Genomic DNA, 71,739 nt, shown 5'->3' on the forward strand with positions numbered 1-71,739 from the left:
CTCTTTTATATATCATTATCAATGACTAATTACGAATTTGACAATCAAAATATACAACATAACATTCTCTAATTGTATTTAAATTAAATTAAATTAAAATTAAAATACTAAAATTGAAATATAACTATATTATATATTATATTTATATATTACTAACTAATTTAATAACTGAAATGTGTCACATGACATTCTCTTCTTAAAATTTAGAGAAAATATTTTCTTCTAAAATTTGCAAACATCCTTCTTATATTTTCTTATCTACCACTCTCTTTTTTTTATTTCTTTTTATCCTTCACATTCTATAAATAATTTATAATTCATATTTTACATTAGTAATTTGACAAATCAAAATGTATCACCAGATATTTTTCATTATAATTAAAATAAAAAATTTTCTTAACTTCCAAAATTAACTAACTCCCTCTCTCATTATTTTTCTCTATCTTTCTCTTTCTTTTCTCTCATTCTTTATTTTTCTCTACCTTTATGTTCTACAAAAATTATAATTAACAACATAATATAATTTAAATAAAAAATATTATATATATTTTTTGTTTAATTTTAAATTTTTACTACTTATCTTTTTAATATATATTTTTATTTCTTTTCTTTTAAATATTTATTACATATAATTAAAAAAATACTAATATTGTGATTAAAAGTTAAAATCAAGATTCAATTGTTTTTAAAAAAATGAGTTAATTTTATAACTATTAATATAAATTTTTTTATGTTAATATATATCTAATTATATTTTTATATATATAGAAAAAATATTATTTTTAAATAGCAAGTATAAAAATTAATTATTTCTATTTGTGCAACAAACTTAATATCTAATCAAATATAAAAATAGACACATTAAATTCTTTCAAATTTTAGATAACGAATGTTAAAATTAAGTAAAAAAAATTAGTTTCTTTCATTTGAAAATAATAACTAAAAAACTTATTATTTAATTTTGTTTAAAACTCTGGTCTTCTTAACCGATGGGGACTTTTATCCCTTACGACCATTTTATAAAAGTAGTTTAATGCTATAAATTTTTTGTGTCATAATCTATAATATCAAGATCAACGTAATTTTATAAGATTTATATTCCCGTAATAGTATTATGGGTAAAAATACTAGTTCTAACTAATGCGAGAAAATTGAACTAATGCAATTTAAGAAAAAAAGTAGAAATAGAACAAGTCCAATTTCTGCAATTTTAATACAAATAATCTAAATTATAGAATACAATAAATTAACTAGATTTCAAAATACAAGCATAATTTTATAAACTAAATTCTCATAATAGAAGCATAATAGAAGTACAATGAACTAAATTCTGAAGAACCTATTTGTCCTTCGAACTTTATTTGCAAAATGACGTCAAGGACTTATTTGTCCTTCAAACTTTATTCCCTTTCGACGTGGCACCGTAACAGATACCTGTATATCGTTTCAACCACGTCAGCGAATTCTGTTTGGTGTATAAGAGACAAATAGACAGAAGGATTAAATTGTCCTCCGTTCATTAAAGTCAAAGACTTTTTTGTATTTAAATTTTGTTAGAGATATATTTATAAAAAATTTAAAAAGTCAAGGACCTATTTGTCTTTTTTTCTAAATAAAAACTATCCGCAAGACACAAAAATAATTACACCGATTTGCTTTATTTTTATATCTTAGATAGTGAAAACTAGTTAAACCATTTTGATTTATTTTCGTACGGAGGGATTTGTGTTTTTATTTATAATATTTTTATTTTTAAAATTTTGTAAAATAAATATAAATAAAAAACAAAATTTTATTATTTTTAATGTGTTTTTTATAAAATTCTGAGAATAAAAATTAATAAAAAAACAAAAAATAAAACTTAAATCAAACGCATTCTAAAATTGTATTGTTTCATTGTTTTGTTTTTTCTTCTTCAAAAAATCTTTTTCATTTCCTATTACTCCATCAAAAACTTTTTCATTCTCTTTGATTTATTCAACTGAATTATTTTTTTGTTTCTTCCTCGAATTATCTTTCGTTCTCAACCAAAAAGTAAATAAAAGTAGGTATATTTCGTTTGTTTTTACAGTTTTGCCTTACACTGCTCCAGTGGTAAACAACTAAAGCTATTTGCTATAACCAACAGTTTTGAATTGAAGAAACGCAACAGTTGTTTGAAAACTCAGGCACATAACCTTGCAAAAAGCTTTGGCAATTTGGATTGTTATACATTAATGAAAATTAATTTTGATAAAAAATGGATGGCAACTATAAGAAAACAGAGTAAAGGAGAATATATGCAACAAAAAAACAATTTTTATTTCCATGAATTTCCCAAAGAAATTAATAGGAGGTGAAAATACATATACATACTGAGGTAATAATGTTCAATTTGATTCTTGAAATTTTCAGTGCTCATCAAAATAGTAATTGACTTATGTAAATGACAAATTAGTCATGCATTTACAAATTGTGAATCTCATTCGTCCTAATTCAATTACCGTTAACATGGAAATGTAACTAGGGTAATATCCAAATAGGATGACAAAAAGAGTCCACATCTGTTAAAAATGTTTGGCAACTCCCATCTTCCAAATCGAAGATGCCAATCTGAGAAGCGGGAGTAGTGTTTTCAAAGTACACTTCACGTCTGTCATGCATGTCATCTGTAAAGTAGATTTGATTTCCTCTGCAATTCAAAAAATTACTTGGCAGTATTTGAACAGAAGAATTGCTTCCAATTACTAGTATGTAATTCCCCAAACTGTGTATTCTTGACCATGTTTTCTCATTTTTCTTCAATTCATAGACATCAAATTTGACAGTCTCGCACTTGCAGAACCGTTTTTGATTCTTCATGTAATACCTATGTCTTACCCCTTTTACCAGCATCAATAGACTTCCATTATCACCTCCAATTAGATAGTAATAACAATTAGGCATTCCTACATTGGATGGAGGTGGTGTGGCTTCATGTTTTCCTCCCACTGGTCCTGACTTTGTTCTTGTATCAAATTCATATAGTTGGCCATTACCGTCTACTGCAAATATTTTCTCTTCAAAAAATATGACATCATGAATGTCGACTAGATCTCTTGTTGGAAATCTAATCCATCTCTTCTCGTTGGGCATGTAAAAGGCCAATTCTAGAAATAATCCATATATGACCACTGCTATAAAATCACTGTCATTGTCATTGTTAGGAGTTGAATTTATAATAGCCTTCCAAATTTGGTCTTGATGCACGAAAATGGTATTTCTAGTGATAATGAGGCCCTTATAACACAGAGTACATTTATCCCCATTAATATTAATTACATTTGGAAGAGTTGAAACTGGAGGAAGATCCAAGTGAACCTTTGTAAATGGATTTAGGATTCTCACAGTACCTTCATATACCATTACAATGATCAACCATCCATGACGAGAACCACACATGATGTTGTCTTGCATAACTGGTAACATGAGGTGATAAATCCTCTTCTCTTCGAGACTACGAGCGTCAAGAATTCCTTCATCCTCGGGAGCACGAACTTCTTCTTCAAGAGCATGAGCTTCTTCTTCGAAAGATTCTTTAACGGCACTGCCAGTAGATAGTACCAGCCACGGAACTTTGTTGCCTTCAGGAATCTTTGGAAGTTTCAAGTTCCATTGCTTACAAACCAATCGAAGTTGAATGTAATTGTTATATGAATAGAACCGTTTATTAATTTCGTTAAACAAATCTTGATGAATGTCAGCCCATCGATCAAACTCACCCATTGCAAATTTCCGATGAGACGCAAACTGATTTACAGAATAAAGGAAAAGGCTACTAAAAAAAATAGATGGTTATTATATTTAAAGACGATATAAGATTTGATTTTTTTTGTGACTGATATAAGATAAGATTTGACACATTTAAAATTAACCATAGTTAGTTAATTATTGTGTTTTTCAAAATTTAAACTGATTTCTCATTTTTTAAAAAGATCCCCTACATTTAGACCCTATGTTTAGAGATAATCTTGGAGTTTAGTCTTATATATATTGTGTTGGTCTGCTGTATAAAAATAAAATTTCAGATACTAATTTGAAGAAGTTCTATATATAGGATTTAGTAACACTTTTAATAGTTGTTTTTGCAAAATATGTGGTACAACCGTACAAGAATGAAATAGAATATTATTTGTAGATGAGTACTTGTATAGCCATTAAAGAGCCTACATAAATGCTTGGTTAATTTTTTTTTTTTTGGACTAAATGCTTGGTTAATTTTTTTGGTGACTAAATGCTTGGTTAATTTGTATTAGAACATTGGAAGTGATTTTGGAACGATAATAAAAATCAGTAATGTTAAAAGAGAGATAAAAAAATAATTCATTCAATTTATCATCATAATGTGATTTAATATTGCTAAGCAATTTAATACATTTTCATTAATTAAAAATATAAAGTTAAACTTAATTATTTATGTTGATGGAAAAAATTCATTAAAAATTAAAAATATACTTAATTTGTACTTTTTTTAATTTTATACAAAAAATTATATTAAAAAATAAAATATTATTTTAGTCGTTTAATCTAAGTCTTAATTTCAAATATGTTTTTCTAACCCATAATTTAGCCAGTCTAAAATATTTGAAGCTCACTAATATTTTATAAATATCATTATTTAATTAACATTCTACAAATATTAATATTAAGATCTATATTACTACCTATTTAAATATGTAACTAATTTCCATAATATTTTTTATTAATCTAGGAGAAAAATCTCAATAACCTCCTTAATAAAAAAATTAATTATTTACCATAAAAAATAGAACCACTTTATAAAGTGATTATTAGTTTATTGTCTAAAATCTTTGCTAATTCTTCGGCAAAGACATCAAAATCAGCACCATAAAAGAATTTAGACTTCATGTTTAGACTCAATCCACAAATTTTACGATGCAACTGACATTTAAAATATTATATTTTCATATGAATAGTCTTATTTTGTCATATTTTAATTTTGGTGGTCATTTTTTTTTTGCAAAAATACTCTTTTATCCATTAGATTATTTAGGTAATAACAAAAACTATAATTGTAGTGGTCATGATAATAACGGTAGCGATTTGAGAGTGAAATTCACAAAATAATAATAATAAAAAAGATAATAATAATAGATGAAAAAATAGTATATTTGAAAAAAAAATTAATTTTGACTAAAAGATTAAATAAAACGAAATAAAATATTTTAAATATTAAAAATAAAATTAAAATTTAATTAAAATTATTAGAGACTAACACAATATTTTTTTGATTTTTTAATTAAAAACTAAAATTAAAATTTAATGTATTGATAATTTAAAATATTATATAATCGTGTAATTATAAAAATAATTTTTTTAAATAATTATTTATATAGTTAATATAAAAATAATTATTTTACTAATATAGTATTATGTGATGGATCCGCATGTTAAAATAAAATTCTAAAAGTTAGGGGAAAAACCTACCAAATACCCTAATATGTCTTCATTTTTAATTAACGAAACCTTAAAAAAAATGTAAAGAAGTGGTTTGGGTGCGGAGGTGAAAGGTTTGAGTAGTCAGTGGCTTATCCGTTTATTAGGTTTGTGAATTGTGAGAGCTGAGTGAGTAACTGCCATGGAGGTTGTTATGCAGATGATGCAGCCTCTCTGTTCCACCGTTATAACCGCCAAAACTCAACACCAATCACCACCTCACCTTCTTCCACATAAAACCCCTTCTTCAACCCGTTTTCCCTCTTTAACTTCCTCCCCCAATCTCCACCATCATTCTCGTAATTCCAAACCCGGTAAGCTTCTGTCTTTCTTTTTGCTTCCAAAACCTTTAAGAATTGATTACTGATTATTCATTTGCATGTTTGTGAATTTTGTTTGGGTTTAGGGTTGTATGCGGCGCAGGAGAATCAATTGAGCGTGGGGAATGAGGAGGATACCGATTCAACTGAATGGGCTCTCCAAGGTAATTGAAATCATAGTTTAGTATGCTTCAGGTGCTTAATTTAACTCATGTTCTAATTAGAGGAGACTAGGGTGTATTTTCATTGATATATAGATTATTGGATTTGTGGTTGAAAATATTAGTCATGTTATCAATGTGAAGTGCGAACCATAACTACAATTTTTAATGCAATATCTTTCATTTGAAAACTGTTTCATTTCTGAGGATTTTGCAATCTAAAATGTTAGTTTGTTTTCCATGTCAATATGGCATTGGTGTTGGGTATTGGCATAATCCTGTGGACTTCTTTGGATTCTAAGTCATTAGACACTTTCTGGTTTCTTTTGTATGAGCCATTCTAATATGTGGATGTGGCTGATCAGAGGAAAGATTGTAAAATATTTGGATTAGTTGTCACAATGTTGAGCTTAACTCAGTATTGTTTTCAGATTTTTATTCCCTGAGGAAGGATGTTGAGCTTGCATCACAGCGTGTTGAAGAGATTAGAGGATCTTCTGGTCTGCAGCTATTGGAGCAAGAGCTTGCAGATTTGGAGGCGAAAGCAGCTGATAGCTCCTTTTGGGACAATCGAGCCAAAGCTCAGCACACTCTTTCTACTTTGGCCGATGTCAAGGATAAGATAAACTTGCTCAATGAGTTTAAAACCCAGGTTAGATATTAAGTATTCTTTCAATTATACATGTTTCGCTTGAAAGAATTTACGCCATAATAGGAAGAATTGACCCTGGTTAATGACTGTCATTGCAATGAATATAGGTTGAAGACGCAGAAACGATAGTTAAGCTGACAGAGGAAATGGAATCCATTGATAGAGGGCTTCTTGAGGAGGCTGCGACTCTTATTAAAGAATTGAATAAATCGCTAGATCGATTTGAGCTGACTCAACTTCTTTCTGGTCCTTATGATAAAGAAGGTGCTGTTATCTCCATTACAGCTGGTGCTGGAGGAACTGATGCACAGGTAAATATCTATCTCTCTAGTGCCTTTTCTCTACTTGTTTTTTGCTTGGAATTCGAGTACTTGGTGCTGGTTCTGAGTATTCAGTTTCGACTTCTGTACGAAAATTATCATATCCAGTGCAGGACTGGGCAGACATGCTTCTTAGGATGTACGTAAGATGGGGAGAGAAACAGAGATACAAGACCAGAGTGGTTGAGAAATCTCCTGGAGAAGAAGCTGGGATAAAATCTGCAACCATCGAAGTTGAAGGTCGTTATGCTTATGGGTATTTATCTGGGGAAAAAGGAACGCACCGCATTGTTCGGCAATCACCTTTCAATGCTAAAGGTCTTCGTCAGGTAACAACCAACTTATTAATGTAGCTGAATGTCAGGTTTCAAAATAGTTGGTTGGTTTTAACATTGTTTACTTGGTTGTAACATCCAAACAGACAAGCTTTTCTGGTGTGGAAGTCATGCCCCTTCTCCCAGAAGAATCAATGAATGTAGAAATTCCCGAGGAGGACCTGGAAATCAGTTTTTCAAGGGCAGGTGGAAAAGGAGGCCAAAATGTGAACAAGGTTGAAACTGCAGTTCGAATTACACACGTTCCAACTGGAGTAACTGTTCGCTGCACAGGTTCTTTACTTCTTTTGCACTGAAAATTTCTCTTTTTTCGTGATCCATTTGCGCTATCAACTACTTATCTGGATGAGATTCAGTTTTCTTGTTTTTTCAATTGCAAGTTTTAACTGTAATAGACCATTGTGCAGAGGAAAGATCCCAACTGGCAAATAAGGTAAAGGCTTTAAGCCGTTTGAAAGCAAAGTTGTTGGTGATAGCCGAAGAGCAACGCGCATCTGAAATTAAGCAGATTCGGGGAGATGCAGTAAAAGCTGAATGGGGACAGCAAATACGAAACTATGTATTCCATCCATATAAACTCGTAAAAGATGTAAGAACAGCGTATGAAACCTCTGATATCACCTCTGTTATGGATGGAGAATTGGACCCCTTCATCAAATCTTACCTGAAATACAAGTACAATGAGGCACTGTCTGCAAGCGGAGTCAACTAATCAAATGCATATCATAGTTAGTTATAGTTCTTTTTGTCACAATCACACTCTGGAGTGTAATGTTTGGTGATTGTATTCGCGGGCCTTTGTACCAGTGCTTGCAGCAGTTCTTAAATGTCCGAAAATGAGTTGAATACATATTGTATCATTGTATTATACCTGCAAAACTCAAATCTGATGCCTTTGTCAATGGCTTTTGCGGTTGATGTATTTTTTTTTTTAAATATATAATAGAGTTTTCAACGCTTAGAAGAGTGGTGGTTCAGGGACTTAAAATAGTCATGGCCTCAGCTTTTAGTTGCATTCATTCCTTCATTGCTCAGATAGAAATTTCACATTTGTCTGAGACCGTTATTCAGTTCGAGACAAATACTACTTTTAGATATCAGTTTGAATGCCTTGCATTTATGGTTTTAAAGGTGTAAAGTCAACTTTAGTTTATTTAGTTCGACAAAGTGAGATTGAATTTACATAAGTTATCCTAATATTATTAAAAACTATATTATTTGAATGGATAAATGTTATTTTTTTTATTCTCACATATAATTTTTTTTATAAGACAACATGGGAAACCCCTTCTTATGGTAAACTCTTGACTCTTAACAAAATTGCAAAATTAACCAATTTTATATGAATTCAATTCCTTATCATCTTTCCTGTTTCTGTAATGATATTCAACACTCTTTTTGGTCAGAAATCATATTCAACACGTACATATTTAAATTTCAGTTATTTGAAATGGATAACTCTATCAATTTAAGTGTTTATACAAAAAATAACCATGGCATTTTACACAGATGCATGCATAGACCTTGAATGATAGCAAGCCATTTAGGTTAAAAAAATAATCCTAACCTAAATATACAAAGATGTTACAACAACTGCACGACCTATTACAATAATTGCTTATCATTGCTGCTCCTGTCTTCCTTTGGCTTCTGACACTCCATTTGTTTGTTTATGTGAATCTCCGCACAACACATCAATTGCATGCACGTTTGATTCAACATCCTTAATCCAATTCATCAGCTTCTTGTGAACATCAAGGGAGACAAGATCCTTGCTCCTAAGTAACCTTACCAACTCCTCAGCTCCTTCCATATCTCCTTTATCTTTCAAGCATTCAAAAATGGCGGCCAAAGATTCCCAAAATGGCATCCAGTGATGCCCCAGTTAACAGACAGAAATGGCTTCTTTGATATATTCAATAACCATTGAAAAATTACCTTGTTCAATATACCCACTTGAGAGATAGGACCAAGTCTTTGAATTTGGCTCTCCATTGTTTATGATTGTCCAATCAACAACAGATTCAGCTGCCTCCATATTTCCCTTCTTGCTGTAAGCTCCAATCATCACGTTTGGAATCCGAATATCAAAACCCTGATTTTTAGATTCCCAATTCTTAAATATATTCTCAGCACTTTCAAAGTCCTCAAACTTAAGAACTGAAGCAATTACAGCTAAATAAGCTATACTGTATAACTTCCCATCTGTTGTTAAAAGTTTCCATAATCTCATCACTTCTTTCTTGATCATTGCTGCATATCGAGTCATAAGGAAAGTAAGGGCCACTCTCCTCTTTTTGTTAGTTATGAGCCTCTCTGAATTCTTTAAGACATTAAAAGCTTTTTCAAAGAGTCCTTGTTTCCTATAACAATTGGCTGCAATAGCATAAACAGTCCAATCTAAATGCCAGTACCAAATCCGATTGTGTTCTAACTGTGCGAGAAGCTTGTCAATTCCCTCCGTATTAGAAGAGGCAGCGTAAGCACTAATCAGGGTACCAAATGTATAGCTATTGAAATTAATACCTCTTCTTGCATTTCACATACCAAATTTTCCAATTTGTCATAGTTCTGTGTTTGATAGTAGAGATTAAGCAAAACATTTCTTGAAAAAATCGACATTGCAAAACCCAAAGCTCTCATCTTCTCCATGATGCTCTCTGCTCTATCCACATCCCTAGCACGAGCATAGCAATTAAGAAGAGAGCTGTAACATTCTCCAGTTCTTAAGTACTTCGGAATGCTATTAAAATAGAATTCTGCTTCTTCAAGTCCATTAACTTTCCCAATCAAGTCTAGTCTTATTGCAAGATCTCCAGATTTATGTTTGGAAGACCCTTTCTCGAACATCCACGACGATACCTGTAGAGATGATTCATGTTACCCCATAGAAGGTAAATGAAACGGCATAAAAAAGTCAACACACCTACCAACATACTAAGTTTGTTGCTGTAATAGTGGAAGAATTTAAGGCTATAGAAAGATCCCAAAACTTGAGAGAAAGAAACATTATTTTGAATCTTTGTCACACAATCAAATCGACCCACAAATCCCAGGGAATCAAAACAGAGATATACCATTCTTCTATCGTTGAGCAATATTGTCAATTAAACACTGAGAAACGACACCCTAAGAATGCAATTCATTAGTCCTTTTTAACAAAGGTTAGACCTTTAAAACACTCCCCAGTGAACACTTTCAATCACACATACCATGAAGTAAGGTTCACTCTGTCTTTTATCCTGCAACCAATATAACTTGGCTCCAACAAATTCCTCAACTCTGGGATAAAACTCTTACCCAAGACCTTATTTAAAGGTAACAAACAAGTCTCAGACAACTTGAATCAACAAATCTTTATCAGAGCCAAATCTATCATCAAGTAATGTCTAAATTTCTTCTAATTGAAATCTCACTAATAGTGCTCAAATTTCGTGTATATTATATTCTCACCAATTGGATCGCATTATGCAGCTAGATCAAAATTCATCCTATACTATGATTAAATAAATAAAAGAACAAAAAAAATCCACAGATTGAAATAATTTAATTAACTATTAAAAGTAATTGGTAGTAGCAAAAACAATACCTCGAGGGCGTTTCTATATCTTCTGCGTGATCTGAGTTTCCTGATAACAGATAGGAGTCTGTTATAGTTAACAGTTCCGCCATCTCTAATCCACTTCTCGATTATTGGAACCACAGAGGACGTCGCTTCAGGAGCCGTAAAGATCCGACGGTACAAGTCGCGCAAAAGAAGCTTCTGGAAAAACGGTGTCCTCGGTGTAATGTTTTTTCAGTATTTTTTATTTCTTCTTTTTGTCATAATCACACTTATGGTGTAATGTTTGGTGATTGTATTCGTGGGCCTTTCTATCAGTGCCAAATTAATTTAATTGCGGAATTATATTGCATCAGTTCTTAATGTTGTCTTTCAAATGAGTTGAATACATAATCTATCAACGCATATCACCTGCGAAACTCAAATCTGATGCCTTTGTCAATGGTTTTCTCTGGTGATTTTTTTTTGAATATATTTTTATAAAGTTTTAAACGCTTACAAGAGTGGTGATGTTATTTTATCAGATATATAGAAATGATGTGAACTTAAATAGTACATGGCCCCAACTTTTATAACGGTAGGGCATCCCTTCATTGCTCAGGTAGAAATATCTAATTGTCTAAGACTGTTATTCACTTTGAGAGAAATAATACTTTTGGATATCAGTTTGAATGCCTTGCATATATGGTTTGAAAGGTAAGTTAACTTTCTATGTAAGTATGATTTTGCAAATTATGAACCAAATATACACGTAGCCAGTAGTAAAAATCAAATTTATTATTTGATACAAATAACTGAAGCACATTCACAAACTTAACCATGGCCATCACGATGCCTTCTTTTTTCCAAAGAGTAAGCTCATAGAGTATGTGCTTCCCTTCTCTGAAACAGCAGCTTCTACTCGATTTTTTCCAACCTACAGGTCGTTTATATAAGCTTATCAATGTGTAACATTCAAGTGTTGTGACTGGTGGAACAATGGGAATACATAACAAACCAAGAATAACACAAAAACTAACAAAGCATAATCTTTTAGGGATGAAAAATACCTTGTCCATGACCCAATGACCAACAGTTGGCATGTACTGAACGAGATACATGACGGTGAGCACAGGCTGCAAAAATGTTCAAATTTACGAAAGTTGGGGGGCATTTAAGTTGAAAAGAGGAGGAATATTCAAACGAAAGCAAAAACAAAAGCGTTACCTGATAAATTACCACAAAAAAAAAAAAAACAGAAAAATTACCTGATATGATATCCAAGCTTCCTTTAAGCCATGGGTTGCAGCAATAATAGTCAGCTCCGCACACTTTTCTGCAGGCACACGTTTCTGCAAACAGATTTTCAGATAAAAACGAACTTTCAATTACTCAAGTAATACAACATAGATCCAGAATTCAAGTAGACAAAATGTAACACGAAAACAAAAGGAAGAGGATACAGGTCAACATTTCATTACTTTTGGTTTTGTTCAGCAAACATGAGAACAGCAACTAATATGATTATTTTTAAAGTGTCAATGTAACATGATAAATCTTGATTGCATAGTGTCAACAATCTTGATTTATCACTCAGTGGATAGGTAGATTCTAAAGATACATGTACCACAAATATGGTGGGAAGAAAATTCTGAAAATAATAGATTTAAGCTATCTTTCTTTTTCTTCAAACTACTAAAGAATGATTAATAAAATACTAAAAGAAGAAGATGAATTAGCAAAAGAATATATACCTCAGATGGAACCCTTGATCCAGCATTATTTGATGTTGCTATTGGACCAGGACAGACAACAGTGACCCTTATTCCTTGCTGAGAGAGCTGTTGCCATAAAACAATCAGTGGGCATGTCCTTATGTCTACTCTATGATAACCAAAGTATATTACAACAACCACTGCTGATATTCACTTTTTCTTCTCTTAGGAAAAAATATTATGAGTTTTATCATCTAGTATTCTAATACAGTAAGGTTTACTGGTGTTGGCTGCTTCCCTTTTTCCAAGAGTTAATGAACGCTATCTACATACCTCAGAACGCAGAGAACTGAAGTACCCATTTAGAGCAAATTTAGAAGCAGAGTACACAGCCTGACCTGGCGCAGGTGTCTTTCCTGCAGCACTGCTCATCTGATATTAAACAGAATAAACTATAGCCACTTTAATAAACAGAAAATGGGATTAAAATAAATATTGAATAAGTCATCTAAAATTAGGTCTATTAGTAAATGGCATTTCACAATTAGTAATTAGTAGTGTGTGTGTTTGTGAGTCATTAGCATAGCCAGAAGTTAGTGCACCCAAAATATAAAACAAATGCCTTTGTGTAAAGCTAATTAGTTATACTCCTCACTTTTGCATTTGCACAATTCTTGGTTAGTAAATATATTCACTCACAAATATCTTCTTGCAAGCTCCACACAATATAGTTTCTAACCACATAGTATACTTTTGCTGTCTAAAATCCATAACCAAAATAAGATATTAATCAGAGCCATTCCCACATACCACCACAAAATGTCCTCGCCCCCTCTTCAACATGAAAGGTGCCAAGAGCTTTGTGAGTGTTATTGTCCCCAGAACATTGACATCAAATGTTGCCTGTTCAAGCAAAACAGGGTAATATAAAACCTCAGAATTGCTTCGAATGGTTTAAAAATAAAACTAACAAAGCAGAAAAAAAAAAATAAAGTCTTCCCTTGTAAAATAAAATTTTTGGTAAACAGTGAATGTATGAGATACCTTGAGACCTTCTTCCGTTACATCTAAAGCTGATGATTTCTGCCAAAAGTGCAAAACAATAATAAATTCGAAAAATACCTTCAATTGAACAAGCATATGATGAAAGACGGATTTTTAAATTTGATAAGGTTAGGGGAAATCTGTAAAGTCTGACAAAAGGAATCACTATAACATACTAGAATGTAACAATATGCAAGCACTTCATGTCATTTTCTCAATTCTGGTGTTCAGTCAATTTCAATGAAGAGAGTTACTACATGTAAACTGACTTGCGAAACAAACCCATAAAAGTACATAGCAATCATGATAAGTCTTTGTTGCCTTATGAAACTTAAGCATTACATATAAAAATCATCCACTCACTTACAGGGCGCTCAAAAGCTGCATTATGGATCATATAATCAACACCAGAACCGGGAAAAAAGGATTCTGCTTTCTCAACAGCCTTCCTAAGAGATTCTTCCCCAGATGCTAAATCCAGAGGCAAAATCTTTACTTCACCAGGTGCATGTTTACCTGGTGTTATTCAAATAACTTGATAGTTAATAGTAGCCCATGGCATTACCCTATATCAAGTTTGCACATAGACATAAGATGAATGCATCATACCTTTCAGCTGTGTCCTTACTCGCTCTAGTTCAGCTTCATTCCTTGCAGAGATGATTAGCTTGGCCCCCAAACTTGCAAGTTGGTTAGCCAGAATCTCACCTACATACACACCATCAAAGAAACAAAACCAATCATAAACAAGGAAAAAGATTCAGGCAATTACAAAAATAGTACCTTAAGCCACTGCACAATATATATCAGTTCAAAAGCAAAAGCGAGCTAAGTTGGGAACCGAATGAGGCAATACAAAACTGCAATTTATCAAGCAGCATCCATTAAAATCATACGAGGTTATTTACATTTATATCGTTTTCGCTTGGTATTTGAATTCAATTGGCAAATAAACCACAAGTTTTATGTGTGTTTATGCAGTCTAATTATCACTCAGAGGAGATTCTTGGTTCTTACATATCAGCAGATTCATTTAAGTCTACTCATAATCTAACACTACGAACGAATCAATTATATATGAAAATTAAGGAAAAGAAAGGCATAGTTATAGAATTATAGCTACCAATTCCACGGCTAGCACCAGTGATCCAAACAACCTATTTGAGAAAACAAGAAAAAGAAATGATTAAACGATAGTGAAAATATGAAACGGCAACAGGATTAGGTCGAGCGAGAAGCACCTTGTCTTCAATTTCTTGTCGTTTCGGGTGCTTCTTAGACATCAAAGTGAAATCGCCTAACAATTGGAGAAACAAGAATGGAATAAGAAACGAGAATAGATAGAGAAATGAGAAAGGAGGTAAAAGTAAGTACCATAAGCGGTGGCGAATCTGAATAGGAATAACACGATAAGGCCAAGGAAGAGTAGCGCCACCACCATCTTGTTTCGCGAGTAAGTGCTATTGCCAACTGAACCTCCAACCGAATCCGTTACTGTGCGACTACTGAGTCTTAACTCTTAGCTATTTACCATTTTAACCACAAAAATGCTGAATCAACATAAACAATCAACTACTGATCCATAATTTATATTTACAGATATTAAATGATGTAATTTACACTTATATATATATATATATATATATATATATATATATATATAATCAGCTTAGAATAATAAAATGTTATATAGCAAATAATCGAATATATATTCTTATATTGTGATTGTTGGTGACCAATTTTTAATTTAAAAAAAAATACATATATACAAAAAAATAACTCCTAACTTAAATCCTATATATTTGAATATATATACACATGATACTTTATATACTTTTAATATTTATATTTTATATTCTAATATATACTTTATAAATTAATCTATACATAATATAGTTGATTTTTAAGATATATAATAACATGACTTGTTTCTACCTAATCTCATGTTATTTTTTTTGTTAAAATTATTTTTTCAATCAATATGCCCTTTTAATTCTTAGTGATTTTCTTAGCAAATTTACTCTTATTTTTTAATATTTTTGTTTGTTCTTTATTAGTTTTACTTTTAATTTAGTGTTAATTCTTATAGACCAAAAATTAAATTAAATTAAATTAAATTATTTATATTTATTTAAATAAACAAATAAACTAACCACTTAGACAAGTACCTATCGGCTATCGTATGCCTTTGCGCTTTTTATGGCACTGAGGCTCAGCAAAGGATTAAGTTTACAGTTTAAAAATTGGATAATATGGGCAGGAAAAAGAAGAGGAGCAAAGTTAAAAGGCTTTAGATTGGGCCCTAACAATAAGCTTAAAGCCCAACTTAACGGAAAGGAGCTTGATACCATATCAGTGTTCAGTATCCATTTTCAGCTGAAGAGAGAAGAACTGAGAAGTGAGAACCGAGAATAGAGAAGAAGCAAAGAAGGGTTTTAGGTTTTTGTTGTGGATCGATTTTGCAATGGCGGCGAGGAGAGTAGCTGGTTTGCCTCTCATGAAGTATCTCAGAGTTCAGGTTAACTCTCTTCCCAACCACGCTTCTCCTTTGAGGGTGGCACCCACCGTGTTGCTCCGCCGCTTCTCCGAGGAAGTTAGGGGCTGCTTCCTCGACAAGTCCGAGGTCACCGATCGCGTCATCTCATGCGTTAAAAACTTCCAGAAAGTCGATCCTTCCAAGGTATTTTTCCATTCCCCTCATTTTTCGTTCTTGAATCGATGAATCTGATTCTCTCTGCAAATGCCGAATCGGTTCTGTTTCAAACTTTCAATATAGAGAGAACCGTTACTTCTATAATCGTAAGCGTTAGTTGTTGTAATTACCGGCTTTACGAATTGAGCTTTTGTTTTAGGTCTCTGATTAGTAGTTCAGTAGTACTAATTGATAGATCATACAATGTCAAGGGAGCAAAGGTGAATTTCCTGAATTTAGGGAATATTGTTAAAATTAAATATATGATCGTAATTTCGAAGGCTTATGAGGGATTACTCGTTAAAATGTTTCATTTCGGTTTTTGGTTGCTATTTTTAATTTTATTTTTAATTATTCGTGCACACAATCAAAGGAATTTGCCTTAAATCGAAGAAGAACATGATCTTTTCAAAATAATGAGATAAGACTAACACTTCCTTTTCACCTAAGGGTATGTTTGGTAACATAAGTTGTACATTGTTATAGATTACATTGTTATAGATGACTTCCATTAGTGATTTTCTATATCGAACTCATCCTTAAAAATTTATATAAGAGTTATAGACACATGTCCAATTCTGGACATGAATAAATAGGAACATGGTAGTGGGATAGGTGATCTCTATTCCCCTTTTTATTACATGTAACCAGACGTTTACCTTAAACATTAAAAAGTAGTAGTCATAGTCCTTAGGCGATAATCCAAAAGATTAGCATATGGAAAAGAAAGGCCGTCTTTTGCCTAGGCTTAAAACAAATCCGTCGTAATCTAGTATTATTCTATACTTCCAAATATACTTGTTGATGCGTTTACATGTAGTTATAGATATTCATTAATCAAAATAAACGATAGATTGTGGTACTAAGCTTTTTAATTGAAATTAATAAAAAAAACTTGGTTGCTTTGGTTGATTTCCCACTTAAAGGGGTGATAACATTTGTTGCATGCTTTATGCACATAGGATGTAGACATGTAGTTGTTGATTTTGGATTGTTATGAGTGCATCTCATTCTCTAATGCACGTTCGATTCCCTTGTAATAAACTTCAATTTCTGACGAAGAAAATGCTCCTTGTTTTCCTTTTATTGGTTCCCGAAGTTTCCATTTCTAATGTTAAATTACATGTGTGGACTTGTTTACTTCACACTTTCAATGTGGTCAATGCCATGCCTGATATCTATCACGAGTGTGAGTAGATTGGAAACTGTTAGTTCCTTTTGATAGTTTAACTGTCATACAATAATAGTAAACTAGGTGAATCCAAAAACTGACTTGTGCATTGGAACAAACCTCAGTTTTTGCCAGGTTCTACAAATGCAGGACAAGGGGTTGTTCCCCTATCACTGCCTAAAAAATTTTCTCTCATTAGTACATAACCTATACTTCTTCCACCTTTTCCAGGTCACCCCAAATGCTCATTTCCAAAATGATCTTGGATTGGACAGTCTGGATTCAGTGGAGATCGTGATGGCACTTGAGGAAGAGTTTGGGTTTGAAATTCCCGATAATGAAGCTGACAAGATCAACTCAATCCAACTTGCGGTTGACTTCATTGCATCTCATCCTCAGGCAAAGTAGAGCGATCGTAGAGGCTGGTGTATAATTTTTCTTTTGTTTCTCATGTAGTAGTGTAGAACCATCACTTCAAGATGTTTTTCTTATTCTACTTGTTTGCTTCTAAAATGCAACTCAACTTTCTTACCCCATATAAAATCCCAGAAGATTATTAGCTGGGATTTGCCAGCTTGAATGGTACTTTGCTTTTGGTAGAATTGGCTTCTCAAAACTATACTATATTTTTCCCCCCAATATTCATGTCAATAAAAATGTGTCAGATTTCTCCATATTAAGTATTGACTTGTTGCCCTATTCTGAGGATCCAATGCATATTGCTAATCTATTTTGCATATTGCCCTTTTGACATTAGAGTCCTAAGTCCTAACTTCCAGTTAATTTATTGTGGCATGCCACTTGGACTTTTAACCGATTCTATACATTAATGGATATAAGTTGTTACATGTTCAAAACTGAAGTGGCATATTTGCCTGTCGTGGTATTAACATAGAATCAAGGAGGTGAAGGTGCCTAAATTACCTTATAGCTCAAATCAAACAACAGATTATACCCCATAGTTGACGATATTTGCAGCTTGCAAAGAGTAGTCTCAAATAATTGCATAGGTAGTCTTAAATCGTACGAAATACTGCTAACTTGTCTTGACCAATTAATCAAATAATTGCATATGTAACCTAAAACCTAGCCATCTTATTGTAAGAGTTATTAGTGATGATTATTGATTAGTGATTACATATATCTAATATGCAGATGCGAAATTGAAACCTATACAAATTCTCTCATTCCGTATATTTGAGAGTTTGTACGCTAGAATTGAATATGTATATATGGCTTCAATGGGAGGACAATCCTGCCTAGTTTACATTTGTAGAACAAAAGTAACAAATTATAGTTGGGTTGTTTTACTTATTCTTAATTAAGATTTTAAGCACGACTGAAAAACATTATTAGTGATTAGATACAAGCGCCTTAGTTTGGTTCTCTTTTGTTTTTTGTTTTTTGTTTTTTTCAATATTATATCTTTACTAAGCTTAAACAAATGTATTTAACAATATCTTTTAAAATACTAGTTTAAAAACCGAAAGTTATGATAATCTTAACATTCGAGACAATCATCAGGTCTGGAAGTTCCTGTTTAATCTTGTTGTGATCTTGGTTTTCCTAATGAAAATTTGACACTTGACACATTATATGAGATTATCTACATTTCTTTTTAAACCAATTTTTCGAACTTTCATCGAAGAATTGAGAATGAAGTAGGAAAATGAAATAGAGCAATTGAATTCATAATTTTCATGTCATGAGTCATGACCATAAGCACATATACGAGTGATAATTAGTAAATTTTTTCTATGGACCAAGTCAAGTGAATAAGGAACACAATAAGTTTAGTGGACTTTGGAGTTGACTGACATTGTCATCATCATTGAACATTCTAACGCGCCCCTTCTTGGAAAGTACCTTATTAACCCTTTTCTCTCTTTGCCTTGTTGTTTGGTTTGATGACTTTCATGAAACACAAGGTCTCGTGGACCTTGACTTATAAAAAATTATTCACATCAAATATATAATCCAAATATAGATAAATATATTATATATGACAGAGAAAAAATAATAGAAATTATACCATTGGATATAGCTACGTCTAAATTGGCCCTCTATTGGACAAAATTTTAACACCAATCATGCTTTTTCAAGGAATCAACATCATGTGTTCCTTTCCACAAGTAGGGAACACACCAAAAGCATAAAGCAAAGATAAGTAAATAAATAAAAATAAAAAGGATTCTCAAAGCTTATTTTGTATTAGCTTTATTATTAAACTTCTAATAACCTTCCTAGTGGACCATAATTAGTGTGTGCATGGCATATAAGTAATTAAGAAGGCATGGAAGGGCTAAGAAGTAAAAGGGTCCTCTATAAGTAGCTCAAGTCTGCAACTTGAACTTGGCACTACCCAATATGGCTAATAATAATGCATTAACTGAGTTAAAGAAGCTTGCTTTGTTTTGCTTTGTGCTGATACATGTTTCTGTTTCTGTTTCTGAAATCATTTTTGAAGAGCGCTTTGATGGTTAGTATTACTGTTTTTTCTGCTTTTGATCACTTGATGCTTATTTTTAATATTTCATTGGTATTATTATAAAATATCTGATTGGTTGGTTGAGTTTGGTGAGTCAGTCATAACTGAAAGTTAGTTACTTTGTAATAATTGGTTATATTATTAGTTATTATTTTTTACTGTGCTTTACAACCAAACTCTATGGCTAGTGTTGTAATTAACTAATTATCATACAATAATTATTTACCATGTTTGGATTTTTGAAACAATAATAAAGTTCACAAACTAAGACTAAGAAGTCAAGTACCAAGAGTCAAAACAAATGTGTGTTGGATTGGGAATTCAGCTTATAGCTTTGCAGGGTGGTCTTGGTTTTTTTACATTGATGGTGAAATATGGTTGTTTATGTGTCTGGATTTTTCTTTTTTAGATGGATGGAAAGGTCGCTGGGTGACATCCGATTGGAAAAAAAGCGAAGGAAAAGCCGGTTCGTTCAAGCACACGGCCGGAGAATGGTCGGGAGACCCAGATGACAAAGGTACTTGTTAGTTGTTACTGCCATTTTTAGTTAGTGGCAGTTAAGTTTACAGCACTCAATGAAGAAAGGGAAATTTCATTTAACAGAGATATCATGTGCAAGTGAATTTTATTCTAGTTATGTTTGAGGCAGTGACCAAAATAAAGGAATGAACTTCATTCTATTGATTATGGTATTGGTGATGAAAAGCTAAATGAATGGATTCACTTTATATTGTGATTTTTTAGGCATTCAAACATCTCATGATGCCAAACACTTTGCCATCTCTGCAAAGATACCAGAATTCACCAACAAGAACAGAACATTGGTCCTGCAATATTCTATAAAATTTGAACAAGATATCGAGTGTGGCGGCGGTTACATAAAGCTCCTCTCTGGTTTTGTCAATCAGAAGAAGTTTGGCGGCGATACTCCTTATAGGTGTGTTGCTTATCCCACATTCTTCAATTTGTCAATGCTTCTTGAATTATCAAGTGATCAAATGAATTTCATAAAGATTCTAGTTCTGTACTAATGGCATTTAGAAGCCTAAGTAAAGTAATGAGAATTAAAAGCATTATCAAAAAGGAATAAAAAGTTGAACAAAGTGGATGGATGTATCTTTCTGTCCTCTTTATCCGAATTTTCGACAAAAATGGATGTTATACTGATAGAATCTCTACAGCTTAATGTTTGGACCAGATATATGTGGAACAGACACAAAGAAGCTCCATGTCATACTCTCATACCAGGGTCAAAACTATCCCATCAAGAAGGACCTGCAATGTGAAACTGACAAGTTAACTCATTTCTACACATTCATTCTTAGGCCGGATGCGTCATACAGTGTCTTGATTGATAATAGAGAGAGAGATTCAGGAAGCATGTATACAGATTGGGACATTCTTCCACCACGGAAACTCCGAGATACCAAGGCGAAAAAGGTTTGATATTGAGCTGTTTTACTTTGCAAATAGCCAGTTTCTAAACCAGGTTTATTAGCATGACATGGTGCTTTTAAGTTTGATTTCTTGTGATCAAGCTATGATTCTGTACAGTTTTATTTTGACATTAAAACATCTTCCGATTCGCAGCCTAAAGACTGGGACGAAAGGGAATTCATCGAAGACCCTGATGATGTCAAACCTGAGGTATCCAAAAGTTCTAAATTTTCATGAGTTATAAGTGAACAAGGGATGGTGCTTTTGGTGTTTGAGATGATTGCAAACTTATTTATTTGTTTTTTGGTGCTGCAGGGATATGATTCAATCCCAGCTGAAATTCCTGATCCAAATGCTAGAGAGGTTAGTTGATAGTTGCATCCTCATTTTCCCCCATTTCATCTTACATTCTTTCTTCGTTGGTTTGCATCATTTTGGTTTTTCAAAGCTCTGTGATGATGAGATCAATGAAAAAACAATTTGAAGCAAAATATCTCATACTTATTCTTATGTTTGATTAGCCTGAAAACTGGGATGAAGAGGAAGATGGTATCTGGAGGCCACCAAAGATACCGAATCCAGCATACAAAGGACCATGGAAAAGAAAGGTTTGTGGCTGCAAGCATTAGGCCCTTTTTTCTGTGTTGTTTTTCCTCATCTTAGATTCAACCTTCATGTTAAACAGAAAATCAAGAACCCTAACTACCAAGGGAAGTGGAAAACTCCATGGATAGATAATCCTGGTATGTTCAAATGAATCCTTAGGTTCTTTGTCAAATTTTAGTGTATATTACAAACTCTCTTGCATACAATTGAATGCTTAAGTTTCATTCTTTTTCTCTGTATCAGAGTTTGAAGATGATCCTGATCTTTATGTACTTAAGCCTATCAAGTATGTTGGCATCGAAGTTTGGCAGGTATGGTGAATTTCTTGGATTATGCTGGAAACATTTTTTGGCCAAAATTGGTGCAGCAGTTAATGAAGGAAACTGAATATTCTGGTTCAGGTGAAAGGTGGTTCAGTTTTCGACAACGTTTTGATTTGTGACGATCCTGATTATGCAAGACAAGTTGTTGATGAAGTTTTTGCCAATAGAGAGGTGAGGTTTTCTATTCGAATCGCATTCGATTTAGCTTGAAATCACACTAGTATACCTTGAACAGAAAAAGATACATTAAAGGAATACATTGAAAAATTTATACATAATGGACTAATATAAGGACAACTTCAAAATGTATGATATTGAAGGCTTTCATATTTCAGTATGCAATCATAATGAAGCTGCTACTGTGGATTATAATTGATTCTCCTTTAACATGAACTTTGTTTTTTGGCTTATTAGATTGAGAAGGAGGCTTTTGAGGAAGCAGAAAAAGTGAGAAAGGCCAAAGAGGAAGAGGTACATAGACATATATACACCTTTTTGAGTTCCATCATCTGTTTTGAAAGACAATCTAGTTTCCTTTCAAGGATTTTAAAACCTTTCTTTGTGCAGGAGGCTCAAAGAGCAAGAGAAGAAGGCGAGAGGCGCAGGCGAGAGAGGGGCCATGATCGACGATACCGGGACAGATATAAAGACAAATACAGAAGGGTTTGTACCGAGATAATACTCAAATTTGTCCCTAAAAGAAAATACATTCTCCAAATTGGTCATTGAAAAATTTTGTTAGTCATATTAGTCCTTAAAAGATACAACTCTGAGTCAAATTGATACTTCCATTCATTAATGATGTGACACTTGGCATGATGACATGACAAGTTAATGTCACATGACACATTATTATTTAACTTACGAAATGACCAATTTGACTTACAGATAGGACTAATATGATTAACAAAATCTTTCACGACTAATTTGGAGAATGGGTTATATTTTAGAGACAAATTTGAGTATTATCTCGGTTTGTACCTTTGCCTGAATTGACTTCAATTTTTACTCTTCTTTTGTTTAATGAATCTTGTTTAGATGCTGATTTCTGTTGCATTTCTTTTTCAACAACCATTGCACTGAATTGTTCTTTTTTCGATGTGCAGCATCGCCGTTATGACTACGATCATGTAAGTAGCATACTTTTCCAGCATTTCTTCTTTCTAATGCTAAATAGATTCACTGGAGATAGAGAGTAGTATTTTTATGATCATTCTCAACATTTGTTCACTATAATTTAAAACCTTAAACGTAATGCCAAGTTTTCATATCATAGCATTCATTGATAAAAAGGATTAAGTGGGAAGAAGCTATCATGTCTTATATGTTACTGAAAAATATGTTCACTTTGATGTGCAGGATGAGCTCTAAAGCAGTTATGTTTCCTTCTTTTCCAATCTCGTTGACAAGAATTTGCTGACCAAGAAAAATGGCCGCCCTTCCTATCTCATCCACAAGAATGTCCCAATCGATCATTCGATCCCACGAGTTTAATTTCTATGTAGTGTCAATGTTTTGTTTTAAATTGTTCTTATACGAGGTATGTGCATCGAAGCAGACTTGACTTTCGAAAATGACCAAATTAGTCCCTGAATTTACAAATTGTGAATCTCCTTAGTCCCTAATTCAATTGTCGTTAAAACAATGCCGACACGGAGTATTTAAGTGTCAGTGTGGCATCTACAATGGTAAGATAACATGGCTAAGTCTTTAATATGATCAAATAGGTGTCATGAATTAGTTTCTTGGATTCATCTTGGTTAATTGGTTTTATATTGGTGTGAGATACCTATTTGACCATACTGAAATCTTAGCCATGTTACCTTTCCATGTCAATATTAATGCTAGTTGAATTACGGAAGAATGAGATTCACAATTTATAAATTCAACGACCAATTTGGTCATTTACAAAAATCAAGTACTATTTTGATGAGCGCTGAAAATTTCTCGGACATTACCTCAGTATATATATGTATTTTTACTGTTAATTTCTTGGGAAAATTCATGGAAATAAAATTTGTTTTTTGTTGCATATTTTCTCCTTACTCTGTTTCCTTATAGTTGCCATCCATTTTTCATCAATGTATAACAATCCAAATTGCCAAAGCTTTTTGCAGTGCATGAGTTTTCAAACAACTGTTGCCTTTCTTCAATTTAAAACTGTTGATTATAATCTCTATAGTTCATAACTTCATATATAATTCAGGTTCAGTAAATGTTAGCTGTTTAGTGTTTACCACTGGAGCAGTGTAAGGCATAAATGCAAAAGCAAACGAAATATACCTACTTTTATTTATTTTTTGGTGGAGAACGAAAGATAATTCGAAGAAGAAACAACAAAAAATTCAGTTGAATAAATCAGAGAGAATGAAAAAGCTTTTGATGGAGTAATAGGAAATGATACTGATTAAATAATGCAACAGCATCATTAAATTACTCGTTTATCAATATTCTCTTGAGGAACCATGCAATCTGAACAGTTGTCAATAATTAAACATGGCATTGTCACAACTCAATTTAATTGGGGAAGTTCTAAGACCATTGTTTCAAATCTTACCGGGAATACATGAACATCCAGTACAATTTTTTTCTTTAACTACCAATGAATGATGTAAAATTGTAAACTACTTTTAAATTATAGGTTTATCTATAGAGCACATGCTAAGATTATAAAATAAAAAAATTTTAGTTAAAAATATAAAAATTTAAATTTTTAATATATTTATTTTATGAAGAGTGTTATGATGTGAGATTACATCCAATGGTAGAAGATCACCTTTTTTTTTTTGATGATTAAGTGTTAACCACAAAACACAAAAATTACTGTGTCCTAAACTTTCTCATATTTTATATTTCATCAAATAAAAATATTTAAAATTTTTCACTAATAATAAACTTATCATATGTTCTTGTAATAACAATTCTAAATAGCTAACACAAATGTTCATGAAGTCAACTCAATGGTGCAAAAACACTCCCAGCCCAAACAAGCAGAAACCCGAGACCCCACCCGACCCGGCGCCTAACACTATCTCCTCCGTGGCAGTGAGATTGGGATCACCGGAGCCAAAATTAAAAAAGAATACATTTATTTATCCTCTGTGACCTCTCACTTCACAGAACCGGTACCTGGATCAAACACACACCAAAACTGTGACTAAGAAGGGTTTTCCATTCCGTACTAAAAAAGCGAATATATAATTCAGAACATCAAATCGAATTCGGCGCCCTCCTTTGTAGTTTTCTAACAAAAGAAAATGTTCACTGCTGGACGAAACCAACAATTTTGTCTCTGTACCAGTTTGTGTAAGCGGAAGACCTGCTCGTGCAAAAATGCCGGCAGACAACGCGGGCAACAAACGAGGTCAGTGCAGTGAGAATCGAGACAGGTGCAAGAGCTATAAGTGCCAGAATCGCACAAAGGCGCCCGTAGACCCGCCGGTGACTTTTTTCACCTGTATAGATTCTGGTGCACTGACCTCGTTTGCTTTGTCGCACAAAGGGTGGTAGTGTTTTTTTACATTGATGGTATTGTAGAATAAATAAATAAAAAATATAATATAAAATAAAATGTAAATAGAAGACTCGTTTTGATATTCACTGATATAATTATCTTAATATAATAATAGAAGAAGTTTATAAAGAAGGAAGAAAAAAGTTTAATATAAAGAAAGAAAATTGTTCTTTTATTGTATTGTGTGTAAAATGCATCTGATGATACTTGCTATTTATACATGTAAAGTGATTCCACTTTCAACCTTCATTTATTGTTTTTTGGCTTGTAAAGAGATTCATTCAGTCTTGAGAATGAAATTCACCTAAGTCATACGTGGTCATCCATCTTTATCACATTTAGGATTATTGTCTCGTTAAAACCTTACTAAAGAAAAATCCAATGGAAAAAAATCATTAGTGAAGGAAAAAGAGTACAATATTCTTTAGTGATGGGGACTGCCTCATTAAAAACCTTGTCAAGAAAAACCCATTGGGAAAAAAACCTGACCAAGAGAAAAAGAGTACAGTCTCCCCTTTTTGCCGACATCATTTAATGTCTCGAAATCGGTGCATCCCAATCTCATGTACCAATCTTTCAAAAGAGGATTTTGGGAGTGACTTTGTAAATAAATCTGCCAGATTGTCACTTGAGCGGATCTGTTGGACATCAATTGTCCCTTGATTTTGAAGATCATGAGTGAATAAGAATTTGGGAGAAATATGCTTTGTTCTATCACCTTTGATGTATCCACCCTTAAGTTGGGTAATGCATGCTGTATTATCCTCAAACAGGACAGTTGGAGCTATCTTATGATCAATCAGTCCACATGATGACAGAATATATTGGATCAAACTCCGGAGCCAAAAACACTCGCGACTTGCTTCATGAATCGCTAGTATTTCGGCATGATTAGAGGATGTTGCAGCAATCGTCTGTTTCGTGGACCTCCATGATATAGCTGTTCCACTATATGTAAACAGGTATCCTGTTTGAGATCTCCCTTTATGTGGATCAGACAAGTAGCCAGCATCTGCATAGCCAACTAGTTGTGACTTGGATCCATAGGGATAAAACAATCCCTATCAACCGTTCCATAAAGATATCGAAAGATTTGCTTGATTCTGCTCCAATGTCTTCTGGTTGGAGAGGAACTATACCTTGCTAGTAAGTTCACAGCAAATGATATATCGGGTCGTGTATTATTAGCAAGATACATTAGCACTCCAATGGCACTAAGATATGGTACTTCTGGACCAAGGATATCTTCATCTTCTTCTTTAGGACGGAATTGATCCTTTTCCACATCCAAAGATCTTACGATCATTGGGGTACTCAATGGATGTGACTTATCCATATAAAATCTTTTCAAGATCTTTTCTGTGTATGTTGTTTGATGAATAAAGATCCAATTTTTTATATGCTCGATCTGTAGACCGAGACAATATTTAGTCCTTCCAAGATCTTTCATCCAAAACTCTTCTTTTAGAGTTTTTATAATTGTTGGAATCTCTTCAGTAGTTCCAATGATATTTAAATCATCAACGTACACAGCAATTATAATGAACCCAGATGTAGATTTCTTTATGAAAATGCATGGACAGATATTATCATTCTTGAATCCATTTTTGGCCAGATACTCAGTAAGACGATTATACCACATTCGTCCAGATTGCTTCAGACCATATAAAGATCTTTGCAATTTGACTGAGTATAACCCTTGCGAATATTCATTGGATGGTTTAGATATCTTTAATCCTTCAGGGACTTTCATATAAATATCACGATCTAATGAGCCGTACAAATAGGCTGTTACCACATCCATTAAATGCATATGCAGTTTATGATATGCAGATAAACTAACCAAATAACGCAATGTTATCGCATCCACTACTGGGGAATACGTTTCTTCATAATCTATACCGTGCCTTTGTGAAAAACCTTGTGCCACAAGTCGGGCTTTGTAGCGCACAACTTCATTTTTCTCATTTCTTTTTCTCACAAATACCCACCAGTATCCAACAGGTTTTACATCTTCTGGTGTACGGACTACATGTCCAAAGACTTCACGTTTTGCAAGTGAGTCTAACTCAGCCTTCATGGCTTCTTTCCATTTTGGTCAATCATTCCTTTGTCGACATTCTTTGACTGATCTTGGCTCAAGATCCTTAGTTTCCTGCATGATATTTAATGCCACATTATATGCAAATATTTCATTGACAATTGTCTTATTTCGGTCCCATTTCTTTCCTGTAAAGACATAATATATTGAGATCTCATCATTTTCACAATTTTCAGGTACCTGAACGTCTTCTGGCGTTAAAACTATATAAGAATTTTGGACAACTGCAGGTGTGTCTACTGTGTCTTTTTCAACAGGAATCATATTTACCTCTTTTCTCTTTCGAGGATTTTTGTCTTTGGAACCGACAGGCCTGCCATGCTTCTGGCGTGAATTTGCTTCATTGGCTACTTGTCCTACTGGGACATCAATTCGAATAGGGGCATTTTCCGCTGGTATATAATATTTGGTTATCCTCTTTGTATCGGAAAATGCATCAGGCAATTCATTTGCTATTCTTTGCAAATGTATAATCTTTTGAACTTCTAGTTCACATTCCCTTGATCGAGGATCTAAATGCATCAACGATGATGCATTCCAATTAAGTTCCTTTTCAGGAAGCTTATTCTCTCCCCCGAATGTTGAAAATTTTGATTCATCAAAATGACAATCTGCAAATCGGGATTTAAATACATCTCCCGTTCGTATCTCAAGATACCTCACTATAGAGGGAGAATCATATCCAACATATATCCCCAATTTTTTTTAGGGTCTCATTTTGGTGCGATTAGGTGGTGCAATGGGAACATATATCGCACACCCGAATATTCTCAAATGGGAAACATTTGGCTGCTGGCCAAAAGCTAATTGCATAGGAGAGAACTGATGGTAACTCGTTGGTCTCAAACGAATAAGTGCTGCGGCATGTAAAATAGCATGCCCCCAAACCGAGGTTGGAGATTTGTTCTCATAAGTAAGGGTCTAGAAATTAATTGAAGGCACTTAATAAGTGATTCTGCTAACCCATTTTGTGTGTGAACATAAGCTACTGGATGTTCAACACTTATTCCATTAGCCATACAATAAGTATCAAAAGATTGGGAAGTAAATTCACCAGCATTATCAAGATGAATTACTTTGATTGGATTTTCTGGAAATTGTGCTTTTAATCGAATAATTTGAGCCAGTAATCTCGCAAACGCTAGGTTGCGAGAAGATAATAAGCACACATGTGACCATCTCGAAGATGCATCTATCAGGACCATAAAATATATAAAAGATCCACATGGTGGATGAATAGGTCCACATATATCACCTTGAATCCTTTCTAGGAATTCAGGGGACTCAAATCCAATCTTTACTAGTGATGGCCTTAAAATTAACTTCCCTTGAGAACATGCAGCACAACAAAATTCACTAGATTTAAGAATCTTATGGTTCTTTAGTGAATATCCATCGGAGTTTTCAATAATTATACTCATCATGGTTGTTCCCGGATGACCTAATCTATCATGCCAAGTTATGAATTCATTTGGGCTAGTAAACTTCTGGTGTACAATGGCATGTGATTCAATTGCACTAATTCTAGTATAATACAACCCAGATAAAAGTGAGGGTAACTTTTCTAATATAAAATTTTTATTTAAATCATGAGTTGTGATACATAAATACTCATGATTTCCCTCATTCATTGTTTCAATATGATATCCATTTCGGCGAATATCTTTGAAACTCAACAAGTTCCTCAGAGACTTGGTAGATAATAGTGCATTATTTATTATAAATTTTGTTCCTCCGGAAAACAAAATTATAGCTCTTTCGGACCTTTTATCACATTGCCTGAGCCAATAATAGTATTAACATATTCTTCTTTTGGCACAAGATGGGTAAAATATATAGTACTTTTAAGAATAGTGTGTGAACTTGCACTATCCGCAAGGTAAATATCTTCAGAATATGTCCTTACCATTTTTCTTCTAAAACAAATGACAATAATAATAAAATGAGTAGAAGTACATGCACAGTAAAATTATTCACATGGATACTTAACAAACACATACACATATCAAACTATTCCATCATTGATCAAATAGCCAATATTTCCTTCAGAATCCTTAAAGAAACTAGATATATCATAATGAGTGGTGAAATTTTCATCATTTGAAACAAAATTTGTTTCCTTTCTTTTGTCATCCCTTTTCAAGGATACTTGATAAAGATCAACTAGGTGCCTTGGGGTACGACAGGTACGTGACCAATGGCCCTTTCCACTACAATGGAAGCATTTATCCTCAATTGATATACTTTACCCATTGTTTCTTTCTTTATCCCACTTCTGGTGAGATCTTTTCTTGTGAACATAATTTCTTTTCCTTCCATAATCTTTCTTGTTATCAAAATCTTGCCATTTACCTCTTTTGGGGTTATAATTTGCCGCATTTGCTTCAAAAAATGGGGCAACACCAGCTGGGCACACTTCATGATTTCTTAAAAGCAACACATTGTTGCGTTCAGCAACAAGAAGTCAAGAAATTAGCTCAGAATATTTTTAAATTTTTTTCTCAATACTGCTACTGCAGGAGCACATTCGAGGCATGGAAGGTCGAGAAAATTTTCTCTAACATATCGGGCTTGAGGAAGTATCACCGTCTTTTCATGATTATACCTTTTTCAAGGTCTTTCCACAGATCTGCAGGATCTTTTAATGTGGGATATTCATTTTTTCAATCATACGTCAAGATGACGACGAAGGAAAATCATGGCCTTGGCTTTATCCTTTTGGGATATATTATTTTCAGCCTTAATGATATTTTCAAGATCCATTGAATCAAGATGAATTTTAGCATCTAGTATCCATGGTAAATAATTGTTCCCAAATATATCAAAAGTATTAAACTCAAGATGAGAGAGTTTCGACATAATGAAAATTTGTTACCTGGAGTCTTCCTAAAATTTCGTTAGAGCTTCGTGCTAATAACGTATTGTAGAATAAATAAATAAAAAATATAATATAAAATAAAATGTAAATAGAAGACTCTAGTTTTGATATTCACCAATATAATTATCTTAATATAATAATAGAAGAAGCTTATATATTTATTACTATTATGTATTAGTAGCGTATGAAAGAAGGAAGAGAAAAGTTTAATATAAAGAGAGAGAATTGTTCTTTTATTGTATTGTGTGTAAAATGCATCTAATGATGCTTGCTATTTATACATGTAAAGTTATTTCACTTTCAACCTTCATTTATTGCTTTTTGTCTTGTAAAGAGATTCACTCAGTTTTGAGAATGAAATCCACCTAAGTTATATGTGGTCATCCATCTTTATCACAATAGATAGTGAAATATGGTAAATTTTGTGTTTGGAATTTTTCTTAGATGGATGGAAAGGTCGCTGGGTGACATCAGATTGGAAAAAAAAGTGAAGGAACAGTCGGTTCGTTCAAGCACATGACCGGACAATGGACGGAGTAGGGGTAAGCAGGGGTAGCGGGTACCCGATTATCCGTCTGAATCCAAACCAAACCAATTAAATTGGTTCTGGAACTAACGAGTAATCAGGTTTAATCCAAAACAAACCGATAGTTTTTGTTAGTAATTAGTTTGGATATCGGTTCTAGGGTGTGGAATCCGAACCAACCTGCAAATTCATCATATATTAATTAAATAAAAAAATAAAAAATATATATGGTTTTTCTATTAGACAATAATTATTCACTATTAATATGTTTGGATTTTAATGAGTTTAGTTTTTAATGTATTTGATATTTAACATGTTTGGATTATTTCTATTGATGTTACATGTTTATTGTACTTGTTGAATTTGTAAGATAAAAATTTGATTTTTTTTTATGAATTTCAAAGTCATGGGTACCCAATTACCCAAACCGGGCACAGGATTCGGTGGTCCAGGAACTTTTGGACCACTTAGTGGTCCAAGTAGAAACATGTTTTTAGAGTTTTTTTATCAATTGCTACGTAGTCCTTGAACTAATTTTAATTACAAATTAACCCCATATATTTTATTTAATTATAAAAATAGTTTTTTATTTTATAAATTATTATTTTATCAATGATCTATTATATTATTAACAATCAAATACAAAAATAACAACCAATTATATCCTCCATTCATCCTAATAATTCTAATTGATTAAATAATTAACTTTGATCTCGTTACGTTCGTCCATGGCTTCCAAATCGTGTTTCCTTGAAATTTAATCGATTGGTTTACATTATATCACAAAACAATCGATTGAAAGTTGTAAGGTAGAATGGTAAAAAGCTTATACCAATCGATTGTTTATACTTTCCAATCGAATGAATACCTCAAAACAATCGATTGTTGTTGTTACTCAATCGATTGAATTCACGAAAACAACATGGATTTGCCAGATACAATCGATTGGAAAGTGATGACATTGAAGTTTTAGCCAAATTCAATCGATTGGTAATGTAATCCAATCGATTGGAAGGTGATGAAGTTGAATGTTTTGCCAATTTCAATCGATTGGTAATGGTACCCAATCGATTGAAATGAAACTGTACACTGAAAATTTATAAATTCACCTTTGTTTCGCATGCTGCAACTAATGCATGTTACATACAAGAAACTAAAAAGCACATAAAATAAAAACAGACAATTAATTACATGATTGTTCTATTTTAAATTTAATCTGTTTGTCCTCTGATTTTGCGCCACTGAAATAAAATCAAGAAAATAATCCATGTTTAAATCAAACGCAGGACCAAGATGCTCAACATTCATAATACCTAATGAAATAAATTATAATGCATGGATCACAATAAAATAGCAATAATCCAAATAAAGTAGTATCAAATGGGTAGTAGCAGGAATATCTATATGGTATGAACTTGTACGAGGAGGAATTCATCAGCCTTGCTTTGATTCCTTCTTTGATTACGTTGTTGGTTACTTGCAAGTTCAATTTTTATTTTATTATGTCAATTTTGTTTTATTATATGGTTTGAAACTCTTGATTATTCAATTCATTCTTAAGGAAGATGTCCAAAACAAAATACTGAAAGAAGAGAAAGGATGAGCTTGTTATTTAGATTATTTTTTTATTAGTTTAATATTGATAATAATTAATTATAACAAAAGTACATAAGGAGTACATAAGATTAACCATAAAATATTTTTTATAATTTTTTATTTTTATTATCAAATTTATATTTTTGTTAATGTTGGTTTTGGTTCTTTCTTTTATTCTGCTACTACTCATTTGATACTACTTTATTTGGACTATTGCTATTTTATTGTGATCCATGTATTATAATTTATTTCATTAGGCATTATGGATGTTGAGCATCTTGGTCCTGCGTTTGATTTAAACATGGATTATTTTCTTTCAGTAGCGCAAAACCAAAGGACAAACAGATTAAATTTAAAATAGAACAATCATGTAATTAATTGTCTGTTTTTATTTTATGTGCTTTTTAGTTTCTTGTATGTAACATGCATTAGTTGCAGCATGCGAAGCAAAGGTGAATTTATAAATTTTCAGTGTACAGTTTCATTTCAATCGATTGGGTACCATTACCAATCGATTGAAATTGGCAAAACATTCAACTTCATCACCTTCCAATCGATTGGATTACATTACCAATCGATTGAATTTGGCTAAAACTTCAATGTCATCACTTTTCAATCGATTGTATTTGGCAAATCCATGTTGTTTTCGTGAATTCAATCGATTGAGTAACAACAACAATCGATTGTTTTGAGACATTCATTCGATTGGAAAGTATAAACAATCGATTGGTATAAGCTTTTTATCATTCTACCTTACAACTTTCAATCGATTGTTTTGTGATATAGTGTAAACCAATCGATTGAATTTCAAGGAAACACGATTTGGAAGCCATGGACGAACGTAACGAAATCAAAGTTAATTATTTAATCAATTGGAATTATTAGGATGAATGGAGGATATAATTGGTTGTTATTTTTGTATTTGATTGTTAATAAATATAATAGATAATTGATAAAATAATAATTTATAAAATAAAAAACTATTTTTATAATTAAATAAAATATATGGGGTTGATTTGTAATTAAAATTAGTTCAAGGACTACGTAGCAATTGATAAAAAAACTCTAAAAACATGTTTTCTACTTGGACCACTAAGTGGTCCAAAGGTTCCTGGACCACCGAACCCTGTGCCCCCAAACCGAGTCAATCCGTTCTTAATTGGTTTGGTTTAGTTCGGGTACATGTACAAAAAATTGCAAATCCAAACCAATTATATTTTAATCGATTCAATTCTAATTTTACCATAAACCCGAACCAAACCGACCCGTGGTCACCCTTAGAACAGAGACCCAGATGACTTTTAGTTATTAGCAGTTAAGTTTAGTTTGTTTTCAAGAGTATTGTTGATTATGGTATTGGTGATAAAAACTAAATGAGTGGATTCAGTTTATATCGTGAGGGACTTCTATTTGTCTCATTTCCTTAATATGTACATTATGTGTGATTTTTAGGCATTCAAACGTCTAATGATGCCAAACACTTTGCAATCTCTGCAAAGATACCAGAATTCACCTACAAGAACAGAACATTGGTCCTCCAATACTCTATAAAATTTGGACAAGATATCAAGTGTGGTGGCGGTTACATTAAGCTCCTCTCTGGTTTTGTCAATCAGAAGAAGTTTGGCGGCAATACTCCTTACAGGTGTGTTGCTTATCCCACATTCATCACTTTGTCTATGCTTCTTGAATTATCAAGTGACCAAATATCAATCTGCAATTTGAATAATCTTATTCTCAAAGAATATTAACCAATTCTCATCACTTCTTCTTTTGTACTAATGGTATTTAGAAGCCTAAAAAGCACTATCACAACGAATAAAAAGTTGATGGATGTATTTTTCTTTTGTCTTCTTTATCTGAATCTTCGACCAAGATGGATGTTAAACTGATAGAATCTCTACAACTTAATGTTTGGACCAGATATATGTGGAACAGACACAAAGAAGCTCCATGTCATACTCTCATACCAGGGTCAAAACTATCCCATCAAGAAGGACCTGCAATGTGAAACTGACAAGTTAACTCATTTCTACACATTCATTCTTAGGCCGGAGGCGTCATACAGCGTCTTGATTGATAATAGAGAGAGAGATTCAGGAAGCATGTATACAGATTGGGACATTCTTCCACTGCGGAAACTCCAGGATACCAACGCAAAAAAGGTTTGATTTTGACCTGTTTTACTTTGCAAATAGTCAGTTTCTAAACATGGTTTATTAGCTTGACATGTGATGCTTTTAGGTTTGATTTCTTGTGATCTAGCAATGATTCTGTACAATTTTATTTTGACATTAAATGATTAAAACATCTTCCGATTCGCAGCCTAAAGACTGGGACGGAAGGGAATACATTGAAGACCCTGATGATGTCAAACCCGAGGTATCCAAAAGTTTTAAATTTTCATTAGTTATTACTGAACAAGGGATGATGCTTTTGTTGCTTGAGACGATTACAAACTTATTTGTTTTCTTTTTTGGTGTTGCAGGGATATGATTCAATCCCAGCCTTAATTCCAGATCCGAATGCTAAAGAGGTTAGTTGATAGTTGCATCCTCAATTTGCCGTTTCATTTTGTATTCTCATTTTCCTCCATTCCATCTTATTTTATTTCTTCACTGGTTTGCATTATTTTGGTTTTTCAAAGCTCTATGATGATGAGATCAATGAAAAAAACAATTTGAAGCAAAAAATCTCATACCTTTTCTTATGTTTGATTAGCCTGAAAACTAGGATGAAGAGGAAGATGGTATCTGGAGGCCACCAAAAATTCCAAATCCGGAATACAAAGGACCATGGAAAAGAAAGGTTTGTAGCTGCAAGCATTAGGCCTTTTTTTCTGTGTTGTCTTTTCTTTTTCATTCTTAGCCAATATATCTTAGATTCAACCTTCATGTTAAACAGAAAATCAAGAACCCTAACTACCAAGGGAAGTGGAAAAACTCCATGGATTGGTAATCCAGGTATGTTCAAATGTATCCTTAGGTTCTTTATGAAATTTTAGTGTATACTACAAACTCTCTTGCATACAATGGAGTGCTTAAGTTTCATTCTTTTTCTCTGTATCAGAGTTTGAAGATGATCCTGATCTTTATGTACTTAAGCCTATCCAGTATGTTGGTATCAAAGTTTGGCAGGTATGGTGAATGAAAACTTTCAAATTTAGTGATGGCTTCATGGATTATGCTGTAACCATTTTTTTGGCCAAAATTGGTGGCATCAGTTAATGAAGTAAACTGAATATTGTGGTTCAGGTGAAAGGTGGTTCGGTTTTCGACAACGTTTTGATTTGTGACGATCCTGATTATGCAAGACAAGTTGTTGATGAAGTTTTTGCCAATAGAGAGGTGAGCTTTTCTATTATTCGATTTAGCTCGAAATCAAACTAGTATACCTTTGAACAGAAAAAAGATACATTAAAGGAATACATTGGAAAATTTATACATAATGGACTAATATAAGGATAACTTCAAAATGTATGATATTGAAGGCTTTCAAATTTCAATATGCAATCATAATGAAGCTGCTACTATGGATTATAATTGATTCTCCTTTAACATGAACTTTGTCCTTTGGCTTATTAGATTGAGAAGGAGGCTTTTGAGGAAGCAGAAAAAGTGAGAAAAGCCAAAGAGGAAGAGGTACATAGACATGTATACACCTTTTGAGTTCCATCATCTGTTTTGAGAGACAATCAAGTTTCCTTTCAAGGATGTTAAAACCTTCTTTGTGCAGGAGGCTCAAAGAAAAAGAGAAGAAGGCGAGAGGCGCAGGCGAGAGAGGGGCCATGATCGACGATACCAGGACAAATATAGAGACAAATACAGAAGGGTTTGTACCGAGTTGATACTCAAATTTGTTCCTAAAAGATAATACATTCTCCAAATTGGTGATTGAAAAATTTTGTTAGTCATATTAGTTCTTAAAAAAAATAATCGTGGGACAAAGTGATACTTCCATCCATTAGGTAATGACGTGTCACGTGTCATGTGGCATGATGACAATTTGACTTACAGTTGTATCTTTTAAGAATATGATTAACAAAATCTTTCAAGAACTAATTTGGAGAATAGGTTACATTTCAGAGACAAAATTGAGTATTATCTCCATTTTTTATCTTTGCCTGAATTGACTTCAATTTTTACTCTTCTTTTGTTTAATAAATCTTGTTTAGATGCTGATTTCTGTTGCATTTCTTTTTCAACAACAATTGCACTGAATTGTTCTTTTTTGGACGTGCAGCATCGCTGTTATGACTATGATCATGTAAGTAGCAACTTTTCCAGCATTTCTTCTTTCTAATGCTAAATAGATTCACTGGAGATAGAGTAGTTTTTTTTATGATCATTCTCAACATAAAACCTTAAAAGTAATGCCAAGTTTTCATATCATAGCATTGATGAAAAGGATTAAGTCGAGGACGAAGCTATCATGTCTTATATGTTACTGAAAAATATGTTCACTTTGATGTGCAGGATGAGCTCTGAAGCAATTATGTTTCCTTCTTTTCCTATCTCTTTGACAAGGATTTGCTGACCAAGAAAAATGGCCTTCTTTCCTATCTCATCCACAAAAACTCCCAATCAATCCCACGAGTTTAATTTCTATGTAGTGTCAATGTTTTGTTTTAAATTGTTATTATACGAATATATATGGAGGTACACGCATCAAAACAATCTTGACTTTCGAAAATGACCAAATTGATCTCTGAATTTACAAATCGTGAATCTCCTTTGTCCCTAATTCAATTGTTGTTAAAACAATGCTGATATGGAGCGCTTAAGTGTCAGGGTGGCATCCACAATGGTAAGATGATATGTCTAGGACTTTAATATGATCAAATAAGTATCCTAAATTAGTTACTTGAATTCATTTTGGTTAATTGGTTTTATATTGGTGTGAGATACCTATTTGATCGTACTGAAATCTTAGCCGCCATGTTACATTTCCATGTTAGTACTGTGTTAACGGTAATTGAATTTGGACGAATGAGATTCACAATTTGTAAATTCATGACTAATTTGTCATTAACAAAAGTCAAGTACTATTTTGAGTACTATTTTGATGAGCGCTGAAAATGTCAAGAATCAAATTGAACATTACCTTAGTATGTATATGTATTTTCACGTCCTATTAATTTCTTTGGAAAATTCATGGAAATAATTTTTTTTTTTTGTTGCATATATTCTCCTTTACTCTGTTTTCTTATAGTTGCTGTTCCGAGGCTTACCTAGAACCGGACGGTGGTTGGACTTGTTTGAGGCCCAAGCGCTGGAGGAGTGTGGTCTCCGACTTGATTTACGTCTGGGAGCCGCCTCCGAGTTGTGTGTTCCAAGAGATGGGGGGTGGTACCTGCAAAGACACTCCGATGCCTAAGTCAGCATGGGGTTAAGTAGGTTTAGAATGTATTGGAACTTAGAGATACCTGAGGAGTGTCAGGGTATTTATAGTGGTGATCCAATAACCACCGTTGGAGTAGTGCCACCTTTTTAGGTGGATAACCGTCCCTTTATCTAGGGATTGTTGGGATATGGCTTCTAGAAGTGGGTTGAGAGATTTTAGGGGCAGTTACTTACTTGAATAAGTGTTATCTGCCAGCTATCTCTTGAGCCCGACTTCTTTGGAAAGAAGTCTGTGTTGAGTCCGACCTCTTTTGAAGAGGTCGGTGAATAACGAAAGCCAATCTTTGGATTGGGCCTTTTGGCGTATTTGGACCTGGGTCATAGCGTTGGGTCAGGGTAGTAACAGTGCCCCTACTCGAGTCCAATCTCTTTTGCCTATGAGTTGGATTCGAGTATTGAACTTGGGTTTGTAACCGACGTGATTTTCTTAACCGCCAAGTCTAATCAAATGTCGCGTCCATTGGGGTTTTCGCATTTACACGTGAGAGCAGTTATATTGGTAACAGCGCGTTTCTTTAATGATCGCGTCAATTTACCCTTATGCCGCTAACGTGCTATAAATACTTTTCCCTCTTTAAACGACTTGTTTTTGGCCAGGTCTTTTTTCTAAGATTGATTGGTACAACTCGTTCTTTCCGAGTTATTTAAGGCTTGTAGGCTTTGTATGACTGGTTTTAGCACATCGTGCTTAACCAGAAAACATTTCTTATCCTAATTTTGTACAACTCGTTCAGTTCGAGTTGTTTTGAGGATGCATGACTTATTTTAATACAAATCGCTTGTTTTGAGACTTGTAATTATTTTTTAGTATACCCTCGTCTAGCTCGTTTGATACGAGTAGTTTTAAGGTTTTACGATTTGCTTTATTTCAAATCGTTTAATTAAAACGTGGCTATTTCTTGATCTAATTTCATACAACTCATTTAAATTCGAGCTGTTTTTTAGGACTTCACAACTTGTTTCAAGTACAAATTGTTTATTTTGAATCCTTTTAAACTATCAGATCATCTTTATAACCATCGGACTTCGTTGCTTTATCCATTATGCCCCTGCTCGAGGTCGAGCTTTATGAAGTCGGACTCGAGCAATCAAGCAGAAAGGATTTTCGGATGAAGCCTTTTTTTTGTTGAACTCATTCATTCTGAGTTTTCTAGATGACTTGTTTTTTACACAAGTCACTTTTTTGAAGCACAACTCGTTATATATCAAGTTGTTTTGCGCAATTTACAAATTACTTAGATCATATGGTTATTTTTTACTTGATTTTGTTCAACTCATGGGCTTGAGTTGTTTTAAATCATCAAGCCGTATTATAACCATTGGACATCAATTTATACCTCGTCGCTTTATCCGAGCGACCATTGAAAAGGCCAGCTCGTGATTTTTGCGCTCTGTCGAGCATAAATTGGCGCCTTAGGTGAAGGGATTATATGCTTATTCCTTCCCCTTTCTAGTTTTTACAAGGTTGTCGTCCTTGTGTATGATACAACTTGTTTTATCCAAGTTGTTTTGGAGGATAGTTTTTACGTTTCGATTTTGTTCAAAAACGTTTACAATCCTTCCTTTTTAACTCGTTTCTATACGAGTCGTTTGGTTGGAGTGATTCATTTTGATACAAATCACTTTTAAAGCTTTGCTTTTAGATAGACACGACTTGTGCTTAACACAATTTCGTTGAAAATATGGTTGATTGGCATAACTCGTTTAATCCAAGTTATCCTTATGTTGTTGTGAATGCTAGAACAAGTTTTCTTGGAACAACTTGTTTTTGTGAAAGTGTTCCATTTTATACGACTAGGTCGTTTATTTTTAGAACTTGTAGAGATGAGATTGTGGGCTTGAGATTTTGTACGATCCATTTGTTATCCGTGTGGATCGAGTTGTTAGATCGTATTTATGCCTCAAGGGGCATATTTAGTTAAGTTACTTTTGCGACTTGTTCTAAACACAACTTTTTCAACCCGTTTGGCCCGAGCTGTTTCGAGGTGTTTTCTTTCCAATTCGCATATGTAACTTCTTTCCACCAATTGGTCCCTCGTCGCTTCATCCAGACGATTTCTATATGATCGGCCCGTGATTTTCGCGGTTTATCGAGCTTCAATTGGTGTGTATTAATTGTAGAAAATCAATTTTCATAAGGAATTGTTTTATCTCCTTATGTTGGAGGTGTGTTGCGACCTGGGTATTTTTTCACCCTCGAAGATTGACACTTTGTAGTAGCCCTTTTCTAAGATTTCAGTAATCTTAGAAAAAACCTTTTTGATATTTGTTTTGAAAAACCTTTTTCTTGGCTGACTGTCCCTTTCTTTAAGTTAAGTTTTCCTTAACAACTCGGGACAGCCTTTTGCCTTAGTGCTTTCAATAGGTTTCCTGATCTCTTTTTGGTATTCCTTATACTCAATTTTTGATTTATTGAGCTCTTATGATTTAGGTTATTTTTGCGATGCGTTTCCTTTTTTCTCGGTTTTTCCGACTTGTAAGTCAGATAATTTCCGAGTTTATTACGATCGACTTTTATAACCTCTTTACACCGACTTGTACCTCGTCGTTTTATCCTGACGACCATCTAGGTCGGTTCATGGGATTTTCACGCTTTGTCGAGCTTAAGTCGGCGCGTTTCGTAGAAAGAAAGAAAAACGAGAAGGAATTTATAAGAGATAAAAGATCTTTATTTATTTGCGAAGGTACTTTTACTGCTACTAAGGGTTTTTCACTATCTATGATCCCTTAGTCTCTACTATGATGCCTCGTTAAAAACCCTTCTTCAGAAAAAATCCTTTAATTTTTGGGAAAAAATCATGAAGTTGGAAAAAGAGTACATTAGGGAGTAGAGTTCGCTTTTAGCTATAGTACATTTTCATGTTGCAAGCATGCCACGACCTTGGTAGCTCGGTGCTGTTTAAGTCGGTCACCTTGTAATAACCTTTTCCTAAGATCTCAGTAATCTTGTAGGGTCCTATCCTTTTTGTTGTTAGCTTTCATTCGCCCGAACTCAGTAGCCTGATATTTTTTCTTATCAAGATGAGGTCTTTTGCGGCGAATCTCGTAGCCATCCTTTGTCTCAAGAGCTCTTTCCTTATCTGAGTTTGCTCTCAGGTTTCTGGAAGGGGTCACGTTCTTCTTTCGTGCTCTAGCATCATTGTAGAATGTTGTCTTTAGTTTTTAATAATTTTGGACTTAGCTTTCATGATAAGCCAGTGCCCCTACTCGAGGTCGAGCTTCCTAAAGTCGAACTCGAGTATTCAGTCATGCCATTCTTGAATCTTACTATTTGTTGCTATGTGACTTTTACAAGTTATTTTGGACTCTCTTTTTGGGAGGTCGGATAACTTGTTTTATACTTGTTGTGTCAACTTAGTAAGGTCGGATACTTATCTCTTGGCTTGAGGAGGCATTCTTATAATCGCCGTCCTTTCTCAATTTGTTTTAAACAAATTGTTGTGACGTCGGGTTTACATCCTCTTCGTGTTGATGTTTGATTATGATCACGTTGTCCTTAAGTTATTTGTGCAATTCGTTTTAGGCTTTGCCCCTTGCCAGTTTGATTTAGTACAAGTGGCTTAATGAGGTCGGACCACGATTTGCATTTATAACTTCTTGCGCCACTTTGGATCTCATCACTTCAAGTCAGAAAAAGTGTGCATTAAGGAGTAAGGTGCGCTTTCTAGCTGTAGTATCCCTTTTGTTGTAAACATGGCACAATCTAGGTAGATTGTTTTCGAGTAAGTTGAGTATGTTGTAGTAGTTCTTTTTCAAGTCTTAAGTGACTTTGTTGGATCTTTTCATTTTGGTGTTGGCTTTTCTTCGTCCGCTTTTGGCCCGATGTCATTTTGAATCAAGACGAGGTTGTCAGTTGAGAAATTTCTTCGTATGACCTTCTCATGGCCATTTATGCTTGGGATCTGGTTCTCGAAGTTGTACCTCAAGAAAGAAGTCGGACTTTTCTTTGTCAGCTCTTAAAGGAAGTCGGATTTTTATTTGTAGACTTGAATCCTCAGAGGAGGTCAAATTATCTTCATAAGCTTGGATCTTTAGAAGAGATCGGATTTTTCTTTCTAAGCTTGGAAAGAGGTCGGAATTTCTTTCTAAGCTTGGAGGTTTTCGACCTCATTGTAGACCCTGATCTTTAAAAGAAGTCGGAATCTCATTGTAGAGTTGATCGTGAAAGAGGTCGGATTTTTTACAGACTCCAAAACGAGGTCGGATTTTTTCCTTGTCGGATCTAAAGAGGTCGGATTCTTCTGAGTAATGAGGTTTTAGACCTCATTGTAGAGTCTAACCTTTAAAAGAGGTCGGACTTTCTTCGTGGGATCTAAAAGAGGTCGGATTTTTTTTGTGAGCTCCAGCTCATCCGACCTTGTTGTAAAGTCTGACCTTTAAAAGAGGTCGGACTTTTCTTCTTGAGCTCTCTAAAAGAGGTCGGATTTTGGTGAGCTCCCAACTTATCCGACCTTATTGTAAAGTCTGACCTTTAAAAGAGGTCGGACTTTTATTCGTGAGCTCTCTAAAAGAGGTCGGATTTTCTTTGGTGAGCTCCCAACTCATCCGACCTTATTGTAAAGTCTGACCTTTAAAAGAGGTCGGACTTTTATTCGTGAGCTCTCTAAAAGAGGTCGGATTTTCTTTGGTGAGCTCCCAACTCATCCGACCTTATTGTAAAGTCTGACCTTTAAAAGAGGTCGGACTTTTATTCGTGAGCTCTCTAAAAGAGGTCAGATTTTCTTTGTGAGCTCCCGGCTCATCCGACCTTTGAAGAAAAGTCTGACCATCATTCCCTCCAATGAAGACTGGGCCTTTGTCACTCCGACTTTCTTTTTTCTTTGGATCGGATTCCAGTTTTCTTCCTGGAAGACATCCATCTTTATTGGTGTGCAAACAACATCAAATTCTACCGCAGGAATATTTCTTTCCATATTCATTGGCAGTGATGTAATTTGTGAGCAACCAACGAAAGATGTACCATGTGAATTTTTCGTGTTATTCACTGCTCTGTTGTAATTGATATGTGAATCCAATGAAGAAAAAACTGGATTCATCACTTCATTGTCGGATTAGGTTGCATTCAAATGGATTGATGCTGCACTTTTTGGCATAAGTTGAAAAGAAAGGTTTCATTGTTTTTATCAACAACGTTTTCCCTTCTTTCTTCAATTACTGACTAATATGGGATATTTTATTTATTTATAAAACCTGTGAATTTGGAACATGCAACTGCTCCATTCCATGAGTGGGTATCATGGACTTTTCCGAGATTGTAAGTCGGCACAGATGTCATTGTCCATCCTATTTCACGAAGAGGTTGGGATTAGTCACGTTCCCTTTTCTCTCCCTCTTTTTTTTTATACGTAACTTCTTTTGCCAATTGAATTTTCTGAATTGAAAATTCTTTTATTCAATTGGCTTTCGAGTTCGTCTTTTTTTTTTCACGTAACTTCTTTTGCCAATTGAATTTTTTGAATTGAAAATTCTTTTATTCAATTGGCTTTCGAGTTCGTCTTGGTTTGCCTTCTACAATGGCCTTGGGACGGTGCTTTCTTCTCTTTTAATCCAATTTAACTGTAGGAGTAGAATCATCATCCCTATTTGATATCCTCTGTCCATTTGGAGAAGTTTTTACAAGATTTCTGGCATCCATAGAAACTGTATTCCAGCTTCTTTTTAACATGCTTTCATCTTATCCATGTCGAGAGGTTGTCCGACCATCTTGTTGGTCATCCGCCATTATCAAGAGTTGAGCTCCAGGTCCCCGGCAACGGCGCCAATGTTCCGGGGCTTACCTAGAACCGGACGGTGGTTGGACTTGTTTGAGGCCCAAGCGCTGGAGGAGTGTGGTCTCCGACTTGATTTACGTCTGGGAGCCGCCTCCGAGTTGTGTGTTCCAAGAGATGGGGGGTGGTACCTGCAAAGACACTCCGATGCCTAAGTCAGCATGGGGTTAAGCAGGTTTAGAATGTATTGGAACTTAGAGATACCTGAAGAGTGTCAGGGTATTTATAGTGGTGATCCAATAACCACCGTTGGAGTAGTGCCACCTTTTTAGGTGGATAACCGTCCCTTTATCTAGGGATTGTTGGGATATGGCTTCTAGAAGTGGGTTGAGAGATTTTAGGGACAGTTACTTACTTGAATAAGTGTTATCTGCCAGCTATCTCTTGTTTGAGTCCGACCTCTTTTGAAGAGGTCGGTGAATAACGAAAGCCAATCTTTGGATTGGGCCTTTTGGCGTATTTGGACCTGGGCCATAGCGTTGGGTCAGGGTAGTAACAGTTGCCATCCATTTTTTTATCAAAAGTAATTTTCATTAATGTATAACAATCCAAATTGCCAAAGCTTTTTGCAAGGTTATGTGCGTGAGTTTTCAAACAACTGTTGCGTTTCTTCAACTCAAAACTGTTGGTTATAATCTCTATAGTTTTTTTTTTTTTTTTGGTTTCCCACGGTATCCCCCAACCCGACAGGTCAAGGACTAATCCGTCGCGGTACTGAGCTCCATTTAAGGGTTTGCCGCTGGCCAATGGGTTGCTGCATGCACAAGGCGGGATTCAAAATAGGAGACTCGAACCCGCAACCTCTTAATTGAGTATGGGGAGACTATGCCATTTGAGTTATAATTCAGGTTCAGCAAATAGCTTTGGTTGTTTACCACTGGAGCAGTGTAAGGCAAAACTGTAAAAGCAAACGAAATATACCTACTTTTATTTACTTTTTGGTTGAGAACGAGAGATAATTCGAGGAAGAAACAAAAAATAATTCAGTTGAATAAATCACAGAGAATGAAAAAGTTGTTTGATGGAGTAATAGGAAATGATACTGATTAAATAATGCAACAGCATCGTTAAATTACTCGCTTATCAATATCTTCTCGAGGAACCTGCAATCTGAATAGTTGCCAATAATTAAACATGGCATTGTCAAAACTCAAAATTTAATTGGGGATATTCTAAGATCATTGTTTCAAATCTTACAGGGAATACATGAACAATTTTTCTGAAAGCTATTAAAATGTTACATAAACAAAGAGGTCAACCTAAGATTCCATTCATTACTAATGTCCTCAAATAATCCCTTCTAGTGTAAAAGAACCAAACTAATCATCTTCTCCGCACACCAGCGTTTGATCCACGCTGTCCTGCAGATCCTGGCTGTTGCTGTCCTGGAGCACCACCTTGCCCACCCACTTGTTCCTCAGCCATATTCATTGCTTGTGTAATGGCATTCATTACAATGAGTCCAAGAGGGATCAAGTACATCCACTGGAATTAAGACAGGTTCGAGATGAAAAGTTCAATTCACAAATGTCAGAAATGTTTATTTGTAGATCTGCAACTAAAAGATAAGCTAATATGTATATTGTATAATCAGTTACTCACATATTTAGCCCAAAAGGACCTCTCTACTGGCTTTACAAGTTCACCTTCTCCCTCTTCCCCACCAAGCACGTCTTCAGCAAATATTGGAGTTCTGCAGGAGCCAAAAAAATATTAATTGAATGAAGAAAGAAGGTCTCCCAGTAAAAACTCGTAGAGAGAATGACACAACAGCAACTTCATGTATGATGTTAACATGCTAAACTGCAGAAGGTATGCTCCCTGTCCCTTCCTAGTTTATCAAATCAAGACAATTGTCATTGTCAATCAAGAAAGTCCAGCAAACTTCATGACCCAAGTTGACTCTTCCTTAGATCTACCCGAAATCCTACTGAGCACAAAGTTTTAGTTTCACATCTGCTGTTCACAATATTATGGAACCAAAACACTTGAAAGAGTCTTCAAAACCCTGTTCGGAAATTCTTAGACACTTCTGTAAACTCTTGGCAATGTTATAAACTTTTATATCAACATAGTTATAGCACAAAATTAGATATAATATCAATATTAGTTGGAATGACTCATGCTAACATTTTAAAATTGTTTCCCTCTGCCTCTTTAGTTCAAGGTCTGTGGTTTTATGATAATTTTATACTAGTGTTACATATGGCAGTGTTCGGTTAGTGGGTGTGTCAATCTAATACATAGATACGGTGGCACACAATTGCACAAAATAGAAGTGTATTTTGTGTCTCTTCAGGAAGTTGAGATATGGATTTCTATGTTGGACACAAATTTTTTATTCATTTTTACCTTTAATATTTTGTGAATTCCCCAAATTTACCCTCCTTCCCCCAATGGTTCCCTCCTTCTCCTTCACTCTCACCAACCCGTGACAACAACCCTCTCTCCCTCCCTCCCCCCATATTTAAGCCATTCACGGTGTTTTTTATGTCATTTTCTTGCAAATCTAGTCTCTCTGTGGGAAAGAATTGACATCACCACCATCATTCCTTGGAGAAGACATAGCCGCTTCCATAACTTTCTTCTTTTCCTTTATTTTCAATTTTAATTTTTTTTATAACAATCTATATATGGGTTTTGTTGCTTCTATATTTGAGTTGTTGTAAATATTGGTAGTGACTGCGCCAATCTTAAAAGAAAAGCAACAAATTGAAGTGGGGACAATGGATGTGGTGTTACTGTGATATGGTGTTCATGATGGAAAGAGAGGAATAATATTGACATTTTAATATAATTGTGATTTGTGTATTGTGTTGTATATTGTTTACTAAACCAACCAAAAAAAATTGTGTATTGTTGTGTCTATGTCTATTTGTGTATGTGTCTATGTCTTATTTTCTTCCACCCATTAACCAAACACAGCCTATTGTACTATTGATGAGCCATGCCTTATAATCTATAAAATTTGCCATATTCTTGTGTCTGTCATATCTATCCTCCAACAAAATTACCCTCGTGTTACTACAATGAACCCCTAATCCAACTCTTTCTAATCACAAGTTCACCCATTAAACTAGAACTTCAGGTTCAAGATTGTTTTATCGAAATTCTAATTATTTTTATAACCAAATGAAAATCAAAGCAAGATAGCTCATAAAATGACCAGCAGTTTTCTAGCTTCAGTTCAATGAGCTTTAACCTGGACTGAGGGCTCTCTCAAGACTATGTGAAAGAATGATTGGTTAGAAAATTAAAGTTCTCAATCATAACGTATACCTTGGTGCTTGCTCACTGTTCTTCAAAATAGTGTGAGACTTGAAAGACCACCTCACAGGCTAAGGACAAAAAATCAAAATCATGTATAAGGTTACAGTATTAAAGTCTAGCAATTGACAAGAAAACTTTAGTCAGCACCAAAAATAATGAAATAGACTTGAAGCAATTGCTATTAAGGCTTTCTGAAATCTGATTACTCTCGGCAACCATGACAAGTTGTGGCATAAAAGGTTATAAAATCAACCACAATAAATTTATGGAGTCTTTCAGGTAGACTAACTCAAGTGCAATTGTCAAAAGCATAACTGTCTTACACGCTTCAGTTGCCGGGGATAAGGGCAAGCCCCAGGGGCACCATAATTGACAGCCAAGATGTTAATACCTTCCTGTAATTTTTATTTAATATTAAAAAAAAGAACAGAGTGAGACTTAATAAAACTACTACTATTATTATTATTATAAGACAAATACAAGGATAAATCAGCAAGGAAAGCCATAAAAAGCCCACTTCTACACTTTTTTTCCATTTCTGTGAAATATGAACTAATCTAATGAACTTGGCGAACCCTACTTTGTCTACTTTTTGAAATTCCACTGTATCACCAGAAAAACTAATAGCTATTGAACAATTGAAAATAAATTCAATGAGTTCTATTTTTACTCTTTACATTTAAAATAATAAAAAAGATAGAAATACTTAAAGAAAAAATAAGAATGAAACGAAATTCCTGTTATATAAAATTAGCTTTCATGTTTCAGCTTGTTATTTCACTGTCTTTCCAGCTGACTTGACAATATGCAAGAGAAGTTCTTTCTGTGTCAAAATTTGAGTTGGACAGAGGAAATTTATCTTCACCAGTATCAGGACATGAATGGAGCATAAGTAGCAAATTTTATGATAATAAACAAGACAATTACCGTATGAATTACAAAATGCTCTTCCAATCCCTCCCCAGGAAGGCATCGCTGGATTCAGAATGGTGAAACAGTTAGTTCTACTTGGAGTCAACATTCACCCAAATACTAAACAAGAGCGCCAAAACAACCAAATTAATGACCAATATTGAAAAATAAATGAAGCTGTTGGAACACATCCTTATGATGGAAAACACTACCACAATATGTAAAGAGAAGAAAGGAATTATACTTCATTTAACATCAGATAATAAGTGTGGAACAAGATATAGAATGATCATAACAGTATTACTAACTATCATACCATAAAACCACCATGCCATGCTAGAAAAGGGACTTCATAATCAATGAACTAAAATATTATGTGTGTTAAACAGTCAGGACCGCCATGCTTGGGTGAAATCTACCTCAATTGTTAGTTTACAAAAGAAAACGGAAAATTTGCTAGAAATATATCGAAGAATTTGATTCATACTTACAGCTTTCACTGAAGAAATAATATAATCCCTGCCTGGAGGGCTCAAAACATTGGATGGAAGTCTTATCCTATAGAAATCATCTGTTTGCAACAGCTCCTGCAATAATTAGAAGAGTGCCGACCCTTTCATAAAATGCTAATATCCCAATATATACTCACAGAAACACACTAGTTAATTACTTGAAATTTCTTCTGCTCCTCTTCAGTCAATGGATTCCGCGAAAACCGCAACTTCGTCAGTGTCTGTCACAAATGAAAACTTCTTTCAAGTCCAACAAAGCATGACTTTGAGCATAGCATGTGCATTAAAACTCAGAACATAACATCGAATTGGTATCCTAAAAACATTTGTAAGATTAGCATACAAAAAGAGTAATTTCCATACTAAACTAATTCATTCATAGGTTATGCTCTCAATAAGACCACCGAAAAAAAAAAGGAATAAGAAGCTATATTCAGAAGTAATAAAGGCTCTCATATCCATTGATCAGATGAGTAATAAGAAATTGCGCGTTTAGATTAGCAAACGTTAGGATCAAAAGCTTTTATTGAAAATTCGAATAGTTCAAAAGCCTAACGATATGTTCGGATTAACCAACGTGTAAACAAAAACAGAAAGAGATTTAAAATAATATTAATAATAAGAGAGATTATGGTGTAACCTGGCCGCCGTGACTCCAAGTCTTAAGGCGAGCAGAGAAGTTGCCGGCGTCGGAGAAATCGGAGTCGCCGAAGGCGTGGTGGAGGGAGAACTGGATCTTAGAATCGGAGGAGGAAGATTCGGTGAACCTCTTGCGAGGAGCGGGGGTGGAAGGGGAGGGGAAGTGAGGATCGGAGCGCGGCGGTTGTTGGTTACCGCCTTCGAGGCCGAATTCATCGTCGTCGAGGAGGAGCTCGTCGGATTGGAAAGCGAAGCAAAGAGAGAGAGTGAGTGAGAGAATGAATAAGCGAAGCGAAGACATTGTTATTGTCTTCTCTCAGTCTAAGCTCAAGAGCGAAGAGATCCGGTAGCTAATTTGTCAAACCTCTTTTATTTAGCTTTTTTCATGTTTCTTTTTCGTTTTAGATTTTTTGAAGAAGAAAAAACAAAACAATGAAACAATACAATTTTAGAATTTTATTAAAAAATATATTAAAAATAACAAAATTTTGTTTTTTATTTATACTTTTTTGTACAAATGAAAACACAAATTCTTCTGTGCGAAAATAAATCAAAATGGTTTAAGTAGTTTTTACTTTCTATTATATAAAATAAAAAAAAATCGGTATAACTATTTTTGTGTCTGGTAAATAATTTTGTTTACAAAAACAGGATACTAAAATATAAACATAAAGATATAAAATTATGTTTAACAATATAAACAATCAATATTATATTTTGTGATATTAAATTTGTGTATTTTATATTTTTTCTGTCAACAAAAATATAAAAAAATAAAATTATATTTTATTTTTTATTTTTATTATTATTATTTATAATTATATTTTTTATTATTTTATTTTTTTTAAATTTTTTATAAAAATAAAATAAAATAAATTTTTTTATTATTTATTCTATTTTATATTTAATTTATCGCTAAACAAAATATAAAAAAAAACACTACCATTTTTTGTCTGCCTTAGTTCTTTTTTTTTTCGGTCTCGAGTCTTAGTTCTCAAACTACCGAAATGTTCCAAAATTTGAAATGGGCTTCGTGCTTCTAGCCCACAAAAACGATGTGGAGAATTTCTTTTTTCCGGTATACAAAAGGCATAAGCCCAACAATGGAGGTGAAAAAAATCATTAAAAAGTAAGTAATTAAATGGTTAAATTGTATTGTTGGTCTCTATACTTTTAGCAAAATTGCAAATTAGTTTTTACACTTTAAACGTTTGTAATTGGATCCCTAAAGAGAATTAAATTTATAATTTAGTCCCACCGTTTAAAAGTATTTGATTTAATAGAATATATTGAGAATATCTTGTTAAATCAAACACTTTTTGAACAGCGAGGACTAAATTGTAAATTTTAATTCTCTTTAGGAATCCAATTATAAATTTTTAAAGTGTAGAGACCAATTTATAATTTTATTAAAAATGTAGTGATCAACCATGTAAAAAATTTGTCTTTTTAGTAAAATAAATTCTATATTTTTTATAAATTTAATTATTGATTTCTATAATTTTACTATTTTATTAAATTTATAATTAAATATCTATAATTTTTAATTAAATTTTTATATTATTTTTAATTTGTAGTTAAGTCAGTTTTATATCGATCATACTAAAATTAATATAATATTTAAAAAAATATGTAATTAAATATTTAATTAAGTTTTTAATTATAAATATTTTTAATTTATAAAAAAATACTCTATTAACTCTAATATATTTTTTATGGGTGCAAATTATAAATTTAAAGATAAATTTTTGAAAGGTTGATTTATGAGTTTGTTAGAATTTGATTTTTAGATTTATTATGTTCCCGTAAGAGTTAAGACATTTAGTTGGAATTTAAATTTTTTATTTTAAAATTTAATTTTGATTTAATTTGAAAAGAGATTCAAGTAGTATGATTCTAAATTATATATAAAAACTGAATTCCGTTTTTACTTTTTAGTGAATATTATTGAGTTATATTAAATTAACCAAAAAGTAATTTCTTAATTGCATATTCTTAAATTATTAGTATCGGCTGTTATAAATTGTTGCATATATTATTAAAAAATTAAATACTATTAAAAGAAGACATTAGTATTTTAAATTATATTGTATTAATAATTACGTTTTTTTTCTCTTCAAAATATATCAATTATAGTATAAATTTAAGAAATAAGGTAAGTTCGCAGAAAATCAAAATTGAATCTACCACAACAAAAGTAGTTAACAACTGTTACGATGAAATAATGACAATAAACAACCAATTTTTTAAAAAAGTAATAAGCTACTTTTGGTCAAATTATAAAAATAATTTTAAACTAAAAAATAATGACAATAAAAATTATCTATAACTTTTAAACTAAAAAATTAACACTTGGAATTGTATAACTGTGCAATAATAAATATTCTTGATGAGTGATTTTTAGTATATTAAATTATATACTTTAATATACAAAAATACTAATTATTTATATATCTTAAGTTACTATACGAACAAATAAAAAAAATATACAAACCCTTGTTTTCAATCTCTGAAAACCTTAAATTTTAATTGGTAAACTGTATTAGTTATAATTTAAATTTTTAATATCTTTTATAAAAATAATTTATAAATAATAGTTATATTTTAATATTTTTTATACAAATTATATAACGCTAAAATTTACTTTTAATTGATACGGATAAATTTTTTGAGTTGACTTTTTAGTTTAGGAGAAATAGGTAAACAATAATTATTTTGAACAACATGAATAATCATTAATCAAATAAAAATATACTATATTTTAATTTAATATTATTAATTAAATTTACTCTTTTAACCCTCTTAATTCACATTGTTTACACATTGTTCAAAAAAATTATTGGTTACTTATATTTTTTCTGAGGAGGATCTTAAGGTGTTAAACTATTAATCAATTGTACAATTTTTATTTGTTTTCCTTCAAGATCAGAATAGAAATACAGTTGTTGTGAATATATTATTCAAGTAATAATTCTTTTATTTTTTTGTGACAATTGTCTAATGACACTTAAGAGAGAGTAGATTTTTACAAAAAAAATATTTATAAAATTTATTTTTTACCTATTTAAATCTATTTACTCTTAAAATATTATCAATTAAAATTTTCTTGAATAACAAAAAAATAATAATACAAGATTTAGATTCAATTATTCTAAGTTAAAGTACAACATAAAAAATTAAAAATAAGCTATCATAAAATTTATAAAATAACACACTAAAATTCATATCACATTAGGGTTTACCTTCTTAAACCGTGCTATTTATACGAGACGTGCGGATATGCGGATTTGCGGATTGAATCCACGGATATCACTGCTAAATCCACAAAATTTCGACCAAATGCGAATAATTACCGCAGATATGCGGATATTATCCAATTCATGTGTAGTTCTAAATGACATATACATAATAATCCTTATATTCCAAAAAATTAATTAATTAATTTTATACCAAATTAATGGCACACATAATTAAATTCGAAACCATCATAATAATACTCCATATTAATGTTTCAGAATAAATAAATTATTAATATATTAAATTAAAAATTGGATACGGTAATATGTATACATATTTTAAAACCAAATGCGTTATAAGCAACAACTTATATGAATGGCGATGAGCATACACATATATATTGCTTGATCATGTGTCAAGAATGCAATACATTCACATGTACGAAATATATTACTGGATGATCAAATAAATTAATATATAAAGTCTGTATGCTCATTAAAACAAATAATAAATTCACCGGATCTATAAAATCAAATTTGATCCAAAGTCCAAACAGAGAGTAACAACGCAAACATATTTCATCCCGTGAAATAAAAAAAAAAAACTTAATTTTCTTAATGATTCAGTTATAAATGGCTCTGCTATCACTTGTTGAAATAAATTATTTTATTAATTTAAATCATTCATATTGAATCATCAAAAATATATTATAATGCGTAAGCGTATTTTTACTCATAAAAATTAGAAATTGATGAAAGGATTTAGATTTTGTAGTTCTTTCCATCTTCCTCAATTAAAGCGTTCTATATTCCTAGCAGCTGAATTGCAACTCTTTTGATGGAAAAAGAACAACAAATGCGGCTTTGGTATATTGGAGACCGAAACCTTAAAGACACTATTTATATTTGAACATGACACTCATTAAATCCTAAACCCCAAATAAAATAGTATCTAAAGTTCAAAAAATAATATATCTAAAATCTAATACTAGAGGTCTGCTACACATACAAGTCTTTTTAGCTTACAAGTCTTACAAGTTGGTACAAGCCCAACAAAAAACACGCATTACACTCCCACATTTAAGAGTAAATAAACGCACGTTATTTAACCACTTCCTGTTTCCAAAGCGCGCTACTCACCATGCATTATAAACGACTCTTCTTCTTCTTCCTCCATGAAAACGAGTTTCTTACCAAATTTAGAGATAATAGAACTTCAGAAATACACCCAAACGATTACAGAAATACACTCAAACGATTATAGAAATACACCCAAAGGATTACAAAAACTACACCCAAAGGATTTAAGAAATACACCTAAAATTCGTTGAAGTACACCTTATGCATAATTCAGAACTCTTTCTCTTTCTCCTTCTCATCTTATGCTGCTTCTTCTTCTTCAAAAACGATTTCAGAACTTGATATCAAAAAACTATGAAAATCGAGAATAACGAAGAAAGAAAACAGAGAGAAAAGCACGTAAATGAAGACGGAGAAAGAGAAGGCAAGAAACGAAAGAAAAGAAGAAGAAGAAGAGGAAGAGGAAGAAGAACGTGCAGCAAGAAGAATAAGAAGGTACAATAAAAACGTGCAATAATAGTTGAAGAAAGAGAAAGAGAAGGCAAGAAACGAAAGAAAATAAGAAGAGGAAGATGAAAAAAATCGTGCACAAGAAGAAGCAGAAGGTACACTTGTAAAGACTTGTATAAAAAAATGCTTGTATGTGGAGAATTTTTCAAAGATAATTATCTAAAAAACAAAAAATAATATCTAATTTTATTTTAATTTAATTTCAAATCAAAAGTAATTATAACTTATTTAATTTAATATTTATCACAATAAATAAGATTACCATTATATAAATTATTTAATTTAAAATAATATAATTTATAATTATAATTAATATATGTATTACCCACAAACAAATTAAATAATTAAATAATTTTCTAATACATGCAAGTCAAACATGTTACTAGGTGTTATGAGTAATTTGCCTGATAAAGTATTCTTGTTTATCTATGAACCGGTATTAATAAATTATGCCACGATTATAATTGATATACTAGACAAAATCGCATTTAGACACATGATTTATAAATTTAATATTGCTTTACCTACTTATTATCAGTGAATAATTAGAATGTATTTTGATATTCATAAGTATTATATATCACACCTTATTCATATCATTAATGAATCATTAATATTATTATTTAACTATACTATATATACACTAAAATTAACAATCAAAATTAGTTATTAGTATAAAAAATATATTAAAATATAAAATATATATATTAAAAATAAATTAAATAATATATATTTATATATAAATATATAGTAGTTGATTTTATTGTACAAATAATAATTTTTATTATTATTATATTTATTATTATTTTTGATTATGTTACATACACATCAACATCAGTCACCAATATAAAATACATATTAAAATATAAATACATATTAAAAATAAATTAAATTATATGTATTTATACACAATATATTAATAATTGAGTTTAGTGACTAATTTTAGTATAAACTCCTAATAATATTTTTGTATTATTTTATGTCAAAACATTAATATCGAACTTTTCCTATCACATAAAATCCACCATATTATACCCAGCCTGAGCCCAATTTATTTTTAAATAGAAGTCCAAAATCTAACGTCATTTACAATTAACAAAGCCAGCTCAGCACTTGTTTATCTAATCCAATAGATATGAATTATTGCAAATATAAGAAATCTTGGGACAGATTCTCCTATAAAAAATTTTATCGTATGGATGCAAAAAGGACCACTAATTTTGAATATTTTTACCAGTAGTCACAGAACTAGGATTGAGTTTTCCTACCATAGACGATTTCCTAAACATAAATGGCCGAAAAAATAAAATTAGAAAGAAAATTCTGTAGTGCTGAAGAGAGATTCATCATCACATGCTGAAGTCCATGTGTCATGGTGTGAAGGAAATAACGTGTCCCTCAGACGTGATGATTTGACCTGAAGTATTGCAGATAGTGCTGGCAATTGCAGTGCTGGACTTTATTCTCTTCAGAGTTTGTGTCAGAATGAAAGATGTTAAGATAGTCATTAATAGATGCTAATTAATTTAGTTTATAAAAATAGTTTTTTTTTGTAATGTAATATTTTATTTTTGGTGGAAATGAGTTCATGGTCGGTCGGGCCTTGGAAGTTGAAATTTTGGAGGGCTGAGTGTAGTGATGAAAACCCCATGGATATAATCATGGGCTTCAAAAATATATGGACGTTACAAAGCAGAAACAAAGATGATGGGCCTAAGTAGGGAAAAATAATGAGGCTGAAGTTGTTATGTGACTGTAATATATTTAAAGTAGGTATATTTTTTATTAGTTATGATTGTTATTGTAAATATCATTAAATATGTAATAATATAAATGTTGAGATATTTTTGTTAAAAACAATGCAATTTTTTTAAGATTATGTAATATGTATTGATATAATCTTTCGAAAAAGACGTATGGTATATAATATTGTAATGAATATAAAAGAATGAATTAGTTAGTAGAGAGATTATATAATTTAATATGTACATAAAATTTAAAATGTGTTTTTATGAAGAAATACTAGAATTTTATATTCTCAGTATGTAATAACTAAATCATTAACTGTTGAGTAAAATTTTTGAAAATTTGAGTATGTGTAAAATAGTAGTGAGGAAGATTATCTAATCACGGTATGAGCTAAATTTTTTTTAACTGTATCGGGTTATTACTTTATTCACTAGTAAAAATCGCTAAACCTGAGAATAGACATCAAAGAAATATAACCGAAATAATACAATAACAGTAGAGCGTTTTAAAGATATATTTTGTTTTCATGTAATAAGGTGGTCAATGTCATCAACAACACCCTAATTCAAATTCGTTTACAGCAACGTTAGAGATGTATATAAACAAAGAACACTTACGTAGTAGACTCATAGCGAGAATTATAAAGAGAAAAAATTTTAGCTTATGTCAAGAGTCCGACGATGACATGGTTAGTGTGGTTGAAAATCTGCGGGGCAGTGGTCGATTGTGAATGTGTCATCGGTTGCACAGTGTTTAGGGTTTCCTCTAATTTAAACTTACTGATAGACCGAATGTAGTTGATAAAAGGGTTTAGGATTAGAAGAAAGTTAAATTGCAGTCTGACGGCGAACTCCATAACTATCTTCACTCGCACACAGTTACTTTCTGATAATTTCGTAGTTGATGGAGAGTGTGATACAACCCCTTGGATCTTGAAAATTTTCGATTAAGGATCTACGGTCGAAAATTTGGGTTGCAGAAGTTAGAGTTTAGGGTTGATGAGAAAAGGTTTATGGTAGAGAGTTCAAGAAACACTTCTAAATTTTGACGGTGTAAGATTTAGGGTTTACGTTGTAGGATGTATCCTTTTAGGGTAGTAATTTTTATAATTTACATTTTGGAATGTGTAGTTTGTAATATAGGATGTTGAATGAAATAAAATATCAACTGACACACAGTTAAAAGCTTTATTTTTTAAATCGCTATACGTGGATGTCACAACATTTCTCTATTGTTTGGAATTTTGAAACTCCTTTATTTTATTTATATTATAATATTATTGACACGGTATCTTAAAAGGTATTACATTAATAAAATTTTTAATACATATTAATAAAATCAATAAGTAATTAATGTATTATGATGATATAACTATAGGCAAATATTTATATTTAAACTATAAAATATTTAAAATGTAATACTTAGCTATAAATTTATATTTAGTTATTTATTATACTATAACAAATATTAAGGAGTATAATAAAGTAATGACTTATTAATAATTTTTTATCGAACTTGTTAATACTTTTATTATACTTTCAGTATATTCAATATTTTATTCTTTTTTTCGTATACTATATTTTGATTATACTATGAAAATTATTAATAAGTACAATAAAATATATTAATAAGTGTTTTAAAAAATATTATTGAGTAATTAGTTTATTACACTCGTTAATAATTTTGTATAGTAACATGTAAGTATGATATTAAAAGGACGAGTAGAAATAAATATGGTATAAAATGGAGGAATACATATGGTATAGTAATATTGTTCATTTGGTTTGAAAAGTAAAATATTATTTTAATTCAGTTACATAACTTTTTTGTTATAGTAGTCTTTTAAAATTTATTTTAAAATTTATTTTAAATTTTAAATTTCTAATATTAGTAAATAAATTTGATTATAGAAATTACAAAATTTAAATCCAAAAAATTATTTCTAAAAGAAACATCATGAAATGAATATTAACTTTAGTGGATGGGTGTTTGATGATATTTTTTAAAAGAAAAAAATTAAAAATTATTATTCTACGTTCTAAAGTAGAATTTATTTTTATTATAAAATTATTAATACATTAATAGTTTAATATATCTAATTGTATAAGTCTCATATTTTTTATTATCTAAATAAAAAAGTCTCATATTTCTAAGAAATATTGTGAATAAAACGTTTATATGTATAGTTATATAGAAAATAATTGATACCAATTAAAAAAATTGTTGTTTAAATTTATCTCATAAAATTTGTCTTATATACTACTTTTTTTTTCATGTATAACATCATGATTTTAAGAATTAATTATGTTATAGCATACTATTTAATTAAAATATATATATTAGGATCGAACAGAATTAAACAGTTGTATCAGTATTTTATAAATAAATTATATAAATGACTTATGTTTATTATTTAGATAATAATTAATATACATAATAATAGTAACTCAAAATTAAACCTTTTTCGGGGGTTTTTATAATAATAAACGAAAACAATTAAGGTATAATTGCATAATAAAATGGGATAGAATCATTTGTAAAGGAATGATTGGCCATGAGGTTTACAGTTGGTTTCACTAAGATGGCATGATTGTTGTTAGTATGTGAATTGGTTTAAATTTAGTACACGTGGATAAAAGAGTCATGGAATCATAGTTGTCAGAATCGAACCGATGATCGAACCGGTAAGGTTATTGGGTCACTGGATTACTGGTTCAACCGGTGGGTCACTGATCGAACCGGTTATCCCGGTATAATTAAATAATTATATAAAATTTAATTATTTTTTAATTATAAATACTTTTATTTAATTTTTATAAAAATAATTATCATTTTTAAATTTTAATACTTTATTAATTAATTTATATTTATTGTATTATTCAATTATTATAAATAAAAACTTACATACCGTTAATTTTCATATAAAGTTGATATTTAAAATAGTTAGATGATTTGACAAATTTAACTAAATATCATCTAATGATTTTCAACTATCAACTTCATATGAAGACAACTGCATGTGAGTCTTTACCTATTATTATATACTACAAGTATTTATTAAAAAAATAATATTAATAGATATCATATAATAATGAAAAAAAATAAATTGTGATTAATAATTTCTTTTGTTTATCTTTTTAATATATATATATATATATATATATATATATATATATATATATATTAACAAAATTTATAGTTAAATAAAATATAATTGATTTAAAAATGAGTGACTTTAAAATTAAAATTAATTGAATATAAATAAAATAAGAAATTGCTATATGTATTATAATTTGAATATATAATGGCAACAAGCAATGTAGCTTGGTGGCATGATTGTCTTTCTTGCAACCTTGGAGTTAGGAGTTCGAACCCCTTGGCGCCATAGTATATGGAGAGCATGGTGGACTTGCAGTACAAACGTTGGAATACTCTGAATTAGCTGGATTCTATTCTCTAATAGAATATAGAATTTGTATATAAACTAAAATAGTTTTAAATAGTTATATTTTTTAATAAAATCAAAAGAAACAGAATTTTAGAATTATTTTTATTTAAAAAGCTTTGCCTTCAGTTGGGACAGAGCGGTTCGTTCCGGTTCTCTACCTTGAACGGTCCTAACCTCGGACCGGATCGGTATAGGGTCCGGTTTATCGATTTTTTGGTCGAATCGACTGGTCCGGTCCGATTTTGCTAACTATGCATGGAATAGATATGGTTACATGGGTTAAGTAATTAAATGCGGGAAATTTTGGGAAGACCAACCAAGAGATATTGCTTCAAATTGAAAACGAAAGTGAAAGTTCCAACAAAGGGGCTGTGAGGGTTTATTTGAGAGGGGAAGCTAACAAGACTTCCTTCACAAATTACAATGAAATGCAATGCCCAAACATATGCTAATAAAAAAACAGAGACGATTCGCTCCTCAAAAGTATATTCAAGCTTGTGGGAGACTACATCTACCAGAGTAATACCATTGACATAGTTTTTATTCTAAGTTCTTATATGCCTCACCCGATCATTCACAAAATACAACACAAACACAAAATTGATTTCACAGACAACACAAGCAGCAGAACGAGGTTCGGAATTTAAAAATCAATAAGAGATAGTTGATTCCTATTAACTAAACATAAACAGCCGCCAACCCTTCAAAGTTTCGGCATTCATCACATAAAATGCATTTTCTACAGAAAATAAATACAATAAAACCAGCAAAACAGCACCCACAGTTTGAGCAATGATGAGAAAAAAATTGATATCTGAAACAAAACAAAAATAGAAACAACAAAATAATGCACACTGTTTCTCTGCTTTGACAGAAAGACAACAAGACACATACAATAAATTCCTGATCACCAAAGTCCCCCAATAATCTCAAACACAACACCTAAATCAGAACAATAACTGCCCAAATAATTAAGAACAAGACCTCAATAAAAAATCCACCAGATTACCACACAACAATCCAACCCGTTAACAAAAAAAAAAAAAACTGTACCCCAACAATTTTGCCCATTATCCCATTACCAGTTTCATAGGAAGAGAATCACAACAACAACAAAAAAATTTTAAATATAAGTCCAGACCAACAGCACAAGAACAATTACCAAATTAACCAGTTCACATTTACAGTTAAACCTCATAAGAAGGAGCTGATGCAAGTCGAATCATCATGCTAATATGTTTTCCGCAAAGATACTATTTGTGCAGCTACAATTTCCTGATAACTAAGATCGACTCATTCTACCTTCACATGCACTCAACTTACAAGCTTTCTAAAACTAAAAGCTATAAATTAAAAAACCAACCAGAGATGCGGTTAAAGGAATACATCGAACCCCTATAGTGCAGCCATATGTTTCCAAAACTACGGAATTCAGAGCTTAATATCAATTTCACAGGGAAGAGAACATATATGTTTTATTCTTTAATTCTGTCTATAAAGAAAGTCCAAACCACTACCAAATCAAACTGTTACCTCTTGTGTTGCTAATTGGAAGCTGTCGACGTTGAAGCAGGGTATTGGTGCTGCGTGGGTGTAATGTCGGGTGGCGGGTTTGGAAAACTCACGGGGGCGACATAAGCTACCAGTACCACATGCGGGGGTCGCTCGCGGTGTCGACCCAGCCATCAAGGGAGAGCAACGTGGCTTCCGCGCGAACGCTTAGGCGACCTCCAACGGTCAACGGCGACTTACGCGACCAGTGAAGGCCGATCGATCGATGGCGACAAAGAACGGGAACCGAGCCGACCGCTGAAAGCAGAAGGGAACCCAACGACGGCAACCAAACGGACCCTTCCTGAGAATCGCCTCCAGATGCAGAGACAACGGACGCTGCGCTCCACGAAGCAGCCACGATCCGTCACCGAACAGGGCTTGCAGGGCTGGATCACGACGGCAACCTACCTTCACGGACGGCCGGCGAACATCAGGAGTGCTCCGGAGGGTAGGGCTAGGGAAATTGGTTTGGTACCAATTTGCGTCTCAGCAGAACGGGGGTTGGCTCCACAAATGACCAGGGGTAGAGGGTTCCTTCAGGTTAGGCCCTCTTTTTTTTGGGTTTTAAAAACATTAACCAACTGGATCATTTGAATCTAAACGGTTAACATTTGTAGTCCATCTCTCGCCCATTACCTTAAACTTCCCTAGGCTCATCTAATTTGGTCCACGGACTGAAGTGTGAATGTGAAAACAAAAAAACTACTCTATCACATTATTTTTATTTTCCAATTAATTAACTTATTAATAAATCTTAACTGAGTTGTTAATAACTTCTATTTCTAAAAAGTCCTTCTGAATTGTGGGACATGTGCCTGCAATAGCTGCCCCCACTTGTGACATATACAGATGAGTTTAATATTTTAACAGGACAGTTGGCTCGACCAGGTTCGGACAGGCAGCATCCTTAGCTGCTGAAGAATCTTCCTCTCAGCACTATAGCAAACTACGATAACAAACCCTAAAACCTAAAATATGTCATATATGATATATCTTACTCTCGAAGCTTTTGGCATACATTTTAATTTGAGTTGATCAAATAATTAATATATTTATCTATTTAAATAAGTGTTATTTTGTGTATATAATAATTTATTGGTTAGACTCTTAAATAGAATTCTGATTCGTAAGAAATTAATTATTGATCTACTAGACTGAAAGCGAAACTACAAAATAAATATTGAACGTGATAAACAAGTTCCTCTAGAATCATTAACCATGATCATTGTAAAATGGTGAAAATTCAAGTGCAGTTGACTTCACATGAAGTTGATAACTGAAAATCGTTAAATAATTTGAATGATTTAACTAAATTTTATCTAACTGCTTTCTAATGATCCTCAACTATCAATTTCACGTGAAGTCGACTGTACCTGAGTTTTCACCTTGTAAAATATGTTTTTACCTTTTACAGTAGCATGTGGCGGGGGTTGGGTTGGTCATTTCTTTTTTTGGTCAGAGGGTTGGTCAATTTTTTTTTGGGTCAAGGGTTGGTCATTCTTAAATTTGGCTGCTCCTTAGCCGTAGAACTTTTTTTTGGTCTGGGCCTCAGCTCTTGAACTTGAACTCAAATACAGAGACCATATCCTCATATTTTGGGATGCCTACTTTGCCCTCTTTGAGGGACCTCTTTATTTTAGTAATAATCAAATGACCCAAAGCAAATCTAGACCAAAATATTGATCTACAACAAATATAAAGCCCAACCACAAACGGAAAATAGAAATAAGTTGTAGTTGGCTGATTATGAAGAAAAAACAGACCGATTTTTTTAGAAAAATATATTGATGACCGAATTGACATTTTATCCAATGTTGTTAATTTTTATTCTATTTCCCAACACTTATTTTCTTATAGATATTGATGCCAACACTCAATTTATCATCTTTAATTTTTTATGTGTTCCCATATATCAAAACACTAAGTCGAATTCAATACTAAAATAAAAATATTTGACTTTAAATGTACAAGTAAAGAACATGAACACAAATTTGTCGGAGTTTACTTGCAATTAAGCCTAAGTTATTGTCAATTTCACAATTTGGAAAAAAAAAGAAAATTAAAATGGACGTGGTAGGAGAATATACCAATGATGTCTCTTGGTGCCATTCTGCATTTCTGCCATCACCAATTGCCAAAGGATATACCCCTTAGATGCTTGCACATTTATTTATTTGTACGAGAAAATTCATGTGTGTATAATAACAATACACGTTGCTACATTTTTATAATATTAAGGTAAGCCGTAGGCACGTGGCTGAATATTTTATTATATATTTTACTTTTACTGTATAGAATTAGGGTTTTTCTAACGAAAAGTAGTATTTATATTATTTTTTATATATTTTATTTGTATATTTTTTATGATATAAAACATGTATTTTTATTTTATTTCATTTTTTATTAATTATTTTAAATTCTAAAATTAAAAATATAAAAAATACACAAATAATATATATAATATTCATTATTTGAATTTTGACTTTGACATAATTTTTTCAACAATCTCATTATTAGTCATTTTATTATGGACTAAATTTTTATAAAATAAAACAAAAGAATTTAATAACATTTTATATATGATAAAAACTATAAATTTAACAATAATTTATTATTTATTCTTTATAGTTTTTCTTATTATCTAGAGGAGCTTTTCTTATTATTGTGATTGTTGTCATGCTCTACCACGGTTTAATTTTTTCTTTATTTTTCTACTTTCATGCAATTTATTACTAGTAATTTTGAGCTGGGACAATATTTATCTATTTGATGAATGATGACTAAATAATTAGTAAAAATTTATATGTAATTATTTTTATATAAAATTAATATTTAAATTATTATTTAATAATTTTTAATTATCAATTTCATATTAACACAATTGTATGTGAGTCTTTAGAATAAGTAGTAATAAGTACGATAAATGGTATTAATACATATACATATTTGGTAAAAGGATATATAATAATACTTAGTTGCACCGTTTTTTTTATTAAAAATAAAAAAATTTAAATTCATAACTTTTAAATAAATATAAAAAATTATGTCATCTAAATTATAATTCGTTAACTAGTTAGTTGCACTTTATTTTCACAAAAAAACACCTTTTTAATAATTTAAAAAATTCATTTATTCAATATATTTATTATTTAACAATATCTTAGTCATCAATTATGAAAATTTGATGCGTAAATAGCACATTATCGTAATTGATGGAGAAAGATGAGACTCCGAAAACATGAAAAGAATGGATTATGGCAAAGTGAAGAGAAATAGTGCGAATTATTGGTTGATGGATTACACGTAAAAGTCGTAGAAACACACGCACTTGGGCACTTGTCCATATATATCCATTTGGAAAGAAGAAACATCCAGATTTATAAGAGATCGAATAATAGACGAGAGAAGAGACTTTAATGCCAAAATTTGCTGTTAACAATCTCAAACCTAACCAGATAAAAATAATCGGTTAACTGACCAATCACCATCTATCAATGTATGACTATCAATCAAATATTTTATTATTTTTTCAATTATTGTTAATATTATTTGAAATTAATAAAAAATTCTTCTTTTTTTTTTTTTTACTAGAATTTAACTAAGAAAAGAGAATAAATTGTGAATAAATTAAGTATCTTTTAATAAATAATTTTTAATTGATACTTTTAAAAAGAGCAATGCTAGGGGACTAGTAATATTTGTGATTGATAGCCATTAACTAGCTATTAATAGTGTGAGATTGGTGTGAGATTTCATCCAATGACTCACCTTTTTCAGCTGGTTACATGCTGGTCAAAATGCAATAAAATTGCTGGCCTTAAACTTTTCCTTTTAGAAAATCATATTAGATGTAATCAATTTTAGTATTAAATACCATGTTAATTAATTCATTATTTATATCTATTATATTAAATAGTATTTTAATTAGACTCACATATGACATATGTATATTATCGAACCCTAAACTATTACATAGGATTAATGGTGAAAATAGTTTTTAAAAAATAAATTTATTTTTTAAATTTATTTTTAAAAAATTTTATCAATTAAATTAATTTTTTAAAAGTTATAAATTAATTATTTTTTTTATCATTTCATCACTCAATTAATAATTTTCGTCAATGATTAATGATATAAAACATTAACTGATAGTATATATCCAATTAGATACTAAATAAATATATCTATAAAAATCTACTAATTTAGTCTATTTTTTAATTATACAAATCCTAATATAACATAACAACATTAAATTGATAAATTTTTATAAATATATTTGTTAAGTATCTAATTAGATATACTATGTATTATGTACGATGTGAGTTAACATTTTATTTTATTAATTATTGACAAAAATTACGTGACTGAAAGACAAAATTAATTAATTTATAATTTTAAACCAATTTGATTAATAAAATATTTCAAAAAAAATTTAAGAAAAGGACATTTTTTAAAGACTAATTTTAATATTATCTTAGTTTTTAAAGTATATCCAAGACCTCAAATCATTTTCACGTAACATATATATGATATAGTTTTAGTTTTTCTTTAAATATTTTTTTATTTCTTTTTAGAATTTAATTTTTATGAATTGACAATATAAAAAAAATTTACACATTTATTAATCTTGTATTGCCACATTAACTAAATAATTGATTTTTTAATTTATTATTTAAAAAATCATCTATATACATAAATTTAATTAAATAACTACGTCAAATTTTTTATATTATCAATATACTAAAACTAAATATTTTTATATTAATTTATCTAGAATAAAAGAAATATTTTGACTTACTGAAAATAAAACATTAAATAAGTTCTCAAAGTTATAGCAAAAAGAAATATTCTAGTAAAAAAAATAATAAAAAATTATATAAATATCGGTTTTTACGATAAACTAATTTTTCAACAAACAATTTGTAAATAAAATAATAAATGAATAAATATTAAATTTAAAAAAATAAGAAAAAACAAGTTTCTAACCAATATTTTTTTAAGTTTTCCTATTATTATTTTAATTTTTACTCATTAGTACTAAATTAAAAAAATTATTTAAATAACAAAATCATTCTTTCTTTTTTTTTTCCGTTAAAGACCGGATGGTCCTGGCGAAAATGAATGGCAGAGGGACATTTTGGAATAAGAAATATTTGAGATTAATATTTGTAGTGAAAGAAGAAATTAATTAATATGGATTCAAAATTTCATATACAAGTTAAACATCCAAAACTAAATTAGATTAATTGAGTAATTAGTTAACTTATCCACTTAATCTCGTCTTGTCTGTTGAGCAACAAGCAACAGAAACACTGAAATACATACGAAATATATAAAAAGTTAAATACAGTGAAAAAAATATTGTTGAACTACATTATTTATTGAAAAGTGAAGCAGAGATATCATAATTTTATGGGATGAAACGTGTTTTAATTGCAGAGGAATACAAGTAGTTGCAGAATAGAATACTCGAGTCTAGAGTATAACAACACTCACTACTGGTTCTGGTTGTTGGTTGGTTGGTGGTGCATGCTCCATTTTCATTTTCAGTTTTAGTTCTGAGCTTACTAAAAGCCATTCATTCCCATGCCGATGACGCTGTGTCCCTGTTTCGGTGACCGGAACACCGACGACGACGAGCCGGCGGATCGCGACCCCGTGCTTCTTGTCTCCGGCATGGGAGGCTCCATTCTCAACTCCAAGCCCAAGAAGTTCGGCTTCACCACCAGAGTCTGGGTTAGGTTCTTCCTCGCTGACTTGGAGTTCCGCAAGAAGATCTGGTCCGTTTACAACCCCGACACAGGTTCTCTAACTAACTCTAACTACCTTTGTTATCAAGCTCCAGACTGAGTGAGGTGACTCCAGAGTTTGATAAACTTGATTAGTTCTGATTCGAGTCAGATTGTGTTCAACTTTTCAGGTTACACTGAAACACTTGACCAGAAATCTGATATTGTGGTCCCTGAAGATGATCATGGCCTCTATGCGATTGATATTCTAGATCCATCCTTGGTAATTTATTCAATTGTTAATTGATTAAACCAATACTCAACAGTTCAACACAGACTGATTTATTTTTTGTTATTTTTGGGAATTTTAAGTAAGTGATTTGATTTGATTTTCTGCTGTTATGTATTGTAATGTTGTTGCAGTTTACGAAATGTATACATTTGACAGAGGTGTATCATTTCCATGATATGATTGACATGCTTGTTGGGTGTGGCTACAAGAAAGGAACCACATTGTTTGGTTATGGTTATGACTTCAGGCAAAGCAATAGGTAGATTGCTCGGCCCCTTCAGCATAATATCAAGTTTAATCAGTGATTTACTTATATGTTTAGTGGTTTCCCAAGGGTATTCCACCTTTCAATTATCAAGGAAGGAAACTAATCCCCTTTTGTGTGTAGTTTGGATCGCTCTCCTAATTGGTGTTTGCTTCCGGAGCACAACATTGGTTCTCTCGGGGGCCATGTGGTGCCTTGATCACTATGCCAACAAATTTGGTTAACAAATGAGTTTAAAAGAATTAACTATGTGCCTTATTTTTGTTGGTGTTGGCAGAATTGACAAGCTGATGGATGGCCTTAAAGCCAAGTTGGAAACTGCTTACAAAGCCTCTGGTGGAAGGAAAGTTAACTTGATTTCCCATTCTATGGGAGGAATCATGATCCTGTGTTTCTTGTCTCTTCACCGTGATGTGCGCTTACAAAACTCATGCTATTTATACGATATATTGCATAGAGTTAGAGAAGAAAGTTATCCCATGTAGTTTGAAAATACTTACCAGTGAGTTTGGACATTGTTTTGGCAGGATTTTGTCAAATATGTGAATAAGTGGATTTGCTTGGCTTGTCCTTTTCAAGGTAATTCCTCTGTCTTTTTTTTTATGCTCTTCTTATCCTGCAAGTAGGTCATACTTATTGCTTATTGCTTAATACTACACAATAAATCGGAATCTTAATTGGGTATTTGGATGTGTGGAACTAAACTCACATCTTCTAACATTTCATATATTTTTGTTGTGCTATCAAATATTTTGATTACTCTATAAACACTCATTTAGGCAGAAACTCGCCCATCTTGAAAGTCGTACATATGGTAGTCCATGCTGCATAATTTCTTGACAATAATGCATTTCTTCAAATTTATGAAGTGATAATGCTAAGGCTAAATTATCTTGATTTTTCACTTCAAAGCTTCGTTTTTTTCTTTAGTTCATTATGTTCTTTGGTATGACTTTTTTTATTTATGGTCCAGAGTATAAATATAGTATGTGATGATGAAAGTTACAAAAGAATACAGTTGGTTGTAAAAATTCCCATACTCTGGGTCATGGGCTTAGCATTTTTTTCCCTATATACTCTTATTTTCCTCTTTTCTTGATTCCGTAACCTTCCGGATTTTACGTTCCTCATCAACAGGAGCCCCTGGATGCATCAATGATACTTTATTAACTGGACTTGAGTTTGTTGATGGCTTTGAAAGCTATTTTTTCGTATCAAGGTGGACTATGCATCAATTGGTAAATTCTTGATCTCAAGTGATTTGTACCGTCAGAATCTTTGTCTGTTTGAATTTAATCCTGGGATAGTTTTTCCTGACAAACTCAGAAAAGTATCCAACTATACTTGCAAAACCGTCACAATTTTCATGCTCTTTTTGTAACATTTTCCGAAGATTTGAGATAAACTTTCTTACCATGTTAGCTAGTTGAATGTCCATCAATTTATGAGATGATGGCAAATCCGGATTATAAATGGAAAAAGCAACCAGAAATTCATGTTTGGCAAAAGCAAACCAAGGAGGATGGGGAAAGCAACATCAGTTTGGAATCGTATGGACCAGTCCAATGTACATCTTTATTCGATGAAGCACTGAAGAACAATGAGGTACTAATCTGCACTTTTCTTCAGATTGATGAATGTAAGACGAACGGGTATATACAGGTCCAAAATCCAAATGTTAAATAAATTCCTTGTCTTTAATTTTGTTAAGTGATGCACAGTGAGGTGCTAATCTGCACTTTTCTCCACATGGTTGCTGCCTTCTTGCATCCTCAAGTATTTTCACATTTGATTTCCATTTGCTTTTATTTTAAGATCTTATTCCTCCCGCAGTTTTAATTTCTCATATCCAGAATAGAGTAAATGTTTATCAAGCATGAAATGGAATGGTGGAATAATGGATAAATGGAAATAGAAATATCATTGTGAGCAGGGAAGTGAACAGAGCAGAGTTTAGGCCAATTATGGTTGGTAGATAGAAAATGAACAGAGCTTAGACCAATCTCAGGTTGAAATACTCAACCAGCCGGTTCAATTTGGTCCTATTCTCAACAGTAGTTCTAACTCAAGAAAAGGCTAAGCAAATGACATTGTGTGAATTTTATACTTAACACCAAGAAAAGGATTTTCAGTTCAGTATGAAAATGATACTACCCAATCTCCATCCTTGTCTAAGTTACTTTTCAATATTATTCTTTGCAGCTAACATATGATGGGAAGACGGTATCACTGCCTTTTAACTTTGATATCCTCGAATGGGCTGCTGGAACTCGAAAAGTAATAAACAATGCTAAACTGCCAGATGGGTTCAGCTTCTATAACATTTATGGAACAGCATTAGATACACCTTTTGATTGTTGGTATGTGAATTAATTGCTCATGAAAAAATTAATATTTTTGTTTTCGTTAATACCAATAAACAAGGCAAATGAAGTTTTAGGTTGAGAGATGAGAAAGTTAGGTCATAGGTGGAACCTGGATCTCGTACAAACTTGATATTGGGCTGTTTATAATTCTTATCTGGACTTTACTATGCTCCAATATCAGGATTTTATACTATGAATTTTACTAGTCAGAATCGACTATTTCTTTATAAAATATTACTAGTAGAACTTTCTATCATAATTTTAGTCGTTATGAGAAGAATAATCTCATCCTCGACACATAAGAGGATAATAATCTTATGTGCAATATGCAATGCTCAAACGGTCAGAACTTTGTACAATGATTTTGCCTGACCTGTCTGTGTCTAATGCAGTTATGGTTCGAAAGAATCTCCAATAGAAGACTTAACTGACATATGCCACACCATGGTAAGCCATTTTGATCTCTTATATGACAAAGGTGGAGGTTACTAATAAGTTTATATTTCATTATAAAACGTATTTCATTGATTCTGTTTTATATCTCAGTCAAGAGCCTTGAGCAATTATGATAATCCTAAAATTAACACTCATATCCTTTACATGGTGTTTCTTTTTAGAATAAACAATAAATGTCATGAGGAAGGACATACTATTCAGTAGTGTTCATAATGAAAACTATGATATTATTTGGTAGAAGCTCAGTCTTTATTGATGAAATAATGATGCAACAATGAACTCAAATATGTTTGGGTGATAGAAGATTGTATGCCTTTTTTTTTCTTTTTCTTCCTTGGAGCAGTTTCTTTTTCTTGGTTTTAACCAACAAGAATAAGGAGGTCATGATTCTAGGGCAGGCTGCTCTTTTTCCTTCATGTATGTAGTTACAACGGAACTTGTTATTGCCCTTGCATTGTTTGGTCATGTTTGTTTATCAGGACTTTATGTCACTTATAAGACGAGGTCTAATGACTGGTGCAACTTTAGCCATTTTAGTTCTGTATCGTCCTGTTTTATTTCCTAGGAGGGTTTTGTGCATGCACTTGTATATATGAAAAACTTTTTTGATATTTTCAGCCGGAATATTCTTATGTGGATGGAGATGGAACAGTTCCTTCTGAATCAGCCAAGGTATTTCTTTGATCTCTCAGGCGTTCTGCATGTTCACTCAACTGTAATCTGTAGCTAACTGCTTTGCACACTGCTGTAATGAATGGTTGTAGATGTTTGTTCTTGGAGCGTGCATTTAATATGTTTAGAAGCATGCAAGAATGTCTCTATATGAATGCTAATAATTGTGTGATTTAGATGCTAGTAAAAATTATTTATGAAGGTTTCATGTCATGAATTTGACTAGTTTTGTTTTGATTAGGCTGATGGACTTGAAGCCATTGCAAGGGTGGGAGTAGCTGCTGCTCACCGCGAATTACTACGACACGAGAGAGTCTTTGAACTCATAAAAAAATGGTTAGGTGCAGAGCCAACAGATACCAAGAAATCCAAGACATCAAAGGTTGCAGATGCTGATCCAGTTAAGCCTATGGTTCTATAAATTTGTTGCATTGTAAAACTAGAAATTTATTATTAGGTGATTATGGAGCACATATGATTAGTCATACCTGTGTGTGTACCATATTGATAAAAAAAAAAAATACAGTATCATTACTCCATATTATATTCTCTTCAGGAAAAATTTGGAAAGACTATGGTACTGGTATTAGGGTGAAATAATGTAGTTTTGGTACATATTTAGGCAATCCAAAATTACATGGGTATGGTACTTCGTTATTCATTGTGTAACGTTGTATTGTATTTTGGATGTACAATAACACTATTTGAGGTCTAATGGTTAATGCACTTCTTTTGATAATGGTGATTTGATTAACTTTGCACGTACAAAAAGGCTTTATCATCATGAAGTTGGTGTGTGGAAACATCTCAAACTTCAATTTCTATGTTTTTTTTTAATAAAAAAAGACCTTGTTAACAAATCTTCTAAAGACATTCCTTATAAGAACATCGCATATAGGAAATTTGAATTAAAAATCAAAATTAATTATAATTTTTTAAAGTTTTCTATGGAAAATCTAAAATTGTTCACTTTTATCTTTTTAA

At 32.2% G+C, this 71,739-nt stretch overlaps 7 protein-coding genes and 2 pseudogenes across 7 annotated transcripts; 5 read left to right on the forward strand and 4 right to left on the reverse strand.

The window, feature by feature from the left end:
* Positions 1-2,502: 2,502 nt before the first annotated feature.
* Positions 2,503-3,744, reverse strand: LOC112795317 (F-box protein SKIP23-like). The gene has a single exon (XM_025837254.1). The coding sequence runs from the start codon at positions 3,742-3,744 to the stop codon at positions 2,503-2,505; it is 1,242 nt and encodes a 413-aa protein (XP_025693039.1).
* Positions 3,745-5,464: 1,720 nt separating this feature from the next.
* Positions 5,465-8,224, forward strand: LOC112797592 (peptide chain release factor PrfB1, chloroplastic). The gene is made up of 7 exons (XM_025840609.2): positions 5,465-5,789; positions 5,882-5,959; positions 6,388-6,608; positions 6,716-6,919; positions 7,042-7,257; positions 7,350-7,536; positions 7,671-8,224. The coding sequence occupies exons 1-7, from the start codon at positions 5,618-5,620 to the stop codon at positions 7,973-7,975; spliced, it is 1,383 nt and encodes a 460-aa protein (XP_025696394.1). The 5' UTR covers positions 5,465-5,617; the 3' UTR covers positions 7,976-8,224.
* Positions 8,225-9,002: 778 nt separating this feature from the next.
* Positions 9,003-11,652, reverse strand: LOC112795318 (pentatricopeptide repeat-containing protein At2g20710, mitochondrial-like; annotated as a pseudogene).
* Positions 11,436-15,158, reverse strand: LOC112797593 (uncharacterized). The gene is made up of 12 exons (XM_025840610.3): positions 14,938-15,158; positions 14,805-14,860; positions 14,687-14,720; positions 14,173-14,271; positions 13,931-14,079; positions 13,564-13,602; positions 13,330-13,422; positions 12,853-12,951; positions 12,559-12,645; positions 12,073-12,156; positions 11,875-11,940; positions 11,436-11,741 (listed from the first exon to the last, which is right to left on the reverse strand). Exons 1-12 carry the CDS (start codon positions 15,002-15,004, stop codon positions 11,652-11,654), a joined length of 963 nt encoding a protein of 320 aa, XP_025696395.1. The 5' UTR covers positions 15,005-15,158; the 3' UTR covers positions 11,436-11,651.
* A 630-nt stretch (positions 15,159-15,788) lies between these two features.
* LOC112797594 (acyl carrier protein 2, mitochondrial) lies at positions 15,789-18,106 on the forward strand. The gene is made up of 2 exons (XM_025840611.2): positions 15,789-16,243; positions 17,658-18,106. Exons 1-2 carry the CDS (start codon positions 16,028-16,030, stop codon positions 17,832-17,834), a joined length of 393 nt encoding a protein of 130 aa, XP_025696396.1. The 5' UTR covers positions 15,789-16,027; the 3' UTR covers positions 17,835-18,106.
* Positions 18,107-19,561: 1,455 nt separating this feature from the next.
* Positions 19,562-24,312, forward strand: LOC112797595 (calreticulin-3). The gene is made up of 14 exons (XM_025840612.3): positions 19,562-19,905; positions 20,324-20,431; positions 20,659-20,851; positions 21,096-21,354; positions 21,505-21,561; positions 21,667-21,714; positions 21,873-21,959; positions 22,037-22,094; positions 22,201-22,268; positions 22,359-22,451; positions 22,695-22,751; positions 22,848-22,943; positions 23,387-23,410; positions 23,640-24,312. The coding sequence occupies exons 1-14, from the start codon at positions 19,794-19,796 to the stop codon at positions 23,649-23,651; spliced, it is 1,272 nt and encodes a 423-aa protein (XP_025696397.1). The 5' UTR covers positions 19,562-19,793; the 3' UTR covers positions 23,652-24,312.
* A 10,479-nt stretch (positions 24,313-34,791) lies between these two features.
* On the forward strand, positions 34,792-38,065 carry LOC112797596 (calreticulin-3-like; annotated as a pseudogene).
* Positions 38,066-45,205: 7,140 nt separating this feature from the next.
* LOC112797597 (uncharacterized) lies at positions 45,206-49,845 on the reverse strand. The gene is made up of 8 exons (XM_025840616.2): positions 49,400-49,845; positions 48,918-48,980; positions 48,739-48,834; positions 48,263-48,310; positions 47,659-47,730; positions 47,345-47,403; positions 45,668-45,758; positions 45,206-45,550 (listed from the first exon to the last, which is right to left on the reverse strand). The coding sequence occupies exons 1-8, from the start codon at positions 49,697-49,699 to the stop codon at positions 45,389-45,391; spliced, it is 891 nt and encodes a 296-aa protein (XP_025696401.1). The 5' UTR covers positions 49,700-49,845; the 3' UTR covers positions 45,206-45,388.
* Positions 49,846-66,098: 16,253 nt separating this feature from the next.
* Positions 66,099-71,494, forward strand: LOC112797598 (phospholipase A(1) LCAT3). The gene is made up of 11 exons (XM_025840617.3): positions 66,099-66,778; positions 66,896-66,987; positions 67,128-67,255; positions 67,539-67,674; positions 67,789-67,840; positions 68,399-68,499; positions 68,684-68,866; positions 69,464-69,621; positions 70,020-70,074; positions 70,702-70,755; positions 70,997-71,494. The coding sequence occupies exons 1-11, from the start codon at positions 66,562-66,564 to the stop codon at positions 71,174-71,176; spliced, it is 1,356 nt and encodes a 451-aa protein (XP_025696402.1). The 5' UTR covers positions 66,099-66,561; the 3' UTR covers positions 71,177-71,494.
* Positions 71,495-71,739: the final 245 nt, after the last annotated feature.

This window comes from Arachis hypogaea, chromosome 4, assembly GCF_003086295.3.
Source record: "Arachis hypogaea cultivar Tifrunner chromosome 4, arahy.Tifrunner.gnm2.J5K5, whole genome shotgun sequence".
In the NCBI taxonomy this organism is placed as follows: Eukaryota; Viridiplantae; Streptophyta; class Magnoliopsida; order Fabales; family Fabaceae; genus Arachis; species Arachis hypogaea.

Coding starts and splice junctions, on each gene's coding strand:
- LOC112795317 (XM_025837254.1), bottom strand. CDS start 3,744: ATGGGTGAGTTTGATCGATGGGCTGACATTCATCAAGATTTGTTTAAC.
- LOC112797592 (XM_025840609.2), top strand. CDS start 5,618: ATGGAGGTTGTTATGCAGATGATGCAGCCTCTCTGTTCCACCGTTATA. Junction 5,960..6,387: donor AACTGAATGGGCTCTCCAAG/GTAATTGAAATC, acceptor TATTGTTTTCAG/ATTTTTATTCCCTGAGGAAG. Junction 7,537..7,670: donor AGTAACTGTTCGCTGCACAG/GTTCTTTACTTC, acceptor ACCATTGTGCAG/AGGAAAGATCCCAACTGGCA.
- LOC112797593 (XM_025840610.3), bottom strand. CDS start 15,004: ATGGTGGTGGCGCTACTCTTCCTTGGCCTTATCGTGTTATTCCTATTC. Junction 14,272..14,686: donor TGGTGCTAGCCGTGGAATTG/GTAGCTATAATT, acceptor GTGTGTATGTAG/GTGAGATTCTGGCTAACCAA. Junction 12,952..13,329: donor GGCGAGGACATTTTGTGGTG/GTATGTGGGAAT, acceptor GTTTAATATCAG/ATGAGCAGTGCTGCAGGAAA.
- LOC112797594 (XM_025840611.2), top strand. CDS start 16,028: ATGGCGGCGAGGAGAGTAGCTGGTTTGCCTCTCATGAAGTATCTCAGA. Junction 16,244..17,657: donor AGAAAGTCGATCCTTCCAAG/GTATTTTTCCAT, acceptor CACCTTTTCCAG/GTCACCCCAAATGCTCATTT.
- LOC112797595 (XM_025840612.3), top strand. CDS start 19,794: ATGGCTAATAATAATGCATTAACTGAGTTAAAGAAGCTTGCTTTGTTT. Junction 19,906..20,323: donor TTTTGAAGAGCGCTTTGATG/GTTAGTATTACT, acceptor TTTCTTTTTTAG/ATGGATGGAAAGGTCGCTGG. Junction 22,452..22,694: donor AAGTTTTTGCCAATAGAGAG/GTGAGGTTTTCT, acceptor TTGGCTTATTAG/ATTGAGAAGGAGGCTTTTGA.
- LOC112797597 (XM_025840616.2), bottom strand. CDS start 49,699: ATGTCTTCGCTTCGCTTATTCATTCTCTCACTCACTCTCTCTCTTTGC. Junction 47,731..48,262: donor AGCATTTTGTAATTCATACG/GTAATTGTCTTG, acceptor TAAAAATTACAG/GAAGGTATTAACATCTTGGC. Junction 47,404..47,658: donor ATCCCCGGCAACTGAAGCGT/GTAAGACAGTTA, acceptor TTTTGTCCTTAG/CCTGTGAGGTGGTCTTTCAA.
- LOC112797598 (XM_025840617.3), top strand. CDS start 66,562: ATGCCGATGACGCTGTGTCCCTGTTTCGGTGACCGGAACACCGACGAC. Junction 66,988..67,127: donor ATATTCTAGATCCATCCTTG/GTAATTTATTCA, acceptor ATGTTGTTGCAG/TTTACGAAATGTATACATTT. Junction 69,622..70,019: donor GATACACCTTTTGATTGTTG/GTATGTGAATTA, acceptor TGTCTAATGCAG/TTATGGTTCGAAAGAATCTC.